General features: G+C 48.6%; 1 long non-coding RNA gene across 2 annotated transcripts; it reads right to left on the bottom strand.

Annotated features, from left to right (window-relative positions):
* Positions 1 to 12,079: 12,079 nt before the first annotated feature.
* Positions 12,080 to 45,427, bottom strand: LOC140905449 (uncharacterized). Of its 2 annotated transcripts, XR_012156855.1 has the most exons (4): positions 45,344 to 45,427; positions 39,564 to 39,647; positions 25,045 to 26,844; positions 12,080 to 15,315 (listed from the first exon to the last, which is right to left on the bottom strand). It is a non-coding gene; the product is annotated as an uncharacterized lncRNA (long non-coding RNA). The 2 variants fall into 2 exon arrangements; XR_012156854.1 differs by lacking the exon at positions 12,080 to 15,315 and having other exon boundaries at positions 22,381 to 26,844.
* Positions 45,428 to 68,413: the final 22,986 nt, after the last annotated feature.

Raw genomic sequence — 68,413 nt, 5'->3', positions numbered from 1 at the left:
TCTAGTCCAAGACTTTCCCCCAGAAAATGTGTGTCTTGTCCTGCCCAGCGCAGTGCTGGACAAAACTAGGTCATGTGAAGTCTGTCATTTCATCAACAGAAAATTATATGCACCAGGCTTCTTATCCCAGATGGAGTTTCCCCACACACTTTAATGCAAACACACTGGTGAGATAAAGCAGTGAAACAAGTTTATTAACTACAGAAAGAAAAGAAAGATTTTAAGTGACTACAGGTAATGGGGCACAGAAGCCAGGATTGGTTATAAAATAAATAACAAATAAATAAAATGCAAGCTAGATGCCTAACTTAACAAGCCAAGTGAACTTAAAAGCAAAAGGTCTTTTTCTCACCATAAGCTTACAGCAGTCTGTACTGGCTGAAAAGTCTTCCAGCAAGGACTCTCCCCTTAACCCCCAAATTCAGTACTTTAAGAGCCGTTGATGGCCTGAGCAGAGATGAAGGAGACTGAAGTCAAGTGTTTTTCTCCCCTCTTTATAATTCAATTTCTTGTGCTAGAAACATCCTTGCTGAGTCTTGGTGACAAACAGTCACTTCTGTGGACTTGAGGTTTGAACCGTTCTTGTGATGTAATGCAAATTTCTTGTTCATGCCTCCCTCCTGCCAGAGAATGGTCGCTCACCTACGTGATAGTTCACTTGACTTTGTTGATACCTGACTCGGGTGCCAGTGTGTCTCTGTCTCTGAAAAACTGCTTTGAGCCTGTTTTTCTAACTTGGAATGTATCACAGCAATGTTATACAGTCAAATTGTATAACTTCACACACAATGTTGGTACGCACTCTGTACCAGGACAATAATGTTAAGCAGATGATGAGTTTTCAAATGATCCCTCACAAGGCATACTTTGTACAAAGTTTGTCATAATTCTGTAAAAGTGGGGAACATATTGGTATAGACTGTCACACTTTGCTTTGCCCAGACGGCTCAGAGACCTCTTGTGTAGTTACCATGGTGCAGTTTACAGTGCTTCACTCCATCACCTTCTGCATACTGACACAATCACAGCTTTTACAATGTCCTCCAGTTGTACTACCCCTTCTCCAAAGGTGGGGGAAGAAAATTGTGTCTCTTCCTGGACAGTGCCCTTTTGTCAGGCCTGACTAGCCATTCTCTCTGTTCCGCTTCTTCCTCTTGCACTTCCTCCCTGTGTTCTTTTAGCCAGTCTCCTTGGGAATGGGCGAATTAGCTCAGTAGCTGCCCAGCCCCAACCCGATTGGCTCATCAGGAATGCTTCTCCTTAATCGGGCTCTTCCTGGGGCCCTAGTTGGTTAAACCGTGACCAGCGAGCTGGGTCAGCTGCTGATTCCCTGCACTTTGTCACACCCTCACTCTCTGCTGGCCTTGAACTGAGTCAGCCTCTCTCGCTAAGATCATTAGTATAGCAGCTGAGTACAGCACAATTTGTTAGTCTCTAAGGTGCCACAAGTCCTCCTTTTCTTTTTACGGATACAGACTAACATGGCTGCTACTCTGAAACTTTAACATAGTTAGCCTCACAACACCCTGTAAGGTAGGGCCGCGCTATTCTCCCCTTTGGGGAACCGAGACACTCAAGCCCAGATCCACAAAGGCACTTTTGGTTGCTAAACCCCAGACGTAGGCCTCTAAGCCCTGGTCTACACTAGGACTTTAGGTCGAATTTAGCAGCATTAAATCGATGTAAACCTGCACCCGTCCACACAATGAAGCCCTTTATTTCGACTTAAAGGGCTCTTAAAATCGATTTCCTTACTCCACCCCTGACAAGTGGATTAGCGCTTAAATCGACGTTGTCGGCTCGAATTTGGGGTACTGTGGACACAATTCGATGGTATTGGCCTCCGGGAGCTATCCCAGAGTGCTCCATTATGACCGCTCTGGACAGCACTCTCAACTCAGATGCACTGGCCAGGTAGACAGGAAAAGAACCGCGAACTTTTGAATCTCATTTCCTGTTTGGCCAGCATGGCAAGCTGCAGGTGACCATGCAGAGCTCATCAGCACAGGTGACCATGATGGAGTCCCAGAATCGCAAAAGAGCTCCAGCATGGACTGAACGGGAGGTACGGGATCTGATCGCTGTTTGGGGAGAGGAATCCGTGCTATCAGAACTCCGTTCCAGTTTTCGAAATGCCAAAACCTTTGTGAAAATCTCCCAGGGCATGAAGGACAGAGGCCATAACAGGGACCCAAAGCAGTGCCGCGTGAAAATGAAGGAGCTGAGGCAAGCCTACCAGAAAACCAGAGAGGCGAACAGCCGCTCTGGGTCAGAGCCCCAAACATGCCGCTTCTATGATGAGCTGCATGCCATTTTAGGGGGTTCAGCCACCACTACCCCAGCCGTGTTGTTTGACTCCTTCAATGGAGATGGAGGCAATACGGAAGCAGGTTTTGGGGACGAGGAAGATAGCTCACAGCAAGCAAGCGGAGAAACCGGTTTTCCCGACAGCCAGGAACTGTTTCTCACCCTAGACCTGGAGCCAGTACCCCCCGAACCCACCCAAGGCTGCCTCCTGGACCCAGCAGGCGGAGAAGGGACCTCTGGTGAGTGTACCTTTTAAAATACTATACATGGTTTAAAAGCAAGCATGTGAAAGGATTACTTTGCCCTGGCATTTGCGGTTCTCCTAGATGTAGTCCTAAAGCCTTTGCAAAAGGTTTCTGGGGAGGGCAGCCTTATTGCGTCCTTCATGGTAGGACACTTTACCACTCCAGGCCAGTAACACGTACTCGGGAATCATTGTAGAACAAAGCATTGCAGTGTATGTTTGCTGGCATTCAAACAACATCCGTTCTTTATCTCTCTGTGTTATCCTCAGGAGAGTGAGATATAATTCATGGTCACCTGGTTGAAATAGAGTGCTTTTCTTCAGGGACACTCAGAGGAGCCCGTTCCTGCTGGGCTGTTTGCCTGTGGCTAAACAGAAATGTTCCCCGCTGTTAGCCACAGGGAGGGGGGAAGGTTGAGGGGGTAGTCACGCGGTGGGAGGAGGCAAAATGCGACCTTGTAACGAAAGCACATGTGCTATGTATGTAATGTTAACAGCAAGGTTTACCCTGAAAGAGTGTAGCCACTGTTTTATAAAATGTGTCTTTTTAAATACCGCTGTCCCTTTTTTTTTCTCCACCAGCTGCATGTGTTTCAATGATCACAGGATCTTCTCCTTCCCAGAGGCTAGTGAAGCTTAGAAAGAAAAAAAAACGCACTCGCGATGAAATGTTCTCCGAGCTCATGCTGTCCTCCCACACTGACAGAGCACAGACGAATGCGTGGAGGCAAATAATGTCAGAGTGCAGGAAAGCACAAAATGACCGGGAGGAGAGGTGGCGGGCTGAAGAGAGTAAGTGGCGGGCTGAAGACAGGGCTGAAGCTCAAATGTGGCGGCAGCGTGATGAGAGGAGGCAGGATTCAATGCTGAGGCTCCTGCAGGACCAAACCAGTATGCTCCAGTGTATGGCTGAGCTGCAGCAAAGGCAGCTGGAGCACAGACTGCCACTGCTGCCCCTCTGTAACCAACCGCCCTCCTCCCCAAGTTCCATAGCCTCCACACCCAGACGCCCAAGAACGCGGTGGGGGGGCCTCCGGCCAACCAGCCACTCCACCACAGAGGATTGCCCAAAAAAAAGAAGGCTGTCATTCAATAAATTTTAAAGTTGTAAACTTTTAAAGTGCTGTGCTTAAAGTGCTATGTGGCATTTTCCTTCCCTCCTCCACCACCCCTCCTGGGCTACCTTGGTAGTCATCCCCCTATTTGTGTGATGAATGAATAAAGAATGCATGAATGTGAAGCAACAATGACTTTATTGCCTCTGCAAGAGGTGATTGAAGGGAGGAGGGGCGGGTGGTTAGCTTACAGGGAAGTAGAGTGAACCAAGGGGCGGGGGGTTTCATCAAGGAGAAACAAACAGAACTTTCACACTGTAGCCTGGCCAGTCATGAAACTGGTTTTCAAAGCTTCTCTGATGCGTACCGCGCCCTCCTGTGCTCTTCTAACCGCCCTGGTGTCTGGCTGCGCGTAACCAGCAGCTAGGCGATTTGCCTCAACCTCCCACCCCGCCATAAACGTCTCCCCCTTACTCTCACAGATATTGTGGAGCACACAGCAAGTAGTACTAACAGTGGGAATATTAATAGTGGGTTTCGCTGAGGTCTAAGCGAGTCAGTAAACTGCACCAGCGCGCCTTTAAACGTCCAAATGCACATTCTACCACCATTCTGCACTTGCTCAGCCTGTAGTTGAACAGCTCCTGACTACTGTCCAGGCTGCCTGTGTACAGCTTCATAAGCCATGGCATTAAGGGGTAGGCTGGGTCCCCAAGGATACATATAGGCATTTCAACATCCCCAACAGTTATTTTCTGGTCTGGGAATAAAGTCCCTTCCTGCAGCTTTTGAAACAGACCAGAGTTCCTGAAGATGCGAGCGTCATGCACCTTTCCCGGCCATCCCACGTTGATGTTGGTGAAACGTCCCTTGTGATCCACCAGAGCTTGCAGCACTATCGAAAGGTACCCCTTGCGGTTTATGTACTCGGCGGCTTGGTGCTCCGGTGCCAAGATAGGGATATGGGTTCCGTCTATGGCCCCACCACAGTTAGGGAATCCCATTGCAGCAAAGCCATCCACTATGACCTGCACATTTCCCAGGGTCACTACCCTTGATATCAGCAGATCTTTGATTGCGTGGGCTACTTGCATCACAGCAGCCCCCACAGTAGATTTGCCCACTCCAAATTGATTCCCAACTGACCGGTAGCTGTCTGGCGTTGCAAGCTTCCACAGGGCTATCGCCACTCGCTTCTCAACTGTGAGGGCTGCTCTCATCTTGGTATTCATGCGCCTCAGGGCAGGGGAAAGCAAGTCACAAAGTTCCATGAAAGTGCCCTCACGCATGCGAAAGTTTTGCAGCCACTGGGAATCGTCCCAGACCTGCAACACTATGCGGTCCCACCAGTCTGTGCTTGTTTCCCGAGCCCAGAATCGGCGTTCCACAGCATGAACCTGCCCCATTAGCACCATGATGCATGCATTGGCAGGGCCCATGCTTTCAGAGAAATCTGTGTCCATGTCCTGATCACTCACGTGACCGCGCTGACGTCGCCTCCTCGCCCGGTATCGCTTTGCCAGGTTCTGGTGCTGCATATACTGCTGGATAATGCGTGTGGTGTTTAATGTGCTCCTAATTGCCAAAGTGAGCTGAGCAGCCTCCATGCTTGCCTTGGTATGGCGTCCGCACAGAAAAAAGGCGCGGAACGATTGTCTGCCATTGCTCTGACGGAGGGAGGGGCAACTGACGACACGGCTTACAGGGTTGGCTTCAGGGAGCTAAAATCAACAAAGGGGGTGGCTGTACATCAAGGAGTATTTCAGGCAGGACTTCACGGAGGGTTCCAATAAGAAATGGTGCACCTAAGTTATCGTTCTTATTGGAACAAGGAGGTTAGCCTGGCCTCTGATTGATACATGGCTAGATTTACCTCGCTGCACCTTCTCTGTGAGTGACTGCAGTGTGACCTAGAGGAATGAGTCCCCTAGACAGGGGAGGAGGCAAATGAGTACAAAACAAATCTGGTCTATTTCTTGTTTTGACCCACTCCATCTATCTTTTACATCTTTGGCTGGCAGCAGACGGTGCAGAAGGACTGCATGCCATCCACATCTCATGGCTGCTCGGCAGAAGATGGTACAGTACGACTGCTAGCAGTCCATATCGCCTGCCTGCTCACCATAAGACGGTTCAATAGGACTGACTGCAGGAGTAAAGAGAATGACCTGGTCAAGTCACTCCAAATTTAGTCCCTGCGCCCATGTCTGCCCAGGCGCTCCCAGCCGACGTGGCCAGGAGCACCTCAGACATGATGATGACGGCTACCAGTCGTACTGTACCGTCTGCTGCCACAAGGCAAGGGGTTGCTGCTACTGTGTAGCAATGCCGTACTGTGTCTGCCAGCACCCAGGAGACATAGGGTGACGGTTACCTGAGCGGGCTCCATGCTTGCCGTGGTATGGCGTCTGCACAGGTAACTCAGGAATAAAGGCGCGAAATGATTGTCTGCCCTTGCTTTCACGGAGGGAGGGAGGGAACGGGGGCCTGACTATATGTACCCAGAACCACCCGCGACAATGTTTTAGCCCCATCAGGCATTGGGATCTCAACCCAGAATTCCAATGGGCAGCGGAGACTGCGGGAACTGTGGGATAGCTACCCACAGTGCAACGCTCTGGAAGTCGACTCTAGCCTTGGTACTGTGGAAGCGCTCCGCTGAGTTAATGCACTTAATGCACTTAGAGCATTTTCTGTGGGGACACACACACTCGAATATATAAAACCGATTTCTAAAAAAACGACTTCTATAAATTCGACCTTATTCTGTAGTGTAGACATACCCTAAGGGCACATCTCCACTGCAAGTAACCCCAGGAGGCAGTGAATTGCTGAACCTGGTCAATTGACTTGGGCTCGTGCAGTGGTGATAAAAATATCAGGGTGGATATTGCATCTCGGGCTCTGAAATCCAGCGGGGGGGGAGGGGCGGAGGGGGAGTCTCAGAGACTGGGCTCCGGCCCAGGTGGGACTGTCTACACTGCTAGTTTTAGTCCCATAGCATGAGCCTCATGAGCCCAGGCCAGTTGACCCAGGCCTTGAGATTTGCTGCTGCAGGTTTTTTTGGTTTGCAGCGTAGAAGCTCCACAAAACTGCTCTCAAACCCTGTAGGCACTTAAGTGCCTGAGTTTTCAGGGTATAAGTTTCCTAGGTGCTTATGTTTCAGGCTTTGAGCATGCTCACTGCTGCTTCCTGGCAAGCCCTGGCTGGGATGATTTAGTTGGTGTTGGTCCTGCATTGAGCAGAGAGTTGGACTAGATGATCTCCTGAGGTCTCTTCCAACCCTAATATTCTATGATTCCCTCCGGATGTCTGGATGCCTATCACCTGCTTAAGCCCCAGAGTGATCCGCAAACTGTGGAAGACAGGCGTTTGGCCACCTAACTCACATGGGGAGCCCAATTCACTAGGCGGCCTCTGAGCATGCTGGCTGGACTGGTTCCCATTCAAAATCCAGCCAGAGGTGGCAATGGTGCCCACTTTATACCCTGGATCCCAGTGGTCAGAGCGCTCACCCAGAACATGGGCAAGCCAGGTTAAATTACCCCTTCTCTACAAGAGGGGGAGAGAGGATTTGAACAGGAATCTCCTATCTCTCAGGTGATTGATCTACAAGCGGGGGCTGCTATGTCTTGCACTGGAGGCTCAGCTGGTGTCCTCTGGTGCCAGGTGGTGTTGACCCTCCCTTAGCTGGACCTGCAGCCAAAACACAGCTCGGCCAGTCTGGGCCAACAAGACAGTGGTAAATACTGGTTAGAATTTTTCTTGCTGTATTTTTAGTTCTCTTCATTAACACTGTAACATCTCCCTAACCCTGGAGGTGCCTGGGATGATGATAGACTATGAAGGTCTATTGGTGGCATAGAATCTTTTAATACTCCCTGAAAATTTCCCCTCCACTGGCAGCTTGATTTAAGAGAATTCAGGTGGCAGTAGATCGGGGCGGGCAAACTTTTTGGCCTGAGGGCCACATCAGCATTCCGAAACTATATGGAGGGCCGGGTAGGGAAGGCTGTGCCTCCCCAGACAGCCTGGCCCCTGCCCCCTATCCACCCCCTCCCATTTCCCACCCCCTGACTGCCCCCCTCAGAACCCCTGACCCATCCAACCCCCACTGCTCCTTGTCCCCTGACCGCCCCTTCCCGGGACCTGGAGCCAGCCACGCTGCTGCGCAGTCTAGAGCACCGGGGCAGGCCGGCAGCTCTCACAGCCGTGCTGCCCGGCAGGAGCTCGCAGCCCCGCCACCCAGACCGCTGGCAGCATGGCGAGCTGAGGCTGCGTGGGAAGGGGGAAAGCAGGGGAGGGGCCAGGGGCTAGCCTCCCCAGCCGGGAGCTCAGGGGCCAGGCAGAAGGGTCCCGCAGGCCGGATGTGGCCCGCGGGCCGCAGTTTGCCCACCTCTTCAGTAGATGGTATTCTGTTTCCAAATGAAAACTGCCAGTGTGCTGAGATCTCCCGAGTAATTGGATAACTATGAGTAAAATGTGGTATGTGCCCCAGCAACGTTTATGGACTTTGTCATCTCAACTTTGTTGTTTAATTACAATGTACGGCAGTCTACTGGAAAATAACAGAGTCCACGGGGGTTGCTGTTTCAGACCCGGCCATCTTGGTTTATGTGGGGGCAAGGAACAGGCTTGCTGGCTTCATTTCTTTTGGAGGACAGGGTGGAAGGTCAAAGGATTTTTCTGATGCTCTGCAGTTGTTTGTGAAAAGTGCATTTCTCTGTGTGTTTACCGTCACCTCTAACCAATGGAAACATGTCAAGCTATGGTAAAGAGAACAGATGTCACATCCTTTCCACAACAGCCACAAAAGTCTCGAGCTGAGGACTCTCCAGATGTTGACTTTTCTCATATTCACTCGGCGAGGTTAGGTCTCCAGGTCAAGCTTTCGACACTCAACATTAGAGATCACTAATGACAATGATTGTCGTAGTTACTAGGAGTGAATAAGCTAATGAGAGGATATGCTGGTCTTGCAGCAGAAACTACATTAATGACTCTGGTAAGCCACAGCGATTGCTTAGTGTGACCTAGATGTTTCCAGAAGACTGAGCAGACTCAGTCTGAGCTGAATGCTTCTGAGATTAATAACAATACTAGGGGAGAGTCTTACCCCTGATCTGGCCCCTTTACACTGAGCCGGAGCAGTGTAAAGGGGCTCTAGAGTCGGCTGGGGAAAAGGAATTGGGGAGGACAGCCATGGGCTGCCTTAAAGCACCCCCTCGAAAGACCCGATATGGGGGGTAAGAATAGGAGGGGCCTGTTGGAGCAGCCTGCCGAGGTTGTGGGCAGTGCTGTGGTCCATAGACTGACTAGGGCGGATGCCGTAACTTAAATACAGAGGAGCCCAGGATTGGGAGAGTGCAAAAGTGGCTTAAAGCCACCATAGCTCTCCCTAGACCCTGAGTTCTGTGCAGTACAGACCCTCACCCACGGTGCCTTCACCCCAGCCACACTGGCTCCTGAGTGCTCACTAAACGTTAAAAGGTCACGGAAATCAAGGCTGATAATCTCTTGACTCTAGTGTTGGTGGTGTCAGCGTTCTGCTTCCCAGATGGTGTTAAACAGGAAGATAAACACATGAATCATTTCTACCTTCTGGTTCATTCGGTTCTTGCTCAGGGTTTAGCCGATCGCCATATTTGGGGTTGGAAAGGAATTTTCCTCCAGGGCAGATTGACAGAGGCCTTTGGGGTTTTTCGCCTTCCTCTGCAGCGTGGGGCACGGGTCACTTGCTGGAGGATTCTCTGCACCTTGAAGTCTTTAAACCACAATTTGAGGACTTCAGTAGCTCAGACATAGGTCGGGAGTTTGTTACAGGAGTGGGTGGGTGAGATTCTGTGGCCTGCGTTGTGCAGGTCAGACTAGACAATCATAATGGTCCCTTCTGACCTTAAAGTCTATGATTCTATGATTCTTGTAAAGGTCCAGCTTGCCTGAAGCCTGTTCCGTATGGCCTCCTAGTCCAAAGGACAAACCTGAAATCAGTTCCCCGGTGTCTGATCCAAACTGGGAGTATATAAAGAAAAGCCTGACCGTAGTCTGAAAATAAATAAATACACTATAATAGATCCCCATGAAGGAAGCTAACTCACCATTTTACTCCCACTGAAACACTCTTTTGAAGGCTTAAGTAATGACCCCGGGTTTCATCTTTAAATAAGGGTGTGGAGGATTGATTCCTTTTTTTCTAAGCCATCAAGACATGATAACACTGAATCTGGTTCAAAAATTAAAACGGGGACCAGATTCTTTTAGTCCGTGCACACAGCACACATGCTGCCTATTGTCCCTTTATCGTTGATGCCCAGTCTTCCACTCACTGTAGCATTAGTCACAGGCCCTTCCCAGAAGAGGAGGGAACCTGGGGCACCCTTTATCATCAGCAAAACAATCTGAATGAAAAGACTTACGTTCCCAGGATGTCTTAGGGTGAGGGTAGCTACAATAACACAGGAAGCGGGGAGTGCCAATAACGCTCTTAAAAGGTCACTGCCCACCGCTGAGCCCTGGGAACTTGTGGGGTGTGGGTGATATTCAGCATGTGTTTCATTTAAAGTCAGGGCACAAACTCTTGTTCCATGTGATTTCTTCTGCCACCCCGTATGCAGCTCCACACTGCAATCGGCAGCTTGCACAATGTACGTTGCGCTGATTTTTTGTAATGTCGATACACTTATGATTGAAGAAGACCATCAGCTGATTTTGAAATATCCTTATATTTACTGTCCCTCATGCCCCTCCAAATCTTGAGGCTATCGATCAGTGGTCTCCAAACTTTTTTGATCATGCACCTCTATCAGTAAAAAAATTTTGAGCACGCATTCCCAATATATGTATATTTATTTATGTATCAATTATATACATGTACTACTGTACTAATGTATTGTGTACATTATAAAACATACACCAAATATAGAAATGAAAAAACGATGAGATAAAGATGAAACAAACAATATTTTTTAAATAATTTTTTAAATTTATTAACGGTACAAGAAACTTTTTTGCTCTCACTAAAAAAAAATTATTATTAATAATAATATTTTCAATGAGAGCAATGTGATTGAAGATGCTTTATTATTTTTGAAAATCTTGGTTTAACACTTTGTGATACAGCAGGTGCTTGGGGTGGGGGGGCACGGTCTGGGAGGGAGTTAGGGTGCGGGAGGGTGCTCAGGGTGGGGGGGCGGGGTCTGGGAGGGAGTTAGGGTGTGGGAGGGCGCTCGGGGTGGGGGGAGTTAGGGTGTGGGAGGGTGCTCGGGGTGGGGGGCGGGGTCTGGGAGGGAGTTAGGGTGCGGGAGGGTGCTCGGGAGGGGGCGGAGTCTGGGAGGGAGTATGGGTGCGGGAGGGCGCTCGGGGTGGGAGGGAGTTAGGGTACGGGAGGGCGCTCGGGGTGGGGGGCGGGGTCTGGGAGGGAGTTAGGGCACTTGGGGTTGGGGGGCGGGGTCTGGGAGGGAGTTAGGGTGCGGGAGGGTGCTCGGGGGGGCGGAGTCTGGGAGGGAGTTAGGGTGCGGGAGGGCGCTCGGGGTGGGAGGGAGTTAGGGTGCGGGAGGGCGCTCGGGGTGGGGAGGCGGGGTCTGGGAGGGAGTTAGGGCACTTGGGGTGGGGGGGCGGGGTCTGGGAGGGAGTTAGGGTGCGGGAGGGTGCTCAGGGTGGGGGGCGGAGTCTGGGAGGGAGTATGGGTGCGGGAGGGCGCTCGGGGTGGGGGGGGGGTCTGGGAGGGAGTTAGGGTGCGGGAGGGCGCTCGGGGTGAGGCGTGGGAGGAGGCTCAGGGCTGGGGCAGGCAGGAGGTGCAGAGCACGTACCTGGGGCAGCTCCTGTTTGGTGCAGGGCGGGTTCAGGTGGCTCCGCACAGCGCAGTACCACCCCCATGGCCACGATTCTGGGAGCTGACCCCCTCCTCCCCCACCCACAGCAGGCAGGGCCACCCGGAGCGCAGGGGCTTTAGGGGCTTCAGGGCCCTGGGCTAAGGGGGCCCCGGCCTGCAGCTGCGAGCACGGGCCCGAGGACTCAGGAGGAGCAGGGGCAGCCGTGCAGCCAACGGCCGGAGAGAAGTGGCGCTTTCCCCTTCAAAGCGCCGCTTCTCTCTGTCCGCTGGCTGCGCGGCTGCCCCTGCTCTTCCACGGGCCGGAGGACTCAGGGCCCCCCCCGCTTTTTTTCTTTCCTCCGGCGGTGCACCTCCTGCCGCCCCCCCCAATCGATTGTCTTGGGCGCAGCCCACTTTGGAGACCACTGCTACAGATCCCACACTCTTTGGGGCAGGGCCTGTCATTTTATGTATGTGTACACAGCACCCAGCGCAGTGGGGCTCCAGCGAGGCTGGCAGCAAGGTGTGACTGCTATATAGCTCTTAAACAATCATGAGAGTTCATAGATAATACTGTACAATATGCTAGGGTGACACTGAACCAGAAAGGCTTAAGCAACCAGCGGGCTAAATGACCCAAATTCAACTTTTAAAGACATGAGAAGAGAAAAGTAAAGTATATACTTGGGCGGGGGGGGGGGGGGGGATATAGCTCAGTGGTTTGAGCACTGGCCTGCTAAACCCAGGGTTGTGAGTTCAATCCTTGAGGGGGCCATTTAGGGATAGGGCCAAAAATTGGGGATTGGTCCTGCTTTGAGCGGGGGGTGGGACTAGATGACCTCCTGAGGTCCCTTCCAACCCTGATATTCTATGAATAGTCCTGCTATTGTGGGGAACTTTCCTGGCTTCTGCACCACCCCGGTGAAGTGGGCTAGCGAAAGGATCTGAGTCCTCGCTCCCACTTCCTTTACCCAGTGGCCTCCCTGCCCTTGAGGACTCCCCTTTCACTCTCCTGTCTGGCAGAGTCCTCGTGACCCCAACAAGGCTCGACCCCCAACCCTGCTGTGGTCACCTAGGACAGGGGCGAGGGTGTCCACACTCCGGGGCACTCTCTGCACTGGGCACTCCTCTGACCCACTGACCATTACATACAAGTTAAAACAAATGCAAGTTATTTAATCAACAATTAATTTTAAAAAGAATAAGGAATAATGGGAAAGGTTAAAGGAAGCACATCAACCCGCTGTGTGGCAGGGAACGTCACAAACAGTGTCTCTGGAATGTCAGGGCAGTTCGCAGTCTGCTCCTTGTAAGTCCCAGGCCCCTTCTCAGGCCTTCGCTGTGCTGTAGGGATGCTGTGGGTTGGACACTGGCTCTGGTGGTGGTCTCACGCTCTCAGGCTCTGAGTGGTAGGACCCTTCTTCCCAGTGTCGCCCCCGCCCTGTCGGGGTTACGATCCAAGCCTGGCCTGCAGAGCCTCTTGACTGAGGCATCTCTCTGTGCTGGGCCCGCTGCCCAGGGTCCCCCTCGGTCTCCCCAGCTGCTCACTGCGCCCAGCCCCAGCTCCACCACTCTGTCTCTGCACGGCTGCTGCTCTGCCTCCAGCTCCCTGGGCTGCTCCTTTGGCCCCTCTGCCTCTGGTTGCTACAGCTCCGCTCCCAGGACAGGTCTGCTCTGCAGGCTGCTTCTGTGACTCTGTTCCCAGTGCTGACCTGCTTCCCGGGCTGCTTTTCAGGTCCCTCTGGCTCTGGTTGCTGCAACTTTCTTCCCAGGGCAAGTCTGCTCCCTCTGGGCTGTGCCTCTAGCTTTGGGGCTGCAGCTCTGCTTGGGCCCCTACTTTCTCCTTAGCTCGGCCCCACTCTGTCTGACCCAAGCAAATCCAGCTCACACGGAGGACAGGACCTCCCTGGCCTCCTGACTCCCTGATTAGCCTGCCTGCCCACCCTGTCATTCAGGCTGGCCTGGAGCATTGGCCTCTCCCCATTGTTCCTGGGGAGTTTCAGGGTCCTGATTTCCCATAGACCCTTCCCCTTTTAGTACTGGGAGCTAGCCAACCAGAACACCCCCACTGAATGTTAGTAAGGGGGCAACAGTCCCCTTACACCTGGTAATTAGGGCCATTCCTTATAAATAGCTAACGAAGCGATGTTAGATAAACTGGATCTTTGAGATGCAAACCTGTATTGCTAGAGAATTAGAGGTAAATAGTAATTGTATTCGTCTGTGTTTACTTATATCTTCTTATACTCTTATACTCTACAAAAGGTTTTCTCTCCCCCCCACTCTCCTGCTGGTAATAGCTCATCTTAAGTGATCACTCTCCTTACAATGTGTATGGTAACACCCATTTTTTCATGTTTTGTGTGTATATAAATCTCCTCACTGTATTTTCCACTGAATGCATCCGATGAAGTGAGCTGTAGCTCACGAAAGCTTATGCTCAAATAAATTGGTTAGTCTCTAAGGTGCCACTAGTACTCCTTTTCTTTTTGCGAATACAGACTAACACGGCTGCTACTCTGAAACCTGGAATTATATCTTGTTAGAGGTTAACAATGTAGCCAGATGGTTCCTGTCAGTTACTATATTCTATTGATTCAGAGATCAATAGGGAATATTAACATTTAGATGAAACTTGGGTGTAATAATATCATTGCCTATCATTTCTCTTTGAAGTCAGTAGTAAACTGTCTATGAACTGCTTAAGGGATAATTACCTTATGCTGATAAATGCAGCTAATTACCTGTGTCTTCATAGACAATAGGAGGTTTTACTGCAAAGCCACAATGCTTCACCCAGGGAATGCCTGCTGTCAAGAGGCTATCAAGAGCCTGTGGGAGATCTATAAAAAACTCTAGGGCCCCAATCCTGTTTTCTCAGATCTGCTTAAGCTTGGTCAGGGGAAGCTTGAGTCACAAGACTGAGGTCTCCAGCTCCAGTCTGGATCACCCTGCTGATTCTCCTGGAAGAATTTGAACAGACTCTATATATGGTTTGCCTATTCAGACTATAACCTGCTGAACTGATTCTGGGAAGAACTTTTTGCAGGTCTGCAGCTCACTTTCTCCTATGAAACTGACCTAGGAACTTTATTCATATCTGTATGTATAATGATCTTTCAACCACAATACTCTCTCTGTTTTCATTTTTTAATAAATCTTAGATTAGTTCATACGAATTGACTGTAAGTGTGCATTTGGGCAAAGTCGGAAACAGTCATTGATCTTGTGAGTAATGTGTCCAATCCCTCGGGATTGGTAGAACATTATATATGATGAACAAGATTTTCAGTAATCCTCATCATATTTGACTTGGCTGTCTGGGTGGGAGCCCAAGGCTGGATTGCTTTAAGGGAACTGTATTTTTGGTTTCTGGGTAATCAGTATAGTGTTATAGAAGCTGTTTTGTTGCTGGCTTGGTGAATCTAATTATTAGAATAACCACTAGTTTTGGGGAATCGTCTGCCCGATTCTTTGCAGTTTGCCCTGATTGAGCAATCTCAGTGTGGTCCTCCCTAGCAAGAATGGCCACAGCCATTGTGAGTGATTATGGGCAAAAACGTAGCTCATCCACCTCCTCTCCAGCATCCATTGCCGTTGTGATCCAAAGACGATCATTTGCCTCAAGGGGCGTGGGACCCCTGCTTTGGTTTTGGAGTTTTCCTTCTCCAAGGTGGCTGCCTGCCCATGCTGAAGGACACCACCTGCCCTGAGCACTCTGGGGTCTCTACAAGGCGCCAGATATTAGAGCCCTGCACAGGGCTATTTTTTAAAATCCTGCTCCCGTCCTACCCTGCAATGCCCACTCCCGCCTGCTCGCACATTGTTTCTTGCAGTTTTACCCCCTCTCGCCCACAAAAACCTTAGATTCCGCAAGAGGGACAGATACATCCATGCTCCTAAAACAAAAACAAAAATAGATCAGCTGATATATATAGAAATGGAATTCAAACAATTTTTATCACTAAAAGGATAAAACAAATCTTGAGTAAACCATGTAAAATACTTTAACTCCTGTTATATTAGCCATCAAATCTCTTTCTGCTTCTTGCTTACATTTAGGTATTAAAAACTTTAGTTTAAAAACAACCCCTTGCTTTACATTGCTGAAATTTTCTGTATGACAAACTGACAAGAGATTTAGTGTTTCCTTGCCAATTCCCACAGTCTGGTTTTTGTGCCCAACCAATCCCGCCTGCAACAAAGTACATTTACCCACTCCCGCTATTATGGCAGCGGGTCCTGTGGGACCCACAGGATCCCAGTCCCGCTGCAGAGCTCTTCCAGACATTTTCCTTTCACACCTCCACTTTTGGTAGAAAACCCCCCACCACACAAAGGCAAGTGACGGGGAGCATGACTGTCAGAGGCGCTTGGTATTGTCGGCCATTTGGGGCATTTCATAGGAGGGGGGAGCTCGTCCCCAGTCCCACTCTGGTCATAACAGCCCTTAGAGATCTGGAATTGGAGTTGCGACTGCTGCCCTGTTGACACTCAACCACATTTGGAAGTATTGTTATGAAGTGTAAAATGAAATTGCTGCAGTCTCTTGTCTTCAGCATCTCACTATATTCACGTGAGCCGTGGATGCTCAGGAAATAAGACATTAAGAGGCCTCTGCCTTTGAACTGAAATGCTACAGGTGATTAACTATACCTTGCACATGACTAATGACATCGTCACCACCTACGGTTGCCAATTTAGGTTGGCTGTGTTGCTGGAGGTTTCATCACATGGCATAACCTTAAATTAACTACTATTCTTTAATTCATAGAGACTCCAGGACAATCTTTGGCAAGTCTTTCACCACCTGACTTTATAGCAGGGGTTCTCAAACTGGGGGTCGGGACCTCTCAGGGGGTCGAGAGGTTATTACACGGGGGGGGGGGGTCATGAGTTGTCAGCCTCCACCCCTAACCCGGCTTTGCCTGCAGCATTTATAATGGAGTTAAATATATAAAAAAGTGTTTTTAATTTATAAGGGGGGGGGTTGCACTCAGAGGCTTGCTGTGTGAAAGGGGTCACCAGTACAAAAGTTTGAGAGCCACTACTTTATAGCATAGCCTGGGTGGTACCTGATATCACCAAGACAATCAGCTGCAGAAAACTTGAGTTTGTATGTGGGTTGGATGAGCGGAGGAAGATCGCTGAAGCAAATTTTGCAGGGACTGGCCCCAGAAGCCAGGTGCCAGGAGCAGTGGGCACCCATGGCAAGTGTGGTCCGACAATGTGGCTGGCTGGCTGGGATATGGTATGGCACGGTTCTCAAGGCTGGGGAAAGCCTATGGAATGTGGAGGAAGATAGCTAGCCAACGAATGCCATGGGTTTTGTGTACTGTGCATTGTAATGTGACTTGATGGCGCTTTGCGGTATGAGAAGAATAATAATAACTATATTGCATCCCTTCCCCTCGGGGACGATCGCCTTATATTATTCTGCAATGCTTGTAGCATGTTATTTTAAAGAATAATTGTCACTTCAATTCAGACCCAAAATGTAGGTGTTGTAAACTCAAGGAGTCAATCCTCAGCTGGTGTAAATCAGTGGAACTTCATTAACTTCAGTAGAGCTGTGATCATTTACACTGCCCCAGGAACTGGCCCAAGCTCTTAAAAAATCTGAGAGCAATAGAAATGTTTACATGATTTTTTTGTTCAATGTCCATGGAAAATGAGTTGGGCTTTTTTGGCAACGGGTGGTGGAAAGGTTGCAGGAGAGAGGAAACTGTCTCTGGTAAGCCAGGCAGAACAGTGAGCCTGAGAGGGGACCACAGGGCAGGTAAAGCCCACAAGCAGAGCCTTCCCGAACCACCACCCCCTTTGAGAACTTGCAGGTCCAGCAGCGCCTTGCTCCTTTGGGCTCTTTTGGTCATAAGGTGATTGACTGTTTGGACTATAGGAACCTCTCCCCAAACTGAAGGGATCTATATGTAGGACAAAGACCAGGGAAGCAACTTAGGCTCACTGTGGGGAGGACCCTGCTGGTGTTGCTTTCCACAGGGCCCTGGGCTGGAGCCCAGTGGAGAGGGAGTACCCAGGTGCCACTACCCCACCCCCTTAAGGGCCGTGGGTGGAAAGCTGAAGATCAGGAATGGGTTAAAGGTCAGGTATCTCTACTGCCCTGAATGAGAGCCACGGGGCCAGGAGTCGGGTGCTCTAACCACTTGCTCCATTGCACGGATGTATAGTCTGAGTCCCAACCTAGCCCTGACTCTGGAGGATTTGCCAACACCAGGGACACAGAGAAGTAGCACAAAGGAACCAAGCGAGAGATGGGCAGAAAATGGGATTCGCCTGGGAAAAGCGCAAGTGTACGCATTGAAGGGGAAGCGGATATGAAGACACATACACAATGGGAGGGAGAGACCTGGGAATCAGCAGTGCTGAAACAGACCTCAGGGTGATGTTGCACACATGCGTTGGAGGTTCGCAATGGTTGTAAAGAAAGGCTGATGCAATTTTGGTTTTGCAGTATGTATAAATGCATCATGTTATGAGAGTCTCTTTATACAACTCGGGGCAAAATGTACCTGGACTATTGTGGCGTTTTCAAAAAGATATTGACGAAGTGGAGATTCAGGCTTCCCTTATGATGCTCAGTCATTACGCTGCAACCCTGGCTTTGAAGTATCTCCTTAAGATTGTGAAGATAACTTGGTCAAAATAGCCCTTCATTCCTTGACTTCTCTGTTGAGCATGCTGGCAAGAGTTTATTCACTGTGCTGGTGTGTAATACATCTTTCACCCACCCTTTGTCTGTCTTGTCTATTGACAATATAAATTCTCTGTGGCTGAGGCTGTGTGTTCATATACTGCCCAGCACAATGAGGCCCTGATCTTGGTCGGTACTTAGGCACTATGATCTTAATAATTTATAAAAAGCTGCCAACATGTGCCAATTGTGGTGGAGTATGAATAAATTTAATTCATGTGACACACGACAGCGGGCAGTCACATAACTTAATGCACGACTGCAAGGCAGTCAGATACCACAATGATGGGCCCAGGAGAATCACCTGCGTAGAACAGGGTGGCATAATTAAAGAGCATAAAGCAAGAATTCCATGATCAAGAAGTTGTAAGAGACTATGGAGCCACTGTATTAATTTTCATGACCACATTGGTTTCAGTTTGAATCCTTCATTACTTAATTTTACGGTAAATGAATATTCCCATGAAAATCCTACTAATGGAGCAGTTCAAGGTACCAAAGGTAAATACAGAAATGAAAGGTATTTCATTTGCAAATGAAAATTCATTTAATTTTGCATAATTAAGTCATCTAATATGAAGACTGGTGATGGACAGTTAATAAGTCAGCTATTTTTCCTGCATAATTTTTGAGTATCGAGGGACAACCGGAGATGTTTGCATATGCGATTTACTACAAATTGTGCATCCTAATCATTGTCCTTTGCATTAGTAATATTTAGATAGCATGGATAGAAATTCAGTAATGTGATCTCTCTTCTAGCTCTGTATAAATCCTGAAACAGTTTTTGCACATCTAAGGGTACATCTACACAGCAAAAAAAAAAAAAAAAAAAAGACCCATAGAAGTGACTCTCAGAGCCCTGGTCAACTGAGTCAGACTTGTGGGGTTTGCACTGCAGGGCTAAAAATAGCAGTGTAGACAAGACATTCCCACCTCGCTGGGCCCAGCCCAAGCCCAAATGTCTACACTGCTGTTTTTAGCCCTGTGTCTCGAGCCCAAGTCAGTTGACCTGGGCTTTGAGACTCACAGTGGTGGGTTTTTTCCGCTGGGTAGTTGTACCTTATGGGACAGATCTTCATCTGGTGTAGACCAACATACCTACATTGGCATGAATGGAGCTACACTGATTTGCCTTAAGAGTTATTATTACTATCAGAATGGGGCCTGGGTGCCCCATTAGGGACTGGGACCGCATTGTGCTAGGTTCTGTACAAATGTATAGTGAGACAGTCCCAGCCCTGAAGAGCTTCCAGACAAACTAGGCAAGATAGACAAAGTAGGAGAGGGGAAACAGAGAGCTCAAGTGACTTGCCTGAGGTCACATAGCTGGTCAGTGGCAGATCCAAGACCAGAACCCAGGTCTCCTGACTCCCAGCCCAATGCCCAATCCCAGAGAAGAATCTAAAGGTACGTCTACACTACAGCCCGCACAGCTACGATGCTGCAGCTACACTGCTGTAGAGTAGACACTACAGCAACAGAAGGGGTTTTTGCTAGGTCAACCCACCTTCGCCCTACCTGAGTCTACAGTGGGGTTAGGTCGACCTACCTGCGTTGCGCAGGGTATGAAATTTTGAACAGCCCTCAGAGATGTAGCTAGTTTGACCTACATTTCAGGTGTAAAGCAGGCCTTAGTAAACGTGGATTCTGGAGCTCAGTTTTGCAGCAAGGAGCAAAACGTACGGTGAATTCCATGGCAAAGGAATAAACCATGGCATGGCACTAAAAACATATGGGTGGATTGTGAGCCAGCCACTCAAACCCAACCTTTCCCCCCTAGAAGTTCATATTTGATATTCCAATCCTCGCCCCGCTCTAGTTTATATAGGCCCCTAATTTCTCGGGCTAGCTAATTATGTATCTTGGTGCCCAAGGGCCTCTCTCGGTCATTTTTTTTCTAACACAAGAAAAACTCGCAAGATTTGGACGCTTCTCAATCTGAACCCCAAATGTCAAACCCGTTTCAGCCTGAAACCTCAATACTGAACACTAGTTCACGGCTCATCCAGATCTGGATCTGAATAATGCATCCTTGGTCTATCCTTCTCTGACGTACCCTGGCTCTTTTTGGTTTGCATGCTACTTTATAACCCTCAGATTACAAAGCTGTACCTAAATGCCCAGTATTGACACCCAAGAGCAAGCAGGACACATTGCATACCAGCACCACTGTAACTTGAATGTGGCACACGGCTGTATAGCCAGCAGCCACAGATCAGAGCACAGATAACCCCATGGAGTTTAGTACAATATAAACATATAGGATTCCATGAGGGTACCTCCCTTTGTCTTTCACACACCGCATGATTCTCGACTCTACCTGGCTTTCTGAATGGGAATGAGGCACTTTGTGTTGCAAAGGCCTCGCAGGTCCCCATAGTAATTGGCTGTAAAACATTAATCACCAGTGACAAAATAAAGGGAACGTTATTACAGCCGAGGATGCTCTCTCCCTGCCAGGCAGCCTGCACATGGGAAAGTCCAGTAGTGCTCATGGCCACTCCTGCAGCAGCCAGTTCCACATGGAGAGCAGCCTTGGAGTGGGGCTGTGCTGGGGAGGTGGGGGCATGCATGAAATTCCCCCCCTCCCACCCATCTTGCATGGCTTGCACAGGTGCCGCTCACAGTAGCAGTCTCTGCACTGTGGGGAGCATCCAGGGGGCAGGACTGTGAAAAGGGGGTGGGGAGGAGGCAAGGCCATAGCCTGCTTCAGCCTGTGGGGTGGGGACTGTTCTGTGGCAGCCTAAAGGTTGGTCTGAACTGTGCTCCTCCCCAGAGCTGGAGGAGATTGAGCCTGTCTGAAGTACAATGTACCCCAGTGTTTCTCCTGGGTGACGTTGTTCCCTACTCAGGGCTTGTAGTTGACTGCCACAGTCTAGCCCACAGAGATGAGCCTGAGCCATAAAGCATTGGACTTGGGCAGAGTTTTCCCCCACATGCCTTTTATAAATCATTCAGTCATTGGCATTTCATTTTGATTGAGAAAATTATGTTGGCTGATATGAGGATTTGGCAGGGTGGGGCTGGGGGCTCCTGGCTAGTGGTAAATACAGCCCTGGGTGTTTCAGAGTTTGTGCACTAGTTGTCTGCATGCTCTGGTTGCTGCAGCTCTGTTCTGGATACAGTGAGAGGTTTAGCAGGGATTCCTGGACATCTGCTGCTTGTAATATGAGTAAACTACCGTAAGTGTCAGGCTTGGGTATCCTCTTCCAATTAATGAGCTAAAATTAAGCAATGGTTTTGTTGGGGAAGATTTAGTGCGGGATTCTAGCCCAGATTCTTGTTCTGTCTGGTGCAATTTAAAAATAAAGCACCTCTCTCTCTGAGTCCTGAAAGGTTTGTGATTTGTAGTAATTCTCCTTCCTCCCCAGGAGCTGTTTAAAAAGTGCAGTGCAAACACAGACGGCCATCTCTGGGCGAACCATTTCTTCAATATCCATCCAGGTTAAAACCCAGATTCTTGATGACTGTCCAGTGGCTCTTTTCACAGCAATAGGTGTAAGGTGTCTGACTAACCTCGGAAGAATTCAATTTTTATTTGGTTCTCAGTTTGCTGGTTAACATCAATTTTTATTTTTCAGCAGTTTTTTAGGTTTGATTGAGTTTAATGTTTGTGGTTGTGTGGAATTAGGGTTTTTAACTTCTTTAGTTTTTATTTTTATCTATTTAAATGTTTACAATTTCAGGAAATAAAGGGGGGGGGGTGTCAGCCAGGAATTATTTAGTGACGCTGGAACAGTACAGGAGCAAGTGGAGGGGAAGGCTGCAGTTCCTGGTGGGGCAGAAGAGAGACCCCCAGCCAGGACTCCAAGGAGGAGGATGAGCCCCTGGATGCAGGGGAGGGCATCCGGCTAGTGAACAGCTCCTACCCTGGGATGGCCTCTGCGCTCCTGGCTAATGAGTGAGTGAGCTTGGTCATGACGCTGGGGGCCGGGGAGCTGGTGTGGGGGAGACTGCACTTGCTGACTTATCTTGATGTCTATTTTTTCCATCAATTTCTGTGTGTCAAGTGAAACTGACGTCTACCGATGACAACTGATTTCAACTGAAACCTGCCAAGCCTCTGTGTGACACAGTATGGGAGGCTAAGGGCCTTGGCTGTTTTTAAGTAGATATTGGTCCCCCAGATCTTTCTCCTCACAGGCCCTCGAGCCAGGCATCCCAAGCTCGCTTCTCATAATCCTGCAGAACTTAAAGCCTGATTCTGGAAGGACCAAAACTGAGTCTCCACAGCTGAATAATGACCTTTACTGCCTGCTGCTGGCATAACTGAACTCACAGAATCCACACGTTTCACACAGATACATTTATTGTGGCATTGCCTTTTTAGTCAAAAGGAAAAACCTTAACTAATTAGGGCTCTGTTAATGGAAATACATCACATTTCCCAGGCGTACTATTGACATCATAGTCCTATACCGCTTTCTTCTGGAGTTAATGGGATACCGCTGGTTTCAATAGGAACCCCCTGATTGTATGGTTATGCTGTGTCCTGATCCAGCATCTGTTATTATTTATATTACTGTAGCACCTAGGAGCCCTCGTAGTAGACCAGGGCCCCATTGTGCTAGGGGCTGTACACATACAGAACAAAAAGACAATCCCTTCCCTGAGGGGCTCACAACCTAAGCATAAGACAAGAGACAACAGATGGATACAGACAAACTGGGAAATACAGGTAAACAATGAGGCAAAGCTTTGGTCAGCATGATAGGCTATGGTCTCAGTGTAGACATTCCCGTTACTATGCAGATGAAGATGAATGCTTAAGAGCTGATTCAAGTGTTTAATTGTGGTTCTTTGATCCATCCCAGTGTCCAGGCCTTGTTGCAAAATCAGAACAGAAAGCCACTTCTCGCACCCCACACCCTCATGTGTCGGCTATACAGTCTGTCCCACATGCTGGGAAAAGTATTGCATTTCCCGTAACAATTAGTCATCCATCCATTGTACCCCCCTTCCACCCCATGGTGGACAAAATAAAAGAAAGACATTGACTTGCTGAGTAATCCTTTGTGTCAATAAAGACTGAACAGACTCTGACTTAAAACAATGTATAGATTCGTGGACTTCTGCTCTACTGCTGTGTGACGGTTTTGACTCTGGGCTTCAGGTTGTTTAATTAGTGACATTAATCCAGTAAATGATGGGAAAATGCTTAGTAATGATGTCTAACCGGTGGGGGCCTTTCGAGGGAACCTTGTTGTTTTAATGAGGAGCTAATTGATGAGAGGGCATGGAGACCAAGGTTATAAAAGGCTTTTGCATGTCAATTGGTCTTGTGCTGAGCTCGATACAATAGCTTTTGAAACGGGCTGTTCAAATACATTGCCATTATTATGGTACATGGGTTTAAGAGTGGGGTCATTATTCACTGTGGTTTCTATTTAGCATTTATCTAGCAGCAGCCAACTAGAGGCGGCCAGGAAAGGAAGGAAGAGAGATCAGGAGTAAACTGGATGACGACTGGCAAGGGAGGAATGCCAGTGACTGTGAATGGAGGCAGGTTCCATTTACTAGTATCCTAAACATATTAGTGGTGCTGAGAACAATTGTGCTTGGGGTGCCGGTGAAGCCACTCAAAGCTCAAATCCTTAGTCAAAGCTCCTATTGAAGCCATTTCAACTGATCACTGAAATCAATGGGAATCTTTCCCTTGACTTCAGTGCACTGGGATCCAGCCTTGAGTAAGGACTGGTGGCCACATTCTCCAGTCCTTACTTGGGCAAAAAGAGGTTCTGAGGGAATCCCCAGAGGAGCAGGAGAAGAACAAAGAGAGGAGAGGACCACAAAAGGCCAAAGGAGGGCAAGAGGATGAGGAGAGTATGCTACTCAGTGACAAAAGCAGCTGAGAAATAAGGAGGATGGATGAGAATGGAGTAGAGGCTGGGATTTGACCAGGAAGGAGTCAGCTGAGATCTATTGTAACTCAGGCAGTAGGCCAGAAGGAGTGGAAGGGTCTGAGCTCTAATCTTGCTAGCCCTGCACAGTTTTTAATGGATCCAGTGTGCGGAGTAGTGACGACCATGAAATCAAAGGTGGCCATGGCTTTGTAGCAATAATAGAATTATGCATGGAAGGGTGATTACCGGCACTTGTTTGTGGCTTCATTACATAGTCTTCAAATGTCTGAGGAGTCTATGAAGACTGGCCTGGTACCAATATGTACATGGTATACAAGTCTTTCATGGAGTATAACTGGAAAAGGAAACGTTTGCAGGCAGGGGTTTGGCGGCTTTTCATAGCATTTCAACAGCTGTTAGATAGAGCCGTGCCATTGTACGCTCGGCAGCTTTGCTCTGCAAGGGCTGACACAAACGTTTCCTTCAGTTTCCCCACAAGTGTGTGTGCACCTCCTGAGTTTCACGTGGAGATTTTGGTTTTGAAATTTCCCCCTAATACAGGGGCGCCCTCTTCTATTACTTCTTACCATGTAAACTGCCTGTCCAGATGAAGTATGTCTGGCAAAGCTTTTAGCTGCTGTGCAGACCAAGAAAGGATAGCCCACTGGATAAGATTGGTTCTGTCACAGACTTCCTGCAAGCCACTTCATCTCTCTGTTTCTCATCTGGGAAAGGAGGCTGCTAATACTTCTACCTGTCTCGTCTGTTTTGACTGCAAGCTCTTCAAGGCAGGAGGTGCCTCTTCCTGTGTGTTTGTACGGAGCCTCAATCTCAGTTGGGATCTCTCAGCGCTCTCCCACTGCGGCCACTCAGAATAACTGTAACTTGTTATAGGGTTTTATTTGGAGATGTGCCTGACTCAAAAAGCCAGGAACTCAACACCTTTGTAAAAGTTCAACTCTAGACCCAGAACTGAACGTTAAGGCTTACGAGTCTATCTAGTTATTTCACAATGGTTTTGCAGTTTATTTTTGCTCCAAAATAATGTGATCCTCTGTAAATTAGCATACCTGAAATGAAGATAATTTACTCCAGGACCTCTTCTAATCATTTCAAGTGCATTGTAATCAGGTATTCAGCAGGTATAGCAGTATAGCCTTCTCATGCTTCTAAAATCCAGTAGTGGGTAGAATGTGGTTATAAGAAGAGAGAGAGAGAGACAGACAGAGAGAGTATGCAAAGGTTAAAAAAAGACAATTGTCATGAGGCATTTTAGTTATTTTAAAAATCTGACCATCTTGATCTCTACAATAATTTGTGTTGGGAGATGTTCTATTTGTAGAAGCCAGGTTTAAGAATAAAAGTTGGTGAAAATATGTTGTTTTGGGTCTGATCCTGACTGGTGCCAAGAATGGAACTTCTGGCTAACTTTTCTCTTAGATGCCATGTTCAGCAATCTTGGGATTAGGCCCTTAACTAAAACTCCACATTCTATGCAGCAAACTGGACAGAGATTCTGTAGCAGAATCTTTAGATTCTCATAGACACAAACTTTAAGTCCAGAAGGGACCACTGTGATCATCTAGTCTGACTTTCTGAACATCATATGTCACAGAACCTCACCCACCCACTCCTGTAATAGACCCCTAACCTCTGGCTGAGTTACTGAAGTCCTCAAATCATGGTCTAAAGACTTCAAGTTACAAAGAATTCACCATTTACACTAGTTTAAACCGGCAAGTGACCCATGCGGCAGAAGAAGGTGAAATCTTGCCCAGGGTTTATGCCAATCTGACTTGGGGGAAAATTCCTTCCCAACCCCAAATATGGCGATCAGTTACACCCTGAACATACTGGCAAGACCCAGCAGGCAGACACCTGGGAAGGAATTTTCAGTAGTAACTCAGAGCCCTTGCCATCCAGTGTCCCATCTCTGGCCAGTGGGGGTATTTGCAACTCGCTGTGCAGATGGGCCACATGCCACTGTAGACAGTCTCACCGTACCATCTCCTCCAGAAACTATCAAGCTCAGTCTTGAAGCCAGTTAGGTGTTTTGCCCTCAATACGGCTTCTTTAAAATACAGCCAGCTCTCCTGGAGATGTCTCCTGTGAGGTAATATCTTTTATTGGACCAACTTCTGTTGGTGAGAGAGACAAGCTTTGGAGCTTACACAGAGCTCTTCTTCAGGTCTAGGAAATGTACTCAGAGTGTCACAGACAAATACAAGGTGGATCCGATTGTTTAGTATAAGTAGTTGATACACATTTCAAGGGACCATTAGGTGAAGTGGCCCACGAACACCTCCCCAGTCATAGTGGGGAAAGGAGAAATAAAAATAATGGAGGGGTAGAGTGTTGTAGATTGTGATAAATCCAGTATCTCTGTTCAGTCCATGATTTTCAGTGTCTAGCAAAGTTATGAATTTAAGCTCCCAGGCTCATCTTTTGAAAGCGTTGTGCAGGTTTCCTTTGAGGATGGGGACTGAGAGGTCAGATATAGAGTGATCACTTTGTGAAAAGTGTTCACCCAGAGGTGAGCAGGTGATTTTGTCTTTTATCCATTTTCCTGTGTGAGCTCAGTCAAGAATATAGTGATTGTCTGGCTTCACCCACATAGTTGTCATAGGGGCATTTAGTGCACTGGATAAGGTACATCACATGTTGTGATAGGCGTATGTAGGACCCAGAGATCTTGAAAGGTCTGTTGTCGGGACTGTTGATCATCATAGCAGTGGAGCTATGTCTACAGGTTTTACATCTGTTGTTCTTCCAGGGTCTGGTGCCATTTTGGTGTGTCCTGGTCTGTCGGGAGCTTGCTTCTGATGATGAGCTTGGAGATGTTGGGGCTTGGTTGAAGGCCATTTACTCCTCTGAAAAAAGTTAATCACACGTAAATGTAAGCATACAGGCTTTTATTTGAGCTTGCAATGCAGGTATTGATATAATAAATGAAAATCAGAAACACATAAAAATATATAGGAAACTATTTGGGGATGGAATGAATGGAAGGACTCTTGTGCATTGACACAAAATACAGCAATACATACAAGAGCGAAAGTACAGTGTGATTTCTCCTATTAACAAACATTTCATAGGTAATACTGAAACACCAACTTAGTTTTTATTCTTTATACTGTAATAGTTCTTACTGACTCCAACCAGGGTTGGGCCTACACTGCAGTAGACACTACACAAATACCCGTTATACTGGCCAGTCTGGCTTGTTTGGTAGGCTGGTTTCATTTGAACAACATGCATTTTAGCTTAGCCAAATGCAAGATTGTACATCTAGAAAGAAAGAAGCAGGTTACATTTATAAGATGGGGTATTAGGGGCTTATTCCTTCACCCGCTTACTTCCCTGGTCCTTCTCGCATGAACAGAGAGCAACAATACCCGAAGTCCAAAGGTGCAAACAATTCGATGGTTATTGGGGTGAACTTCCAGCAAGCATGATTCCAGTTTCCTTCCTTAGTGTCCCCTTTCCCAGCTCTGACACCACAGAGCCTTACCTGTGTCCCTGTTCCCGTTCCCCCCCTTAGCAACACATAATTCCAATTTCCCCACCCCCATTCCCTGTTCCCATCCCCCCTTACTTCCTGATTGACTGCAGACTATATAGTAAAACTTGAGTTCTGCTTAGCTATACCTTAACCAATCATTTTACTGAAATTTAACTAACCAATCCTAACATATTGTAACATGATTATGTAACCAATTATATCTCACCACCTTTATTAGTTTACACCCAGCAAAATTAATTACGCAGCAGACAGAGACAATCACAGAACCAGACGGAGATTATACAGACAAACAATAGGGAAATGGGGACTACAGTGATAGAACAACAAAGAAATGAGGATTTCACATCCCAGCTATTGATAAGTGAGTTCTTGCCAGACAGGATGCTATCAAACTAAGTTTCCTTTTACATCTTCTAGGCACTTCCCTTTCTCTGGAGGTGATAGGCATTATCAGGACAGGATTGTATTCCTAACAGTCCAATAGCACCTTATTTCAATGTGACTAGTTTGGAATGTGAGGATGTGACCATTCGCTTCCCAGCTTATGGCTGCCTCTACTGCTTAGCCAGAGATTTTAGGCTAAGAACAGGGCTTCAGACTGTCACAGTAAGAGAAGGCCCTTACACCAGCAGACAGTGATTTTGATTCTTTCTTTTATACCTCTATAACTAGCTAAGTGATAAGAATACACCTAAATTAGAGTATAGGCCTTTACAGACAGGCCTAAATATCTATATCCTAACATGGGGGAATGTATCCTGGCAAGCAGTGACTGTGAAAAGTACTCGTGATCATGGCAGATAACTAATTAAACATGAGCTCCCAATGGGGTGCTGTGGCTAAGAGAAGAGGGTGAAAGTGACCCTTGGATGTATAAGTGGGGAAATATCAGGGCTGCGGTGTTAGCTCAGCATGCTGCATTAGTGACTATTATGTCCACTTTGGATGTCAAGAGGTTGACAAACTCTAAAGGGTTCAGAAAAGTCTGATTTGAGGTCTGGAAAACATGCCTTATAATGAGAGATTAAAAAAGCTTAATCTGTTTAGTTTATCCAAGAGAAGGTTAGCAGGTGGCTTGATCCTGGACTACAGGTACCTACGTGGGGAAGAGAGTTCTGGTAGCAGACAGCTCTTTAATCACCAGAAAAAGACAGCCATTGACAACTTCCCTAGGGAACCGTGGCAGAGGCTTGGTCACTTGCGGTCTTTAAATCAAGACTGGACAGCTTTCTACAAGAGATGCTCTAGCTGAAACGGAAAGTTATGGATGTGATGCGGAAATTATTGGATGAGATTCTTCAGCCTGTGCTCTAGAGGAGGTCAGGCTAGAGGATTCTACTGGTCCCTTCTGGTCTTAAAATATATGAACATGTGAACGTAAAATAAAAGACAGCCTCTGCCCTAAAGAGATTACAGTCTAAATTAAGGTGGACAGGATCGCAGCCCCTGACTGTTGGGATGAGTAGGGGCTAGCACTGAGCTACTGCACCTAGGAGCAACTTGCCAGAAAGAGGGCAGGGATGGTGGGAAGTAGATGGAGCCATGACTCCATGCCTACACCCAGTGTGTAAGCCAGTGGTCACCTTGCAGGGGTTATGGTGGTGAAGGGTGTCACCTACAGTGCTCCCCAGCAGCAGAGCTGGGGCAGTGTGACCATGCACTTTCCCTTAATATAGCTCCATACTAGTAGCATGATCTATCTCTATCAAAATAAAGCAAACGAATGAATATCTGGTATACGAGTACTTGGGGCCTGAGTCTGCTCTCACTTACACTGGGGTAACTCAGTTGAAACCATGGCAGTAACTGCAGATAGACAAGGGGATAAGTCAAAGCTAAATCTGCCTGATAGATTCCCAGTTGGAGGTTGGTGCTGATTTTTTTAAAAGCAGATATCAACTCTCCACACGGAGGTGATCTTTTCTTTTTTTAACTTTTTTTCCTCATCCCTCTGTCTCATCTTAGACTTTGAAGAATGACCCCCAGAGAGCGCATCCATCATCATCACCCAAAGAAGAGAACTTAATAATTGACTTTGTAATAGAAACACAGTCCCACAGTCATCTCCATGACAGTGTATTAAACTAAGTTCCCTTGATCTACAATACCAAACTACACAGAGAATGTTAGTCACAAACTATCTATAATTGCCCGGCGTCAAGTCAGCAGCTGAAGGGAATGATTGTAATTTAGCCCATTGGTGTCTGAACTCAGCAACTTCAGCACAAGCATTTACCACTTGAGCTAAAAGACTAAGCCTCAAAGAGGAGAGTATTAGCAGACTCATACACCTTCTGACGACTAGAGGAGGACAAAGACCCATGTTTTCCCAGCATGGGTTACACCCACACAGGACTTATCACTGTATTGATTCAGAGATAGGCAGATGCTATGCAAGCATTCCTTCAAATCGTAAAGCAAATTCATCTCTGCTGTGTTATGGTCCATGAATATTCTGTTGGGATTCCCTCTGAGACCTTTTTCCTTTCGGTTTCCCAAGAACTCAGTTCAACTCCAGCCTTAATCACTCAGGTATCTTTATTTGGCATACAGCAATGCCATGCTGTGTTGATCAGACTCAAACACAGGAGGGATGGATGTAGGGCATATCACAGCTCCAAAGTTACAAAGAAACCCTCTCCCTTTATATATATGACACATCTCATTGAATTTACTATACATGGCATCACATCTTTTTGGCTTGGCTTGGTTACTATGCAGGAACCAATCTCTGTGCAGCATGTGTTGTCCACGCACTGTCCATGATTGGACTTCCTCTTTACCTCATCTTTACACATTTTCGTGTCCCTTGTTAGATAGTACACAGTAAATAGTTCCCTGGGTGTTCTCCCTCTTATCTTAGTTGGCTCATACAGTCTGTCTTCTTAGCCAACTACCTATTTACTTATCGTATTTAAAACAAACATTCTGTTTTCAACCTATTAATTTATTTCCTTCCCTAATCCTATCTTCCAAAAATGAGGCCTCAGCTAAATATTCTAGTGAAAGAGTTTACCGACAGGAATGTTCACCAAAGGGGCACGTTTTAAGATAATATTGCAGAATAGTCATGGAAAGCAAATTTCAAATGAATAATGATAAATATTTGTGCTGCAAATCCAATTCTAAGAGTTACACGCACCCAGACAGGGGACAGAGAGGTACCATGTGCCCTGTTTATCCAGTCAAAACAATTCCAGTTTGGACTACGGAACGCCTGCAACCTCTTGCCCAGAATCAGATGATGAGGAATTATTCACAGAAACTATCTGGCAAATATTTTTGAGAAATCACAATCCACCTGTGAGCAACGTGCAAACAGGAAGAGAGGAGAAAATTGGCCAGTAGTTTATTTGGTATGGATTTGTGATGGGGGGCCTGTCCCGCACTGGCCATGAGAGCCCGGGTGTGTACTTGGTGCGGTTTACCCCTGTCCCTGACGCCTGCCCCTTTTGCGGCGTGAGGGAGACCCTGGTGCACGTATACCTGGAGTGCGCCTGATTGCAGCCACTGTTCTGTCTCCTCCTGACCATCCTTTTACTTTTCTGGTTGCACTTTTCCCCTCACCTTTTCATATACTCACACCCTATCCGTGGCCCCACAAAGTTGTAGGACCTCCTTGTCATCCTCCTCCTAGCACTGGCCAAAGTAGCCATCTATAAGACTAGGGAGAGGAGGTTGGCTGAGGGGGTTTCCCTGTGACTGTGGGGCCTATTTCCAGTCCTGCCTTCGCTCACATATCCGGTCAGAGTTCCTCTGGACAGCGTCCGCTGGCTCCCTTGACACCTTTGAGGAGCAGTGGGTGCTGTCCGGGGTTCTCTGCTCGGTGTCCCCTTCAGGTTCCCTTTGTTTGACCCTTTGACCTTCACCCTTTGACCTGTTACATTTTTGGTTGTCCCCCATAATTAATTGAGTTCCTGGACCTTGTGGATCCTCCCCTAAGGCTGGAGGAGGGTGCTTTAGTACTTCCCAGAACCCAATAGGACTGGCTCTCAGAGAGTTAAAACCAGCCTAGGGAGGCTGAGCGCAGGCAGCCAAAGGAATGGCTGCAGGGGAAACAGCTAATTAGGGCTGCAGCTGCAGACAATTAGGGCGGCAACTGGACCAGCCAATCAGGGCCCAGCTGGCCCATATAAAAGGAAGCTGCAGACCAGAGCAAGGGAGTCTGCTACAGGGAGCCCTAGGGAGAAGACTGGCTTCCTAGAGGGTTACAGAGAGACCAGCACCTGGGGGAGAAGGGAGAGCTCCTGCCCAGTTGCCAGGATTTACAGGCTCGAGGCCCTGGGAAGAGGGCAAAGGAGCTGGAGCCAGAGGCAGGATCGGAAGGAACGGAGGCTGCGGGGAAGTGGCCCAGGGAATAGAGACAGTGAGCTGGAAGGAAGAGGCAACAGGAAGATGCTGTTTGCAGGGTCCCTGGGCTGAGGCCCCGAGTAGTGGGTAGACCTGCTCTCCCTCCCAACCTGCTCTCCCCGCTGAAGGAGTGGCCCATCTGCCAAGCCACTGCCAGGAGAGGCTGGACTCTTGTTGGAAGGGTCCCCGGGGAGTGAAGAAACCAGATGGTGACCCGGCTGGAGGGTTGTCCCACAAAGCAGAAGCTGAGAGAAAGGAGCAGTAACGGGTCTACAGGCCCAAGCAAGGATGGGAGAGCCACCACCACCTGAGGGTGCACCTGCTGGGACTGAGCTAATTCCCAAAATGCCCAACAGGAGGTGCAAGTGTGGTGAGTGACCCCGTGACAAAATTATTCACCCAGCTCTAATGATGAAATGGACTGCAACTGGCAAAGAAAAAGTTAACTAAGGGGGGAAAAAAGTTATACAGCCCAAACCTTAGGGTCTGACCCACTGCCTATAGACTCAGTGGAAAAACTCCCCTTTGACTTCAATTGGAAGCAGACATTTTTCACAAACAAATTCAGTTGAAAGCCCAATTCTCTCACTCCACGAGCTGCTGCTACTTCTTTGTGACTTAGCCCTCAAGCCAGGTCACCAAATGATTTCCCCGTCCTGGGTTGGAAAGTCTCTTACGACAAACAGGTTCAGGCAGTCTTCCTATTCACTGCCTCATAGTGCCACCCTGTCAGTGGCTGGCAGGGGAACCTGGGCCTGCCCTCTGCTCCAGGTTCTGGCTCAGGGACTCTCCTGCCAACAGTCAAGGTCTGTTCCCCCTTAGACCTTACTGTCTTTCCCTGAGCCTTGTCCTACCTTCCCCCAGCTCTGGGTTTTCCAGCCTGAAAAATCCTCCCTTCTCCCCGGGAGTGACTATAGACTTTCCTTTCTGTTACCAATTTCCTGCCTTTATCAGCCCAGCCCAGCTTGTTCCTCCTCAGCAGGGCTTCCTCATTCCATCAGGGGATTGATTAGCCACCTGATTCCTCTGAGCTGTGGCCTGTTGTGTTAATTAGCCCCCTTCTCCGTCTGCATTAACCCTTTCAGGGCAAGTGTGGAGGTGAACACCCCAGACCTACTAAACAACGAGTAAAGGGGGAAGATGTCCACATACATTTGAAAAGTGTTAACATTCAGGACAGAGGGGGAATTATTTTGGGTGGGTCAAAGAGAATGTAGGGCTTGATGCAAAGCTCATGGAAGACAATAGACATGTGCTTTGGATAAGACCCTTACTGTCATTACTTATTGATCATGTGTATGCTGGTAGTGCCTAAGGACCAACCAAGAATGTGCTAGCAGTAGACAGTCCCATTCCCAAGGAGTTTACAATCTAAATAGACTAGAGAGACACAGGGTTGGGGAAGGGGTAGAACACACAGGTAGAGTGAACAAGGTGATGGCAGCAAACCTCATAGTAATGCAACAGTTATTTTCTTAGGTGGATTTAGTTAGGAGGGAATCAGCTAAATGGAAAGAAAAGGGAAATGTAGGGGAGGAGGAGGAGGACAGGATGGGGAAGAGAAGGTCAGGGGGCAGGTGTGGAGTAAAGCTAAGATGAAGGTGGGATTCTCTATAACTTGACGTCATTAAATCATGATTTGAGGACTTCAGTAGCTCAGCCAGAGGCTAGGGGTCTATTACAGGAGTGGGTGGCTGAGGTTCTGTGGCCTGCCATGTGCAAGAGGTCAGACCAGGTGATCATGATGGTCCCTTCTGGCCTTAAAGTCTGAGTCTGTGACTGTGTAAGAGAGGGAGGGAGATGGTTGGAGCAAGCAGCCAATCGGCACAGGGCAGAGAAAGTCACAACATTCTAGAGGTTTGACTAGAACATTCAAGAGCGGAAAAGGTCCTTGGTTCTGCCCCAACCAACTGGGGTCTTTCCCTGGCTCTTCTCGGCAGTTCTCCCCCACGGCCATATGGTGAGGGGGTGGACAGGCACCAGATAGGTCCTGCTGCCCCCAGATTGTGACACTGTGTGTGTGGGGGGGTCTCTCCTGCATAGGGTGACCAGACGTCCCGGTTTTAAAGGGACAGTCCCGTATTTAAGCCCCCCTGCAGGTGTACCGACTTTTTCTTTAAAAACGGACAAATTGTCCTATATTTTCTGTCTCCCTCCCACCACCCCCCCCATCAATACTGGCGGGTCCTGCTGCTAGCTGGATCCCTGCTCGCCAGCCGCTTGCCCACCAGTGGTGAGTGGGGGGGGGGGGTCCAGTGGCTGACGATGAGGTTGGTGTGCAAGGGCAAAGTTGCAGTATGTGGGGCTGGCCACTCCCCCTGCCAGTTCATCAGCGCAGCCCCCACCATCCCGTTTCCGGCCGGCACTGGCTGCGTGCTGCAGTGGCTGGTGAATGTAGGCAGGTGCCAGGCAGCGGCCACTTACGTGTCACCTCTGCTGCCCACCCATTGGCCCTTTACGTGCTCCCCCTCTCGATGTCCTCTCTCTGCTTTGTCCCTTGGCCTCTCTCAGCCCCGCTGCTCCTTCATATCCCCCCAGCAGGGTGCATCCCGCTCCCAGCGCTGTGTGGCGAACCAGCCCCTGGTTGGAGCGCTCAGCTCACCAGCATCCTGGCAGACAGGCTCCCTCCCTCCCTCCTTTCTTCCTTCCCCCATTGCTTCTGGCTGGGCCGGTGCCCTGGGAAACCCCAAGAGCCTCCGGCCCGGGGCGCTGGCCAGGAGGAGCCGAGCCCTGCATATGCCAAAGCCCTGCACAGCGCTGGCAAGGGGCAGCCTCTCCGCCCCTCAGCTAAACTCTGGAGTGTCGGGTGGGGGAAGCAATTTCCAGCCTGTTCACGCCCTGAACCTGCAGGCTCCACAGCAGGCCCCAGGGCAGGGGTTTAGCACCCTCTTCACCCATGCCTCTCCCCTGCCCCGGGTCCTGCTCCCAGGGAGCATGGGGATGCTCCATCCCCTAGGCACACTCCTCTGCTGAGCCACCTCTCTGGCCAGGTTTCCTGAAGCCCCTGAAGTCAGGTTCCCTGGGCCCTGGTGCACAATGCATTCTTAGGGCTTAACCCCTTCCTGCCTGCTCTGTAGCCGGGGATAGGAGGCAGCTGGGTTATGTCGGTGGCCATCCTGGAGGTGTTAGCTGCCTTTCAACACTGTGTGGGCAGGAAGTGACAAGCTGCTTCCAGCCACACAGCGGTGTGTGTGGGGGGAAGAGATGAGCTCTGCAAGGACACAGGGCAGGTCATCCCTTCCCCTCCTCTTCCTCCCCTGCAGCTGGAAGCAGCTCCCTTCCCTCCTGCACAGTGCTGAAAGGCTGCTGCTGGGCACATTCTGGTGTGAACCCTGCAGAAATCTGGGGAGGGTGCGCATGTGACTCTGCATGCCCCCAGCCCATGTGTTGCCCATGTGTTGTCTCCCGTGGTACCAGGAGAGGCGGGTCTATTCCAGGGGGCCCAGCCAGGCATGGAGGGCAGAGAGCACTGGGCAGGGAGGGTCAGGTTGGTTGGTCATGGTGAGAGAGGTGTACGGGAGTGTATGTGTGTCAACCCTCCCCATGTGAACCTTAAAGATAAGAAGGTAAATAAAAAGAAACCAACTACACAGTATTTCTTTTTAGCAGGGGCTTGATCAACTTGATGTTACTTTGAACGTCTACACAATTGATTGCCATTGAACTCGCCTGAATATGAGTAATTTTACCAGGTGTCCCCTATTCAGTATAGAGAAATATGGTCACCCTACATAAGAGCACTGCCCTATCTCAAAAAGAAAAGGAGTACTTGTGGCACCTTAGAGGCTAACAAATTTATTTGAGCATAAGCTTTTGTGAGCTACAGCTCACTTTATTGGATGTGTGCAGTGGATGTGGATTTTCCACTGCATGCATCTGATGAAGTGAGCTGTAGCTCACGAAAGCTTATGCTCAAATAAATTTGCTAGTCTCTAAGGTGCCACAAGTACTCCTTTTCTTTTTGCGGATACAGACTAACATGGCTGCGACTCTGAAACCTGTCCTATCTCAGTGGAGTATTGGGAGGATAAACATGTTAAAGACATGAGAGGCACTCAGCTACTGTGGTAACGGGGACCAGATAAATACGTTCGAATGATTGGGCGGGCAAACATTTGCAACAACTAAAACCCTTAAATTTACTTCCGTTTTGTACCTTTAATGAAAAGACTGTGCCATTTTGCCTAACGTCCACCCTCACACAATGTACAGTTAAGCAGCTCATCCTCAAATGAGTCGTTCTTTCTTGAGGAATACATTTGAAGCAAGGCAGTAAAGAACAAGGATGCCCCGAACCATAGAGAAGCAAGGCACACATTGTTTCTGTATGAAGTTGACTAGGAAAAGGCTTCCACTGCAAAAAGCAGTAAACAAATGCAGCCATGAAGTAAACCCACTGATCGCAACCTTTTCTCACACTGATGTCATCTTGGTGTAACTCTCTAGACTCACTCGTGTCGCTCCTGGTTTCCCCCAGCATCGGGGGACTGGCGATTGAGGCACAATGTTTGTTTGTGACTGACTCATCTTTTCCACTCTGGAGGGAAATCAAACAGATCATCTTTATTACTGTATCTGGGTGGTTTTTTTGTTTTTTTTAAAAAATTAAATACTCCCTTAGCTTCACCGACACATATTAAACCCTGGTTTTTCATCCCAAATCACAAGCTCACAGTTATTTTGTATTAGAAATAGACTAAAAATATTCAGCTTTGAAAGACTACTTTGGGGTCTGGGGGAAGTGGGGAAGGGCAATATGAACCGTTGGTAGTGGTACAGACCTTGAATTTACCAGACAACGGCACATTTCGGTAACCTATTAGTCATGTGAATTTTTTGGCTGAATAAAAATGATGTAGTGTTTTCCTACAGTATTGTTTTGTGCTAGACTGTTTCTTGGTGTATTCTGGAGCAACTGATGGCCCCAGCAGTTTAGGCACGTTCATCAGGATTGGCTCACACACAACCCTGGATAGAAAGTGCCATCAACTTTAATAAAGAGGGAAAGATGATTCTGTGAAGAAAGCCCCCAATCCTACAACACTGAAGCATCAACAGAGCTTTACTCATGTGAGCATGCTGAAGGGTGAGGGTGGAATTCAGACGCAGACTGATCTAGTGGATAGGGTTCTGGGTTGGGAGTGGGCTTCTATTCCCTTGACCTGTTGCATGATCTTATTTCTCAAGTTGCCTTATTTCTCTGCGCTTCTGCTTCTCCTCACACTAGATTGTAAGTGCCTCTTCCTATGTGTTTTCCCAGTGCCTGGAACAAATGGGCCTCAGTCTCAGTTGAGGCATGTTGGAATTACTGTAGTAATAAATGGCACAACACCCTTGGTTTTATTATAGCTTTGCTAAGCACAGAGCAACCAGCATGGCTTTGCCAAGGTCACATATCATTCAGCAGCAGAACTAGGACTAGCTGTCTCCTATTCTTCTTAGATTCTAATGCCAGAAGGAACCATTGTGAGCATCTAGTCTGACCTCCTGTATAACACAGGCCAGAGAACTCCCCCAAAATAATTCCTCCAGCAGATCTTTTTTTTAAAAAAAATCCAGCATTGATTTAAAAATGGTCAGTGATGGAGAATCCACCACAGTGCTTGGTAAATTGTTCCAATAGTTATTTTCCCTCACTGTGAAAAAATGTTACACCTTATTGCCAGTCTGAGTTTGTCTAGTTCCAACTTCCAGCCATTGTACCATGTTCTACCTTCCTGCTAGATTGAAGAGCCCATTGTTAAATATTTGCTCCCCATGTAGATGCTTATAGACTGTGATCAAGCCACCCCTTAACCATCTCTTTGTTAAGCCAAATAGACCATGCACTTTGAGTCTCTCTATAAGGCATGTTTTCTTGGATCTTCTGCTCTTGTCACTAGATAACACTGCTATTCTTGTACACAAGACATATTGGATAGAAAAAGAACAGTGTGTTCATTACAGTACATTGGGTTGCAATTAATACTCAGGGTATTCGTTTTAATTATTTTATACGTATAAGCCATTTTCACTATATTTGAAATATAATACATGTTGGTGATTTAAAGGAAATTGCACAAGCTCAGCAATCATTTTCCACAGTTAGGGTGTTGGTTTTGGTTTTTAAATCTGAAAATTCCTGTTGACTTCAATAGGTTTTGGATCAGACCTCAAGCAATTTGAATCCGATCTACCCAGAGCTAGCCTCTCTCTCCATATGTATGATGATGACACTAGCATCAGAGGTCCGCTGAATTGCTCAAGTGAAGGTCCCTGGCTTTGAAATTTGCTTCCCCCTTAGTTCTCAAGAGCCTGTATTTTAGGATCTAAAAGATCTACTGCAGGTCCTGCCTGTTATTCTAGGCTTTCGCTAGAGTGGGAAGGGGATGTCTAGGGGCAGGTTGTAGTGGTTGGAAATGTGGTTGATAGAGCTGGTCAAAAAATGTTGCCCATTTTTCACAAAAACTTTTCAAAACTTCTTATCAACATCATGGAATTTTTGAAAAATTTCAACCATCCCTTCTATAAAGTGATATTAAAATAGTAAAAGGTTTTCACAAACAGTGTGCAATAGTTTTGCAAAAGCATTGAAATTTCAGAAATGTAGCCAGCGCCTGCGGTTGAGAGTTTCGATCTCACAAATGAGAATACCTTGTTCTTATTCAGCATTTTTTGTCAGTAGACCTCAAAGTGCATCACAAAGGAGGTCAGTAGTATCATACCTATTTCACAGATGGGGAAACTGTGGCACATAACTAAGAAGTTCATTGGCAGCAGGCCAGGCATGGAATCTACGTCTCCAGAACCTTAGGCTAGTAGCTGAGCCACTAAACTATACTACTTCCTCCCAGAAGGGTACCTTTTTTCCTGTAATTATATAAAGCTGTGCAAGTTGTTTGTTGTGTGGGGTCTGAGCAGAGTGCAGGGATATACATCTATGATCTCTCGGCCTATTGAAATGTACAGGTTTGAGGTCCGAATCTCAGCTGCTGTAAATCAGCGTTGCTCCATTGAAGTTAGAGTGACTCCAATTTGGACCAGCTGAGAATCTGGCCTAGTGTTTTTTATTTTTGTACAGTAGCCAGAGCAGTGGCTGGTCATTTTATAAATAAAGAACAATGAACATAAATTAAATACACAATACACCTCAATGGGTAGTGTGGTGTTTCAGCCTACATTAATGTCAATGGAAATTATGCGTATGAGTAAGTAGGTGACCACGGTGGAGAAAATCCAGAGTGTTAAAAGCCATCTAAAAATTCAGACATACAAGACAATAAAGTGTTAAATAAAAGCTGGCATTTGAAAGAGCTGGAGTGTTAATTTTACAATGGGAAGAACTTTTAAGATGCGATTTTCAAAAGGCTTGACTTCAAGAGGAGCAGAGTTAGGCCAGTGCTGAACTATATAAACTGTGTTTCGATACTGGCCACTAAAGTTCTTCCCCTGGTGGTATAAGAAAGGCTCTTCTTTTGATCTAAATAGCACAGGGGTGTGTCTGGTTTCAGAGTAGCAGCCGTGTTAGTCTGTATTCGCAAAAAGAAAAGGAGGACTTGTGGCACCTTAGAGACTAACAAATGTATTTGAGCATAAGCTTTTGTGAGCTACAGCTCACTTCATTGGGTGCATTTAGTGGAAAATACAGTGGGCAGATTTATATACACAGAGAACATGAAACAATGGGTGTTACCATACACATTGTAAGGAGAGTGATCACTTAAGGTGAGCTATTACCTGTTTCATAAAGGTGGGCAACGGAGAGGAAACAGCAAAATGAAATAGACATTCTTGCCATCCCTGAGGTCATATTGAAGTTATCTGCATAAATGAGACATTGAAATCTTAAGGCAATATTCAGCTGATCTCAAAGCAGCCAAGGTTGAATATGTCTGCACACATTGTCATTATTCTTCTGAGAATCACAAAGTTCAAAAACTGGAAAGAAACAGCAGTGGAAAGAAACCTGAGTAATACTCTTAGGTAGGGTGACCAGATGTCCCAATTTTATAGGGACACTCCTGATTTTGGGGGCTTTTTCTTATATAGGCACTTATTACCCTCCACCCTCGTCCCGATTTTTTATACTTCCTATCTGGTCACCCTACTCTTAGGCCCAGATTGCCAAAAGTAACTTGCAATTTGGAGTTTGCCTCCATTTGGTCACTGCCCACCTGGAGACACCTTAAAGGGGACAAGATTTGTACAAAAGGCCGAGCCCTCACACTCTGAAAATCAAGCTCCTTCAAGGTGTCTCTGTTTTGGCACCCAAAAATAAGGCCCCAGAATCACTAGTAACTTTGAAATTCTTGGCCTTAGGGCTTGTCTGCATGGGGAAATTGACCTCCATAGCTATTCCAGACTTTCACATGTAGACAAGACCTTAATGCTAGAGTGACATCCTTTTTAAGGAGGCAGGGTTGGAGCAGTGGCCTGTAACTCAAGAGCTATAGGTTCTAGTCCCAGTTTAGCCACTTGCCTGCTGGATGACCTTAGGCAAGTCATTTTCCCTCTCTGTGCCTCAGTTTCCCAATTTTAAAAGGGGGCTGACCTCCTTTGTAAAATGCTTTGAGATCTACTGATGAAAAATGCTATTTGAAAGTGAAGCATTATTATCTGTAGAGAATTGAGTGATTGTAAGGTGCCAGGCTGACAAACTTAGAGCGTAAGTCCTTTTTTTTCACAGAAGATCCATTGGCCTTGTGAGCTTTCCTTATATACTGTCTTTCAAACTCCACCTGCACAGAGAGGAATCCAGTATCCATGGCCCATTCAGTCCTGGGCCTCTCTGCTGACATTGGCACTTAGTGTAAATCCTGGTGGTGAATTTTTGCTGTGGACACGCCTACTGTAGAAACTGATCATGCAGTCTGATCATGCAGATCATTTCACAGAAGATACCAAACAGTCTGCAGATGCCAGTGGGTCATTATTTTGCCAGCATTGAGCCAATAACCTGGAGGCAAAAGGGTTTTAATCCCACTACCACCTCCTTGAAACATCCTGTCCCAGATCTCTCCCCCATTCCCACGGACACTTTGGTCTAAAGCCTAAATGCCTGATTTGCAAAGTCATCATTTTGCCTTTACCGAACTGTTATTGGCTGTCACCTTAATTCTCTACAGCGGCGAGGAATCACATAGCCCATAATGACATTATACTGTAGAAGGGAGTATGATTCTGTACTATATCAGGTCAAACTGGTCAGGGAGAAGCCATGCTTTGTGTTCAGGTACAGCAGAGAGAATGCAAAGATCGTGAGCGTGGCTTTGATCTGTCCAGGCACAGTCTTTCATCCAACTATCTAAGCAGGATGTGAAGCCATTTGCAGTGAGTTACAAAGGTGTCGGCAGGCCTCGATTTCTTCCCCCCCCCACCCCATGCTACTGAGGGTGACGTGTTGGAGTCACTGTTGAAAAGGCTAGAATAATGACTGTGGTTTTTTTTAGAGGCAAGGGAAGGAGCTGGTCTGAACTTTGGTGTGAGATCCCATGTGAGTCTATCTATATATCGATATGGCTCTCATCACTAGAGTGTCTGAAGTGCTTCACAGTCATTAGTGGACTTATCCTCTTTAATATCCCTGTGAAATAGAGACGTATTATGCCCATTTTACAGAGGGGGCACTAAGGTGTAGGGTAGGTTAAGTGACTTATCCTAGGTCCCACAGTAGGTCAGTGGCAAAGCCAGAAAAAAACCCACGCAGGTCTCCCAAGTCACAGGCCTGTGCCCTACCCACTGGACCATCCTTCCTACTAAATGATCTTCAAAGGATTTTAAAAGAGAGAGCCCAAAGGTGGCTGCAGATGGGAAAAAGATCTAGAAAGCTGGAAGCCTGGAGCAGAGAGCTTGATTGTGCCTTGTAGATAAAGCCCAGCGTGAGGGCGGTGTGACTCTACCTGCCCACTGCTACACCCCTTTACGGAGTGCAGCTTGCTGGGCCCCGGGAGCCAGCCAGTTCAGCAGGTTGGGGCTGACACAGGGGGCCCACCTCTGCCTCTTGTCTGCAGAATCGTGCACCCCCCAGGAAATAGCAATGGGACAGCCCTTGCACTCCTTCAAGTGCAATGACTGCAAATCCACTTGGCCCTTGTTCAGGCCACTCAAGCGAAGTCTCCGGACGCCCTCCCCCTGTCCTGTGCACCTGCACCAGAGCTCACCAGAATCTAGCAATGAGTCAGCACGGGCTTGATAGCCAGATGTGGAGCTGATAACACAGATGGTGAGGCAAACAGAATGGGGGAGAAGAAGAAGGCAGAGACAGAACTCTGTAGACCGAGCTAGAAAGAGGTGCCGATCTGGGCTCAGAACAAAGGTGCCCTTCAGAAGAGAGCCTGGTACTGAGGGCCCAATTTTGATCTCACGTACGTGAGAGACAATCAGTGCCACCCATGGAGTGACACCAGTGTGAAACCAGAGCGAGAGCAGAATCCGGCTCTTAGGTAGAAGATCCCAGGGCATTCTGGGTAATCTTCCTTGGCAAAAACAATGTCTGAGGTAAAACTTGGAAACTTTCTAAACATCAAATATTTTGATTATGATCAATCTTGTTGGGGGAGATCAAACTACTTCAGAGTGGGGAGAGCAGGGGGAATCTGGGGACATCGTCCTTCAGGTACTTGCCAATTGGTGTGGCCTTGTACACTGCACAATGGGAAAGCATTTGTCCTCAGGGTGTCAGCTGTGGCAGTGACAATGGATCAGTGGCCGGGGAAGTGAATGAATTTCCTTGTAGGGGCAAGGGAAGATTTGGTGGCACTGCCCGTAGTGCCAGGGAGTGGGACGAATATGTCCCCATCTCCCTTTCGGCCTGACACTAATAACCAAGGGCACATTGCCTAGAAAAACGATGAGCCTGGCGTTTGAAAACTGGGGAGTTCCATTAAATTGCAGGGGTACGGAGAGGGATTTGGTAGAGGGATGTACTCTGGGTCACCTTAAACTGCTGCCCTGGGGATGAATTCTTCAGTCACGTCCAGGGCTCCTAGAGCACAAGGACAGGGGCTCTTGTTGAGCATTTTTATCCATCTGAAAAAATAAGGGCAATCGTATTGTCTTTTCCTTCTAGGAACAACACAGATCATGAAGCACAAAGGGCAGCTGATACAAGAGCTGCAAGGTTTACACCCTGCAGTTACTGTGGGTGCTTTGATGCCTGTTTCCTGTGTCGAGTGAAAAAAAAAAAAGACTGTATCCGTACATTTTTTTGATTTCCTTTTAAACTGCGTTTGATGTTCCGCTTGCCCTTGAGGCAGAAGGTGGGCCCCTTTGCTCCTCCTGGCCCCCTTCTACCCTGAACGATGGGGAAGGCCCCAAAAGGAGGCCACTGGAGCCGCTGTGCAGAGCTCATTTAGGTCCCGATGCTTCAAGGAACAACATGCAGGTGTCTCTGTGAGCGCAAGATACCCAACTGGAGACTCCGGGGGGGGGGGGGGGGGGGCTCTGCACCCTAACCCTCCCTCTTTGCAGGATCAGGGCCCTACGGCAAAGCCTGACTGGCTGCAAGATCACAACCTGGATTGGAGGGAGACCTTTGCTCTAGTTTATTTACTCATGGCTTTGTGTGTAAATTTTGGAGAGGTAGGGGGAGAGGCTGAAGCCCCCTCCCCCTCTGGTAAGCAGAGGAAGAAGATGTTGTCTCTTGTGGTTAGAAAACCAGACACGTGTCAAACATTCGTACTCAAGTCCTTAAGAAAAATATCACGTGAGCTTCAATATAGCTTGTGGCAAAGCCCCAGTCAGCTGGGCCTGCCAGCGAGTTATTTGGAGTGGAAAGAAATGGAGTCAAAGGCAGCTACATGGCTTATAAGTGGCAGCAGACGGGATGGTGTAGTAGTTCTCAACGGTTTTGCATTGTGGGACTCTCTTCCCAGCCAGCAATATGGGATGGACGTAGTATTTACCTCCCCTGATCCCTACTCATGACCCCCCTGGTGCAGAACAGCAAGCTGTGGCCCGGGTGCAGAGTAACCCCCTGAAAAACAAGTTTTTGTGAATTTTCTGCCATAAACGGTTGCTGTTTCTTTATAAAAGCAGATCACATCCTACTTCTCTGATCATCACTCCAGGGGGGTTAAATTCACCCTCACTGAGAACCAAGAGCGGGCAAACGGGCTTTGTGCAGATAGTCAGCAGATTGTGAGGCAATCTCTCTGCAGACATTAGTCCAGCCTCGGGGCTGGAAGAGCAACCGGAGCCTTGCCCCAGATCACAACACTGGCATCTATGTAAGTGGACAGCTAGGGCCGTGCCCCTGGTCTGCCTTCGGTACATCAGTTTAATCCAAACCAGCACACAGCCCTCGCCTTGCAGCAGACGGGGGATGCCGTGGCCTCTATGTTTGGCTGCTCAGCCCACATCCTACCAAGGTTGGGCTAGCATAAGCCTTAAATGGCAAAGAGGCTCTTACTTGTATTACAGCAGCACCTATCGGCTCCATCATCAGGGCCCTGTTGTGTTAGGCACACCTAGGGCATGGCTACCTGGCACATTCAGCCCGGGTCTGTGGGATCTGGGGTTGTGGACCCAGTGTTTCCAAGCCTGTGCTTGAGTGTCCTCCCTGCACGGTAAACTTGGGTTTAGAATTGCTGGATCTGGATCTCACAGCCACACTAATATGTCCATTCTGCACTATGCAGACCTTGGGATCTGTGGCTTGAGCTGCGTCCACACAGCAAAATGACAGGGCTAGGACCCAAATCACAGCATGACCTGAGTCTTGAGTGCTTGCTGACCTGAGTCAGACTTTGGCCTGGTCTACACTGGGGGGGGCGGTGAGCTAAGTCAGTCTAAGTTACGCGACTTCAGCTACAAAAATAGAGTTGCTGAAGTCGACGTACTTAGAGCTACTTACTGCGGTGTCTTCACTGCGGTAAGTCAACTGCTGACGTTCCCCGATCGACTCCACCTGTGCCTCTCACTCCGGTAGAGAACTGGAGTCGACAGGAGAGCGCTCGATTTATCGCATCTTCACTAGACGCGATAAATCGACCTGTGCTGGATCAATCGCTCTGGAGGTAAGTGTAGACATGCCCTTTGTGTGTGGACAGAAAGACGCTCATACCTAAGTCGGAGCCTGGGCTTAGTGTGCTAGACATACCCTTAGTGAGAGACAGTCCTTGCCCAAAGGAATGTATAACTAGACAAAACAGACAAGAAGTGGGAGGGCAAGAAAGGAAGACAAAGAGCTGAAGTGACTCACCTGAAGTCACATAACAGGTCAGCAGCAGAGCAGGGAACAGAACGTGGGCCTACAGAAGCCCAGGCTAATGGAGTAGCCACTAGACCATACAGCCTACCTCTTGTCCCCTGCTGATGAATTTCACTGTATGTGTATTTGATCGTATTTCTCACAGCTGCTCAAAATGTTCACTACTTTCCTTCCCCTTGCCTCCATGTTTTGAACAGCTACGATACCCCTTGCAACGTCTAATTCACCAACATTTTAACAAAGCTTTTCATAAAGATTTCAATAGAAATTAAAAAAAAAAAAGAACAACGGATGTTTTTTCACTTACCTTTACTAGTACCATTTAGGCCAGAATGTGAAAACACAGTATGCTCTGTTTAAATGGGCGTAAGCTATGCCGTTTAATCCTCAGACCAAAAAAAAAAAAAAAAAGCTCAACGTATTTTTATAGCACATCACTATTCATCAAAACACTCCCTTTCCCGATCTCTACTAATTCGTTTTAGTGGAAGGTTACCCTGGATAGGATTTCCACCCCCCCCCCCCCCCCCCCCCCCCCCCCCCCCATGCCTTGCTGGGGCTGATCATTAAACAGGGTGGAGCCAAATGACTTTAACCCTAGAGTAGCCCAGTATTACTGGCAGTTGCAGCTCTTCCTTTTCGTGCTGGTAAATACTGGTCGTGTGTGGACAGAATACTTTCTCTCTCTGATTGGTAAGGCGATGGCAAATCAACTTCTATTAAGAATATTTCTCAAGTATGAGGATGCTTCTTTCTGCTCCACATGTACTAAGTAGCACATGTTTTAAGACCATCACTGAGTGAAATGTTGACCTTTTTTGCATTTGGACAGTTATGGACTCTTCAAAAATGACGAGTTGAGTCACTTTGCAACTGCCTCACCCCACCCCACCCCACCCTCCCTGTGGAAACAATTTAAAGAACGAATTAGGCTTTGAAGTCATCTGACTGGCTCTGTATCAGCTTCACTCTGAGCTGTGATTGTTAGCAGGATGGCGTGATGCAAGACCTTTGCTGTAAATTAGGTTGGAAAACTTGAGAAGGTAGAATAGGAAGCTTCTGTGTTTGACCAGCATAGGGTGGTACGGTGTGCTTTTCTGAAGTGTGGCCAGTTCCCAATGCTTCTTGTGCAGCTGCTCACTTGTAAAATGTCATATAAAATTGCATGCCCTCTGGATGACACAGGTCAGAGAATTTCACCTAGTAATTGCCACACTAAGCTCAATAACTTATGGGTGAACCGGAGCATTTCCAGTTAAGAAAGCTTGAATCTCCCATGACTATTATTCCTTTGGAATCATATTAGATTATACTAGGTTTGCTTGGTATATATTTTTTGTTTTGCTTATCAGAAGCGAGTAAATGAAGTACAGGTATGGCCCAATTCTTTCCTATTACAGCTTGGAAGAATTTCTAGTAACACTTGAAGGAAGTAGTGTAGGTAGGATATGCATCTTCACTAAACTAATGGGATCAGGAAGAGACAGAGAGAGGTCATGGTCTCTTTAAGGGTCTAGCATTGAGGTTAGGGGGAGTGGATTAAACGTTGTCAGTGTAAAGCAAGTGAAATCTGTCCCTCCCAGATATTTAAAGCCTTTAGAAACCAGTTAATTTGACTCTGCTTTCCTAATTTTCTGCCAAAAGCGTTTCTTCAGTTTTGGACATGTTTACCTAGAAACGCCGTATTCCTCTAATACCATCTAGTGCTGTCACTTTTACTCAGACATACCAGATTATCATCTGCAAAAACTGGGATCTGGTATTCCTTCGTATTTCTCACAATGCCATGCACCTCTTTTGCTGCAAGGATTGCAACTGCTAGTGTGCCTATAGATAAGGCCAACAGGAATGGGAACAATGGGCTTCATCTCCTAATGTAAAGGTTCTGTTTGCCATTCACGCTGTCATGGTGAATTCTTAAACTAGTATTTGTCTGTATAATCAGAGAGTAGAGGAGCCCTAGTCATGGAGCAGCACCCCACTGTGCTAGGTGCTGTACAAACTCAGAAGGTGATTGTGAGTTCTTTGGGGCCAGGAGTCTTAGTGGTGGTTGTTTAACACCTTTAACACAATGGGGGCACTAACCCCTTTCTGGGAATTTAGAAACTACAGTAATAGGAAAAATAAATAATACCAGAATAGTTTGATAGATGTCAGTCAAAGTGAAATTTCCCAACTGTTGCAACAAAGCAATTCCTTGACATGCCATCTTTGGGTCTGTAATCCATCTATAATATATCTTTGGGTCTGTAGTCCAAGGGTGGTGGACATTTGAGTGCTGGAGCAAGTGCCTTAAAATGAGTCTTCCCAGAGCTGATCTGCAGTGTGGTGTGCCCCGGCCTGTGTGTGTGTTAGAGGAGGTTTTAAGAGCCTGGTTCAACAAGGCAGGTTAAAGGGGGCCCATGCTGGCAGAATAAGTAGACTCAGTGGTACCTCAGCACATCAGGTGACTTCCCAAGGGGTCCAACCCGTCACACTCCTATTAAACTAAAGAGAAACCTCTGCTAGCTATGGCAATATTAGGATTATTTCTTGCTTTAAAAATCTATGAACACAGAGGGGGTAAACTGAGGCACAGCGACTGATGTGACTTCCACAAGGTCACACAGTGTGCCACTGCCAGAACTGGGAATAGATCCCAGAAGCCTGAAAGAATCAATTATTTCTAAACAGCTGTTTTGTTAAGATGACTCACAACCCCTTCTGGTTAAGCATCAGGACTCAAAGGAGTTAGTCATTTACAGAAGATAATAGCAAACTTAAGAAAAAGCCCTAAAGGCCACAGAGGCTGTTTAGAGATGATCAAGAAGAAAATTGACTTTGAATAAAAAAACATAGGAAACTCATTAACCAAGAGAAATCCAGCTATCGTCTCTGCTCATTTCTTGAGGCCCTGTGCTCTGATTCAGTCATGAATGTTAAATATTTGGATTGTAACTACAGATGTGTCAAAAAAAATTAGCACTGGGAACTGATTGGTCTCCATCAGTCAACTGGCAGGCAGCAAATTACTGTGAATTTGAAAAGAGGCATCTGTGTGTTCAACAGAATAGAACAGGTTTGTGTGGAAAGTGCATCCATTCCTTAAGAGATACAGTGAGTGGTGAAAAACTGCTTAGGCAGTGTGATTGAGTAGATAGCACACTATCGTGGGACTCAGGAGACTTGGCTTCTATTCACAGCTCTATCACTGGCTGCTTGGGTGACCTTGGGCAAGCCCATTTCTCTCTCTGTGCCTGGAAAAAGGCTAATGTAGTGCCCATCTTTAAAAAAGGGAAGAAGGAGGATCTGGGGAACTATAGGCCAGTCAGCCTCACCTCAGTCCCCGGAAAAACCATGGAGCAGGTGCTCAAGGAATCAATTCTGAAGCACTTAGAGGAGAGGAAAGTGATCAGGAACAGTCAGCATGGATTCACCAAGGGCAAGTCATGCCTGACTAATCTAATTGCCTTCTATGATGAGATAACTGGCTCTGTGGATGAGGGGAAAGCAGTGGACGTGTTGTTCCTTGACTTTAGCAAAGCTTTTGCCACGGTCTCCCACAGTATTCTTGCCAGCAAGTTAAAGAAGTATGGGCTGGATGAATGGACTATAAGGTGGATAGAAAGTTGGCTAGATTGTCGGGCTCAACAGGTAGTGATCAATGGCTCCATGTCTACTTGGTAGCCAGTATCAAGTATAGTGCCCCAAGGGTCGGTTTTGTTCAATATCTTCATTAATGATCCGGAGGATGGTGTGGATTGCACCCTCAGCAAGTTTGCAGATGGCACTAAACTGGGAGGAGAGGTAGATACACTGGAGGGTAGCGATAGGATACAGAGGGCCCTAGACAAATGAGAGGATTGGGCCAAAAGAAATCTGAGGTTCAACAAGGACAAGTGCAGAGTTCTGCACTTAGGATGGAAGAATCCCATGCACCGCTACAGACTAGGGGCTGAATGGCTCGGCAGCAGTTCTGCAGAAAAGGACCTACGGGTTACAGTGGACGAGAAGCTGGATATGAGTCAACAGTGTTCCGTTGTTACCAAGAAGGCCAATGGCATTTTGGGCTGTATAAGTAGGGGCATTGCAACCAGATCGAGGGATGTGATCATTCCCCTCTGTTCGACATTGGTGAGGCCTCATCTGGAGTACTGTGTCCAGTTTTGGGCCCCACACTACAAGAAGGATGTGGAAAAATTGGAAAGAGTCCAGCGGAGGGCAACAAAAATTATTAGGGGACTGGAACACATGACTTATGAGAAAAGGCTGAAGGAACTGGGATTGTTTAGTCTGTGGAAGAGAAGAATGAGGGGGGATTTGATAGCTGCTTTCAACTACCTGAAAGGGGGTTCCAAAGAGGATGGATCTAGATTGTTCTCAGTGGTAGCAGATGATAGAACAAGGAGTAATGGTCTCAATGGGGGAGGTTTAGGTTGGATATTAGGAAAAACTTTTTCACTAGGAGGGCGGTGAAACACTGGAATGCGTTACCTAGGGAGGTGGTGGAATCTGCTTCCTTAGAAGTTTTTAAGGTCAGGCTTGACAAAGCCCTGGCTGGGATGATTTAGTTGGGGACTGGTCCTGCTTTGAGCAGGGGGTTGGACTAGATGACCTCCTGAGGTCCCTTCCAACCCTGATATTCTATGATTATATGAATTTCCCTATTTGTAAAATGGGGATAATGCTACCGATCTTCTTTGCAATGTACTTTCAGATTTACTGATGAAAAGTGCTATATAAGAACAAGGTTTTATTATTAAAATGGGTCCGACACCATAATGCTAATCATACAACACACAAATGATAGTAAAAAGAAAAGGAGTACTTGTGGCACCTTAGAGACTAACCAATTTATTTGAGCAATTTAAGTGAGCTGTAGCTCACGAAAGCTTATGCTCAAATAAATTGGTTAGTCTCTAAGGTGCCACAAGTACCCCTTTTCTTTTTGCGAATACAGACTAACACGGCTGCTACTCTGAAACAAATGATAGTGTTAGTGGTAGATATGGGAGTGAAATGTGAATACACCATATAACAAGGAAATGGTTTAACTCTGAATGATCCTAAGTATGGACAATGGAACTGAACCCCTCAGGGGAGAAGAATAAGAGACAGTGACTCCAACAATTTACCTTGCACATGGTCATGGAGGTTGTGCTGGTTCAGCTCTTCTGAAGCCTTAACCTGATTTGAGAGTTAATTACTCAGGACCGTCTTGGGAACTTGTACTCCATCCCCAACTAGTGTGTCTCAAGAATGACCACTTAACGAGGGATGTGGTGGATTCTCCATCACTTGTGGACTTTAGGTCAAGAATGGATGTCTTTCTAAGAGATATGCTGTAGTTCAAGCAGAAGTTATGGGCGTGATGCAGAAATGACTTGGTGAGGTTCTCTGGCTGGGTTATGCTGGATGTCAGATTGGATGACAGTGGTCTCTTCTAGCCTTAAAATCTGTACATCTCTGAGCTACCCACCCATTCAGTAAATGCAAGGTGATCCACACAGATTAAGGGTTGATGAGATCATACCTTTGGGTCTCCAGTGTATATTGGCAACAGCCTCTTATAACATCATTTAGCAAAAGTGTTCCCTCTGACATCACACCTTAGACTGAGCTGTTTAGAAACCCCTCACTTTCTACATATGAGGTTCATATCATGCCCTTTAATAATGACTAATGTGGAGATGAAGTTTGGTGCTATTCCCTGACATTGGCTCTGGCTAGCTATAAATTTTTTGTATCTGTCTGTGGCTTCTTGGATTACTGCAATACAACAGTCTTGGAGAGCCAAGTGGAATCATTCCTAGATCACTGAAGATGGGAACGGCATCCCAACCACAGGAATAACGCTGAGGCACGCACCAAGCACTGGTTAACTTCTTGGGCGGAATGGACAAGGATGAGTTTCTCAGTGGCCACCAGTGATATGGGGCACAACCTATTAATGACAGCTGAAGCTCTGGCCCATGGGGTCACATTTATTGGTGAATCTGAGGCTAAGCAGGCCAAACTCTGCTATGGCGTTATTCCAGGTTTATGCTGGTGCAAATAAAAGTGTCAAGACCTGCAGATCTTAAAACCTGGGTCCACAGGGGTCCTGGGGATAGATTATCATCATGCGCCAACCCTCCACCTTCTGGTTTACTGCTATCTACTAGAACAGGGACTCCTTAAAGCCCAGCTCAGATAGACGGCTCCATCAGCTGGGCCCCAACTGGTGGAACTCTGGAGCACCTGATTGGCCCACTCCCCCTTCTTAAGCCAGAAGGAGAAATGGAAAGCTGTTTGTACAAGTGAGCTCTATCTGGCTTTGGGCTGCTCTGATCTCCTGGTTTCCTGACTTCGCCTGATTCCCAGTATCTGACTTGTGATTCCTTGTTCTGGTTCCTGACCTTCTGGTTCTGACGCTGCCTGGTGTAGGGACCTGACCCTCTGCCTTAGGCAAACGACTGCCCATGTCCCAGCCCTGACAGAAAGCAGAATTTCGTCCAATGAGTCTAAGTCAGTTTAGAGTAAATTGGTTGCTTTTTTTTTCCAGCTCCCTCAGTGTAGCCTGAATTCAAATTTACATTAAGATACATTTACTTCACTCTAGCAGTGTAATGTGGCCTCAGAGTGGGTATTTTCTCACCCGCTCACCAATATATCACTTACACCCAATGCCATTACATGATATTACTTCTGAATGTGGCCCCTCCATCAAGGCTTTTTAGATTGTGGATTCATTTTAAAATCCCCATTTGCATGGGTGCTCTATATAGTACATCCAACACTCTTGCTGTCTGACGGTCTAAAAAATGAGGAAGAGACTCAGTTACATAGCAAATCCCACTCTAGGCTGTCTTTCCAGTTCTTGCAATGTTTGTTCTGAATGCTTCCAGGGATGCTTAATTTCCAGCTGTTGCATTTGAGAAGTGCTTGCTACCATCAAGTAACAAATGTTTTCTCTTGTCTGGCCATGCTATACGTCATTAACAGATTAGTCCCATTAACAATGTTCTATACAGATGCCTCTTTGCTGGTTGCCATATGGTTTAATTTATTGTGATTGGCAAAAGAGCTGCAAAAGGCAGAACTAACTTCACATCCTAGTCCTGTAGTTCTCATTAGTGTGTAAATGGTATCAGGCAAGAATTTTACTGCTTGACACAGAACAAAGGGCTTGTCTACATTTACCAGATCGATGCTGTGGCGATCGATGCATCAGCAGTCGATTTAGCGGGTCTTAGACCCGCTAAATTGAATGCCGATCACTCTCCCGTCAACTCCTGTACTCCACCTGATCAAGAAGAGTAAGGGGAGTCGATGGGAGAGCGTCTCCCATCGATGTTGCAGTGTGGACTGCCTGGTAAGTAGATCTAAGCTTCTTCAATTTGAGTTATGCTATTCACGTAACTCAAATTGCGTAGCTTAGATCAACTTTTTCCTTTAGTGTAGTCAAATATTGGCTGAGTTGTGGAAGTGGGATATAGTTGTGCTGGGTGGTGGCTGGGAAAATATGCAGTGAGCGGGGGGGGGGTGCGGGGGAGGTGTGAAGAATTGTTTTCCCAAGCAAAAAACTTGACAAAAAGTTATCAGACTGCTTGGGCTTGAAAAGCAAACAAGTATAATAAAACAAATAGCCATGCAACAAAGGCAAGTGTTTGCTTCAGACACAAAGAGGTAAATAACAGCCTTCCAGCCACAGGTCACAGTTCTGTTAGCAAGTAGGCATTCAAGATTATCATCACTAAGCGTAACTTAAAGCTGCCTACAATGTATCTGGGAACAACCCTGCTGAATGGACTAAGTTCATCTCTAATGTAACTCCCCCAGGGATGGCTTTCTCCCACTAAGGAGTGTACAGAGAATCCTAGAAGCATGTAGCTATGGAAACGTGCAGCTTTTGGTTCAAAGGAGTTTGTAAGGACCCCCTTCTTTCCTGTTTCAGTTCATATGAATTTATGCTCCTAAAAGTTGGGGTTTGAACAGCCCTCCCCAATTTAATATGCTATATTGCACATGATCGGGGCTTGAAACCACCCTCCTCCTCCAGCCAGATTTTAAATGGGACCCAGTCTAGTAGCAATTGCTGAGTACACTTACTAGATTGGGCCCCATGCGAAATGGAGGCATCCAAAAGTCTGTCTTCCCTGGGTTTGTGAATTGCTCTGGGGCTGAGGCCGGAGATAAACATCTAGACACACAGAGTGAGGCTGCAGTGTGTGTGCTCAGAGGCAGAAACGTAACCTCCTAGGGAACTTCCACCCTGAAAACTTAAGCACCAGGTAAGTTTAGGCAACTATAGGGTTTGGTGGGAGTTTTGTGCATCGCCGGGGAGCCAAAACTGGGACTTAGGTGCCTACATCTGGGGTTTAGATGTCTAAGTGCCTTTGTGGGTTCCTACCCTCACTGGTTCTGAAAATCAGGCCTTATTACAAGGTGGGACATGTGGTCAGACTACAGCCCAACCACAAAGAGCCCTAGAATTAAAATAAATCCATGAAAAATGTTAGGCCATTTGAAGTTCACAAGTCAAGGGGGTTGCAGTGTTACTGAACTACCCGCACACAGAGGTTTTCCATAGAAATGTACTGTATATTTTCAGAATACAGGTGACAGAACATGGAAAAGGTGCACATATAATGCATGTGTAGATGGTGAGAGCCAAGTATTTAGGCATGAATTTCTACACGGTGCCCTTCAAATTTGTGTGTCCATCACACACAAAAAGCCCCTCGTTTAGAATGTTAGAATGGATAACCGCACACACAGATGACACTCGCACATGAATTTGCCTGTTGTGTGTGTGCAAATGCTCATTTCTCTGGGCAATAGGTATGCACACAAAATGCAATGTGGTAATCACTCGCAGTGAGTGATATCCACAAGAGCAAGAATCCTCCGTTAAAGAGGGAGGTTGTGATCACTGCTCCTGTTGGGCTAAGAATTGTGTACAGCCTACTAGATTTGTTACCTTGTTATTCTTTCCCCGCATCTCAGCCCACTTGTTCGTCTTGTCCACCTGTTCTGCCTTGTCTCTTAGATCATCAGCCTTTTGAGGCAAGGACTGTCATTTATTATGTTTGTGGCACGGAAGAACGGCCATACTGGGTCCGATCAATGGTCCACCTAGCCCAATATCCTGTCTTCTGACAGCATCCAGTGCTGGATGCTTCGGAGCAGTGGCTTTCAACCTTTCCAGACTCCTGTACCCCTTTCAGGAGTCTGATTTATCTTGCATACCCCCAAGTTTCACCTCACTTAAAAATTACTTGCTTCCAAAATCAGACATAAAAATATAAAAGTGTCAGAGCACACTATTGCTGACCAATTGCTGACTCATTCTTACAATATAATTATAAAATAAATCAATTGGAATATAAATATTGTACTTAAATTTCAGCATATAGTATATAGAGCAGGACAAACAAGTCATTGTCTGTATGAAATTTTAATTTGTACTGACTTCACTAGTGCTTTTTATATAGCCTGTTGTACAACTAGGCAAATATCTAGATGAATTCATGTACCCCCTGGAAGATCTCTGTACGCACAGCCCTGGTTGAGAAAAACTAGTTCAGAGGGAATGAACAGAACAGGACAATTACTGAGCAATCCATTCCATCTTCCAGTCCCAGCATCTATCAGTCAGATGCTTAGGGACACCCAGAGCATGGGGTTGCATCCCTGACCATCTTGGCTAATAGCCATTGGTGGACCTAGCCTCCATGAACTTATATAATTCTTTTTTGAAACCCAGTTATACTTTTGGCCTTCACAACATCCACTGGCAATGAGTTCCACAGGTTGCCTGCGTGTTGTGTGAAGAAGTACTTCCTTTTGTTTTAAACCAGATGGCTATTAATTTAATTGGGTGATGTCTGGTTCTTGTGTTATGTAAAGGTTAAATAACACTTCCTTATTCACTTTCTCCACCCCATTCATGATTTTATAGACCACTGACATTTGCTGTTAGGAGATGTTGTGAAAGCCAAAGTGTAACTGGAATCAAAAAGGAATTTGATAACTTCTTGGAGGATAGCCAAGACGGTTAGGGAAGCAACCCCATGCTCTCAGTGTCCCTAAACCTGTGACTGCCAGAAGCTGGGCTTGATTGACAGGGGATAGATCACTCACTAATTGCCCTGTTCTGTTCATTCCTTCTGAAGCATCTGGCAACTGGCCACTCTCGGAAGACAGGATACTGGGTAGATAGACCATTGGTCTGACTCAGTATGGCCATTTTTATGTTATTAGATGTCTGTTTCATTTTCTTTGCTTTCTGTTTATCTTCCCTGGAAAGGGAAAATGATTTTGTGACCTGGCCAGAGGGCTAAATATTAAGAAAGATTTGCCAACCAGAATGGGGAAACTGAGGCAGAGGCAAGCTGTGGCACTGCATACGGTAAGATCCTGTTACAGGAAGGTTCTGTGACAAAAATGTAGTTCATTCTCAGGAATTTCCTAACCCAGCTTCAGATAATAATCAAATAATAATCCAAGTCAGCCTTTACATCTCTTGTGGCTTGCCCAGCACCTATATATTTTGTAGAGATGGCTGAACATTCTTTGCTGAAAAGTTTGTTTGTTGTTTTCAATTGGGTGTTCATCGACCAACGGAAAATGTTCCAGGTTTCCACACCTCCAAATTTTTCATGAAGCTTTTATGGAAACACCAAGCTTTCACTTCCTTATTTTTACTGGAAAATAAAATACATTTCCTGACCAGCTCTAGTGTTTAGTATTTAAATATATTCCCACTGCAGCTGGAGCAAGGAAGCCGAAATCTGATTTCCCCCCCGCCTTCCAAAACTGAACATAGGGGTATTATAGGCTCAGGTTTCAATTTTTGTCCTATGTGCTGAAGTTCAGGTAGATCTGGATATAACACTTGGAGCTTTGGGAGATTATGATTCTTATGAACAGAGAAGTGGAAGAATCTTTTATACTGTCCATGTTCATGTTATATGTCATATATGCAGCAGATGTTTGTGCTATGCACAGTCTATATACACAGCGTCTATGTGTAACTACATTGGAGCTAAAACACTGGGCAGGCCGACAGGAAATAAGCGTTTAATGCCTGGTTCTGCCACAGATATTTTGTATGGCCGGGGGCAAGTAACTGAGGGTCTGCTTTAGCAAAACTCTTAACCATATAATGAATTCTAGGCACATAAGTAGTTCATCGATTTCAATGGGACTTAAGCATGCATTTAAAGTTAAGCGTGTGCTTAATGCGCTTTACTGAACAGTGATGAGATTACTCACATGTTTAAAGTTCCATATAAGTTCAGCGTCTTGTTGAATTGTGGCATTGATCTCTCTAACTTAGTTTCCTAGCTGTAAAATGGGGATAATACATCCTTCCTTCACAGGGTATTGAGGATAAATCCTCTGTGTGCGCAAAGTGCTCATAGGCTTCAGTGGAGGGGGGTCATATAACTATCTACGTGGATAAGGAAGAAGCCTCATTGACTCAGAACTTTTTATCTCATCACGCTGCCTTAGTTCAGTTGATACAACCAGTTGTCTGGCCCTGAAATATTCCACATAATGAAATCACTGCCACCTAGTGTTGTTCTCAACTAACAAAACTAGAGGAGCTAGGCCTTCCCGACACATGCTGAAGGCAGCCGTTTTCGCCTTTGCCAAAGAAAGACCGTGTTTCTCTGGACACCTGCTCATGTCTGCGTGGCGGTAACTGCTGCCTGTGGAGAGAGTCTGGTGTAATTTTTCTGTCTGTTCTAAATGACTTCAAGGTTGGGTGGTGTTGCAGGAGAGCGTCTCTCAGTGCCACGGGACACCATTGTGCTGGCAAACGCTGTTAAATTAATTGTCTCGTTAGACTCACACTTGGTAAGGCAACTCCCATCTTTTCATGTATTTATACCTGCTCCTGTATTTTCCACTCCATGCATCTGATGAAGTGGGTCCTAGCCCACTAAAGTTTATGCCCAAATAAATTTATTAGCCTTTAAGGTGCCACAGGAACTCCTCGTTGTTTTTGCAGAAATAAGAGCTGACTCTCAGGAATGGTTTTACTTTCAAAATGAAAAATGGTCCAGGAAAGATTTAGAACATTTTTGGTTAACACTCTGACCTTTTCTCCCCCGCTCTCCCATCTGATGAGCTGGCTAAAGGCTTCTCCTGCGCAAAGAAAGCATCTGACAGAGAAACTCTTCTGATTAGGCAGCTTGCATCTGTGTCTCGGGGACTTTAAGAACAAAACATGACCCAGGAGTAGATCTGTTCATTGTGAATAAATGGTTAGAGGAATTTTTAGCCCCTTTTTCCTGTTTCTGGAATCACCCACAATCCTGACTTCAAATTAATTAATCATAAGTATTCACCAAAGAAATGGGGTGTTCACCACATATTTGCTTCAGCTGTTTACAGTTCATTTGCAGGTTTCAGAGTAGCAGCCGTGTTAGTCTGTAGCCGCAAAAAGAACAGGAGGACTTGTGGCACCTTAGAGGCTAACACATTTATTTGAGCAGAAGCTTTCGTGAGCTACAGCTCACTTCATCGGATGCATGCAGTGGAAAATACAGAGAACATGAAACAATGGGTGTTACCATACACACTGTAACGAGAGTGATCAGGTAAGGTGAGCTATTACCAGCAGTGTTTGTTCGGTCAAATGGATGTTGGCAACGAAACAGAAAGGGGCAGAAATGCTTTAACTTGCACAGCCATTCAAAGGAATGAATGTGAACAATGGTTTGTACCATTGGATTGTGTTTCTCGCTCGGAGGATGTACTGAGTCTGAGTTTTATAGTTCTGACTCTGCCTGCTCTCATGTAGCCATGCAGCGCAACCTCAACCAAAGGGGAGTGGGTGGACCCAGAGAGAGGGAGTACGGCCAGGCTGTTGGAAGAGTGGGGAAGGGTAGTAGTGGATGGGAGTGGCTATTCTGGAAGTGAAGGGGAACCACACTGTGTAGAAGAAGAGCAGATGGATTGTGGTGGTGGTGGGGAATTGATATACCATGGGGAGTGAAGGAGAGGGCATGGACTTTTGGGCAGGAGGACAACTGGTTGAGTGTTAAAGCGTGAGGAGCATTCTGCCCTGAGCACCTTGGCCCAGATCCATAAAGGTATTAGGCTCCTAACTTCCACTAAATTCTCTGGAAGTTAGGAGCCTTGTTGATCTGGGCCCTGGAGAAGAACCTACTCAGTGATGGTCTTGTGGTGAAGGCATGGGAATAGCATCTGGGAGTTTTGGGTTCTATGCCCAACTCTGCCACTGATTGCGTAGATAACCTTAGACAAGTTACTTACTCTGTCTTCCCACCCACCGTTTAAAGCTGGGTATAATAGTATCTCCCTACGCCACAAGATCTTTGAGGTGCTCAGATGTGTGCCATAGACAAGCCAATAAACAAATACTTACATCTGTAAGTAAAGAAGGTGCAATGAAACTGATGGGTACCTAACATAAACCTGAGCTGGATAGAAGTCTTTCTGGTGAAGGTCCCCTGGCTGTGGCATTCCAAAGGGGATCAGTTCATATCTTGCATACTGCAAAGCTCTTGGCAAAGGCCTTCGACAAAAGCAACATCTTTGAGTTCTATGGCCTCCCAAAGACCAATGTAACACAATCTCCTCAGAGACAGGGCCAGAGAAAGATAGCTCTGCCTGGATGACAGAGACCTGTTGGCTTCTAGGAGCCAGATACAAAAGTTACGATGTTCAGTGTACTAGAAATAGATGGTGCTTCATCTCTGACCAGTGCCAGAAAGGAGTTGTCCTGGTGGGCGAAATCCAAGACCCTGCTCTCTACTGTGCACCAGCAGAGCTATGCGGAGACCATAGCTACCTCTCATCCAAAGACTAACAACCCTCTCTGCCCAGCATGCTCCACCCATCCCCAGTGGCGGGCATTCAGCTTTTGAAAACCGTAATGTCTCTGGACACTTCTGCTTTGGCAACGAACTTTCTCCTCCTCCCCAGCGTGGCTAAGGGAAGTTGAACCAGTTTCACTTTACTAAGCTGGTTCAAAACCAGATTGCTAAACTGGTAGAAAACAGTCTGTAGACACATATGGTTTAAGAGTGCAATTTAGCTTAAGCTAGTAAGGAATCAATTTAACCTAACTCTGAAAGCAAAGGGCATCTACCTGCAAACATAACCTGCTTTAAATTGGTTTAAAAAACACACTTTAGTTACACTGGTGGAAGTATCTGTGTGGGCAAACCCCAGGGGTCTTAGGAGTTATAACTTAGCTCTCAATGTCTGTGAAGCATTTAAGATTGCTTGGATACCAGGTGCTATCCTGCTTTGCACAGCTAGTGTTTTATCGTGGTGTTAGAACGCACGCCTCAGGTTTCCTTTTTCAACCAGTTCTGTTGTGATGACCTCACTAGGCTAGTGCTCACCAGCAGGAGGAGCGTGGTTAGAACACGGCACGTCTTGATCCTGGGCCAGACGCTCAGCTGGCATGACTCAATGCAGCTCCATTGGAGTCAACTGAGCCTTGCTGATTTCCACCAGCTGAGGTGCTGGCTTGCGTGCCCATTCCTGTTTTGTTTGTTTGGTTTTCCATGTGTTGTGGCCCAAGGGCAAAGATCCCCCAGAATATGGGGATGACAACCAGACCATGTACCTAGCTTTCCAGGGCCTCTTTTGGGGAATCCTGTTCAGTAGATGATGAAGCTTTAACCTCCAGGCCTGTGCAGAGCAGTGTGAATAATTCACTTGTCTTATTCAGCCTCTCTTCCTGATCATAGACTCATAGGACTGGAAGGAACCTTGAGACCCTATGGCTTTTAGCTCATGCAGTAGACTCATGCACTAAGCTCCAGAGGCCCCAGGTTCAATTCCGCCCAACAACAACCAGGGTCTGTCGCTGTTACACCAGGCCCAAAGATGGGTGCCTCTGTCCCCCTCAGAAGAGAGTCACCAGCCACCACTACCCTACATTTCCTCCTCAGAGTGGTGGCTGCGATCCTCCCAGCTTTCGGGCTACATGGCATCTCCTTCTCCACTTTTGGAGGCGATTTTTCGTTGCCAGAGCAGTATAACAGTTCTTCAACACAATGATGGGTGGTGTGACAAAGTTCCTGCTCTACCTTGGTGGGTCTTGCACTTATTGGCAGATTTGCTCGCCTTGGAGCTTCACGGCAGCCCTCAGCTTGGCCATTTTTCTGAATTCACAGTCCAGGTCGACCCCTCCTGTGTCTCACCAGGAGTTGGGAGGATTTGGGGGGAACCCAGGCCCGCCTTCTACTCCGGGTTCCAGCCCAGGGCCCTGTGGAATGCAGCTGTCTAGAGTGCCTCCTGGAACAGCTGTGTGACAGCTACAACTCCCTGGGCTACTTCCCCAGGGCCCCTCCCAATGCCTTCTTTATCCTCACCATAGGACCTTCCTTCTGGTGTCTGATAATGCTTGTACACCTCAGTCCTCCAACAGTCCACGTTCTCACTCTCAGCTCCTAGTGCCTCTTGCTCCCAGCTCCTCACACGCGCATCACAAAATGAAGTGAGCTCCTTTTTAAAACCCAGGTGCCCCGATTAGCCCACCTTAATTGATTCCAGCAGCTTCTTGATTGGCTGCAGGTATTCTAATCAGCCTGTCTTAATTGTCTCCAGAAGGTTCCTGATTGTTCTGGAACCTTCCCTGTTAGGAAACGGAACGTCTTTTGCTTGCTCCTCAGCTATCTGCTTTCTATTCTTTCCTAAAGCCCCCTGGCCCGGATTTTTCTTACTTTTTGCACCTGCCTTAGCCCCCCCCGACCGGGCCAGACGCTTTTTTGATTTTTCTTTTTCTTTTTTGTGTTTTTTTTCCGTCTACGTCCTTCGCCGGCCACCCCCCCCACTCCTGCTTTCGGGCGCAGCTATTTGCCTCAGCTGAGCCCCCGGAGGAGGGGGGGGAAGATTGCCGATTTTGCTGTCCGGGGGGGGGAGTGGAAACCCCCAGACCCAGCCGTTTCGCCAGCAGCTCGGACCTTATAGCATTCTTAACATACCGGAGGACTTGGAACACAGCCAACACAGCCGGAGACGGAGATTTCATCGGACAGAAGAAATAATATAAATCATCGTGACGGAGGCCGTAAGATTGAGTAACTTTCTGAATTATACTCTCGTGGGGGGGAGTTTGACTGTGATTACTTGCGTTTGTGGCGGCACAGGGGGTGTGGCGTGGAGACCCCCACCCCCGATCCATCGGTGCCCCTACCCCCCCATCGTTATTACAACTGTCACGGCCCCCCCGCAGTCTGTCCTTGCTGGCAATCTGCCATCTCCCTTCGGATCCAGCTGTTTGCTTTGAACTTTGCCTTCCGGACCGGACCTAACAACCAACCAACCGAGACTCTTTGGACAAACGTGTGTGGGTCTGCACCCCCCCCCCGGATTGCTTATCCCACAGTTTGCCCCTTTTACTGGACCCCGATTTTGTTCCCCCCCTCCTCCCAGACCCCCTCCCTCGGCATTTTTTCCCTTCCCGTCCGCAGCCAGCGGAGGGAGGGGCTATTCTGCCTCCCCCCCCCTCCTTCCGGTGTCTCCCTGTCTCTCCCTGCTCACAATGGCGGGGAACGAGAGGGGTGAGACTGCTTCAATAAAATTAGTTGTCCCTTCCCCACCACCACCCCAGCCCAACCCCCAAGGTCCCCCCCCTACTACTATTGTTAAGGTACTTGCCACCCCCCCTGCTGGGGCACCGGTAGCAGGAGGCACCAGGGTGATTGCTGCTGCTGCTGCTGCTGCACCCATCACCCCCCCAGATTCTAGGAAACCCCCCCCCGGTTCGCAAGAAGGGCCAGGGCGGGTGGAAGGGAAAGGGCCCCGCTAAAACCACTGAGCCCTCCATGGCGGGAGCTGCCCCCACCGCTGCGGCCTCGTCATCAACCGTGGCGCCCCTCCCAGCGTTTCCCTCCACCTGCTCTGCGATTGTCCCTCCCCCGGCCCCCAGGACGTATGCCCGGGCGGCAGCAGGCTCCCCGCTGCCTGCCGCCTCGTCATCTCGCCCCCCCCCCTGCCTCCGCCACCATCACCAGCGGCCGAGGCCCTTTCCCCGCCTTGACCAGGAAGCACGGCGTCCGTTGCCTCCTGGTGCCCGCCTCGCCCCGCGTGGAGACATACGTGCAGGCGTTGGCGAAGGCGGTAGGACCCACGGCTATTGTGGCGGCCTCCAAGATGTATGGGAAGGTCGTTTTCTTCTTAGCCTCGGAGGATGCCGCCCAGGAGGCGGTGGAGAGGAGCCTGACGGTAGGGGGGGTGTTTGTCCCCCTAGAACCGTTAGAAGACCTGGGCGTTCGCCTCGTCCTTACCTCCGTTCCTCCCTTCTTACCCAATGCTGCCCTGTTACCCGCTCTTTCCACCCTGGGGAAACTTGTTTCTGTCATCAGCCCTCTCCCGTTGGGCTGCAAGGACCCCACCCTCCGTCACATTTTTTCGTTCCGCCGGCAAGTGCAGCTTCTGCCACCGGCAGGGGCGCGTGACGGAGAGGCGCTTGAGGGGTCCTTTGTAGTCCCCTACGAGGGAGCCCGCTATCGGGTCTTTTATTCTACCGGAGAGGCCCGGTGCTACCTCTGCCGCTCAGCGGGGCATGTCCGCAGAGACTGCCCTTTGGCTCGGGGGGGAGGGGCACCCGAAACCCCTGAGACCCGGCAGGACATTGGCCCCGTCGCTGCCGACGCCCCTGGCTGCCCAGTACCAGAAACCAACCCTCCTCCTACTCGACCCATCGCTGCTCCCGTCCGGGCCCAAGAGATACCTTCCCTACAATGCCCGGGCGAGCAAGGGGTTTCCACCCTTGCTAGTACCACCCCAATAGAGCCCATGGAGGAGGGTGTGGCAAGGATATTATCGGGTATAAGAGAGGGCCCTCCCCAAGGAGAAGCCCCCGCCCCTCATGTTGCCCCACCGCTACCTCCCCGAACCCCTAAACCATCGCCTCCGCCCCCCGACACGACCCCTGCTAACCAGCCCCCAGATGATGCTATGGAGGGATGGACCCTAGTCCAGGGGAAGCGAGGCAAGCGGAAGGCTCGAGCTCCGCTGCATCCACCCGACGCGGAAGCCCCCCGGAAGACCAGGAAAGGAGGCACTGCTATCGAGCCTCCCGCCACGGCCGCGAGCGAGATCCATCCGCCGGTGTCGGAAGGGGAAGACGGACTGGCATTGGAGGGCAGAATCCCCCCTCCACGGGAAACCCTCCCCTCCGAGACTCCTGATGACACCCCTTCTGCCTGGATGCTACCCGAACCCCCCGCGGACCCCGAGGCGGCCGTTGAGGCTGGCCCTAGAGGAGAGGCCCCCGGGGTGGCAGGAGTTGGCCTCTCCTCCGTGTATGCGGAGATTGAGGCCCTAGATTTGACCCCGGTCACCCAGGGAGGGGATGATTTGCTGCCGGCCGGCCTCGAGCTGGGCAGCCTTACCCCAGCCTCCCTTTCCCCATGCTCCCTCCCCCTTTTTGCCTTCCCAGGTGAGCACCCTGCAGAAGGCGGTCCACCACCTGATGCCGTGACCGCTAAAATCACCATGGAGCCAGCACCTAGCATTATTGGGAGCCCCTCCCCTTCCCCCTTAACCCTTGCTTCTGCTCAGGAGGCACTTTCCTTTAGCTGCTCGCCTCCTGCACCCCAGAGCCTTACCCCTGCCCCTGCCCCCACCCCTGCCCCTGCCCAAGGTCCCTCCTCCTGCAATGTTAATGCCGCCCCTGGGGTTATTTCCTTTCCGCCTTTTGCAGACTCCCCCCAGGGAGCAGTCTTTGCACTTTCTAGTCGCGACCCGTTAGGAGTGGCAATTTTTCCCCTGCCATCCCCCTCCACCCCAAGGCGTGAAATGAATTTAATAACCCCAGCCTGTCAGACGCCCCGTCGGTGGTCCGCACCCTGTCTACCTGCCTTAGCGGACCACGAGGCTGTATTAAGAGGCCCATTAGGGAATACCTCGGGAATTGTAACCCCACCCCCCCATGAGCTGTGGCATGCGCTACGGAAGTTCCTAGAGCACTCCCGTGGCGCCCGCAATAGGGCACAGCTGGCTCTTCGGCTATGGGGGGACTTTGATCAACTCCTCCAGGCCACAAAGGCCCTTATGAAGGAGGGCAGGGGGCAAGGAAAGCACGGTGCTGCGGCCTACGAGCGAGCCCGCAGCTTCCGAAGCGATCTACTCACCCACGGGATGGGTCATGGGTTGCTGCGCAACCCGCCGGGGGCCCTGAACCCCCCCGCCAATACAAGACCCCCACCCCCCCAGCCCTCCGTATGATGCCTCTTATTATTGCGACCCTGAATACCAGGGGCTGTAGGATGGCTCTCCGCAGGTCCCAGGTGCTCTCTTACCTTCGGGAGGGGAGGTACTCTGTAGTTTTCCTGCAGGAGACCCATACAGACCCGGCCGCCGAGGATAGGTGGCGGCTGGAGTGGGGGGACGGGGTATACTTTAGCCACTTTGCGACCTGGCAGGCTGGAGTGGCAACCCTATTCTCCCCCTACCTACGGCCTGAGGTGCTAGGGGTCAATGAGGCCGTGCCGGGCCACGTGCTGCACCTTCGAGTCCGTATGGAGGGGCTCGTGGTTAATTTTGTTAACATCTATGCCCCGCAAATGAGCTCCAGGCGGCCACAATTTTATCAGCAGGTGTCCGACTTTCTCGGCACCCTGGATTCGCACGAGTGCCTGGTCCTGGGAGGGGACTTTAACACCACCCTCGAGGAACGGGACCGCTCAGGGGCCGAACCGAGTCCGGCCGCTGCGAATATTCTCCAAGGGATAGTTGACCATCATTCCCTAGTGGACGTCTGGCGTGACCATCACCCAGATGACACCTCCACGTTTACCTTTGTTCGGGTGGAGGCCCATCGGTCACACCACTCTCGGTTGGACCGTATTTATTTATCCCGTTTCCATCTTTCACAGGCCCACTCCTCCGCCATTCGGCCGGCCCCATTCTCCGATCATCATTTAGTCGCTGTAACGGTTTCCCTCCGTGCAGAGAGACCGGGGCCGGCCTATTGGCACTTTAATAACAGCCTGTTGGAGGACGAGAGCTTTGTGATGTCCTTCCGGGAGTTTTGGTTGGCCTGGCGAGAGCAGTGGCGTGCCTTTCCCTCGGTGCGGCGATGGTGGGATTTCGGGAAGGTGCGCGCCAAGCTCTTCTGCCGTGACTACACTCGGGGCACCAGCCGACGGCGAAATGCGGCGATAGAGCAGCTGGAACGGGAGGTCTTAGAGATGGAGAGGCGCCTGGCCGCCGATCCCGAGGACCCGTCCCTCTGCGGAGCGTGCCGGGAGAAGCGGGAGGAGCTCCGGGCCCTTGAGGACCACCGGGCCCGAGGTGCCTTCGTTCGATCCCGCATCCGCCTCCTTCGGGAGATGGACCGCGGCTCCCGCTTCTTCTATGCCCTGGAGAAAACGAGGGGGGCCAAGAAACACGTCACCTGCCTTCTTGCGGAAGACGGCACCCCCCTCACGGGTCCGGAGGAGATGTGTGGGAGGGCCCGTGACTTCTACACAAGCCTTTTCTCCCCGGACCCGACCGATCCTGACGCTTGCGGGGTGCTCTGGGAGGAACTCCCCACGGTCAGCGTGGGCGACCGAGACCGACTAGAGCTGCCTCTCACCCTGGCCGAGTTCTCGGAAGCCCTCCGTCGCATGCCCACCAATAAATCTCCGGGCATGGACGGGCTGACCGTGGAGTTTTACCGCGCGTTCTGGGACATTCTCGGCCCAGACCTAGTCACCGTCTGGGCTGAGTCCTTGCAGAGCGGGGTCCTCCCTCTGTCATGCAGGCGAGCGGTGCTCGCTTTGCTGCCGAAGAAGGGGGACCTCCGCGATTTACGAAACTGGCGTCCCGTCTCACTCCTTAGCACGGATTACAAAATCGTAGCGAAAGCAATCTCGCTGCGGCTAGGGTCCGTGATGGCGGACGTGGTCCACCCAGACCAGACCTATACTGTCCCGGGTCGCAGCATTTTTGACAACCTCTTTCTCGTCCGAGACCTTTTGGAACTCGGGCGGAGACATGGTCTATCGTTCGCCCTCCTGTCTCTTGATCAGGAGAAGGCATTTGATAGAGTAGACCATGGGTACCTCCTGAGCACTCTGCAGGCGTTTGGATTTGGACCTCAGTTTGTGAGTTTTCTCCGGGTGCTGTATGCCTCCGCGGAGTGTTTGGTTAGGCTCAACTGGACCCTGACTGAACCGGTCAGCTTCGGGCGAGGAGTGCGGCAGGGGTGCCCCCTCTCGGGCCAGTTGTATGCTCTGGCGATCGAGCCTTTCCTCTGTCTCCTCCGCAGGAGGATGACGGGGTTGGTGCTGCGGGAGCCGGAGCTGCGGCTGGTCCTGTCGGCGTACGCCGATGACGTACTCCTCGTGGTCCAGGACCCGGGTGACTTGGCGCGAGTGGAGGCATGCCAAGCCATTTATTCGGCAGCCTCCTCCGCCCGAGTCAACTGGGTCAAGAGCTCTGGCTTGGCGGTGGGGGACTGGCGACAGGTGAGCTCCCTCCCACCCGCACTTCAGACCATCCGGTGGAGTGCGGGTCCACTGCTCTATCTCGGCGTTTACCTTTCCGCCACGCATCCTTCCCCGCCGGAGAACTGGCAAAATTTAGAGGGCGGGGTGATAGAGCGGATCCGGAGATGGACGAGGCTTCTTCGATGTCTCTCCCTCCGAGGGAGAGCACTGGTGCTTAACCAACTAGTCCTGTCCACGCTCTGGTACCGGCTCAACACCCTGGCCCCGGCCCCGGGTTTCCTGACCCATCTCCGGAGATTGATTCTAGAGTTCTTTTGGTCAGGAATGCACTGGGCCCCTGTTGGAGTTCTTCATCTACCCCTGAAGGAAGGAGGGCAGGGCCTAAAGTGTCTGTACACTCAGGTCCGCGTCTTCCGCCTCCAGGCCCTGCAGAGGCTCTTTTATAGTGCAAGTAGTTCGGCGTGGAGCATACTGGCGCACGCCTTCCTGCGCCGTTTCCAAGGGTTTCGATATGACCGGCAGCTCTTTTATCTTTCTCCGAGGGGTTTTCCGCGAGACCTCTCCGGGCTGCCGGTCTTCTACCAGGACCTCCTCCGGACCTGGAAATTGTTTCTAACAACCAGGTCCGTGGCGGCCACCGTGGGGGCAGATCTCCTCACGGAGCCCCTGCTACACAACCCCCAGCTCCGTGTGCAGGTGGCGGAGTCCCGCTCGGTGCGCCAGAGGTTGGTCCTGGCGGAAGTCACGAGGGTCGGAGACCTCCTGGACTACGACCGGAGAGACTGGCTGGATCCCCTGATGCTCGCTCGGCGCATGGGGCTCTCCAGCCTTCGTACCCCCCGGCGCGTACTTCAGGAGGTGAAGGCCGCCTTGACCCCCGCTGCTCGGGCTTATGTTAGCCGAGCCTTGTGCGAGGGCGCACCCCGCCCATCCCTTACCCCGGGCCCGCCGGACCTTTCCATCGGGCCCCCACCCCGTAGATCCCAACAAACCCCTCACCCTTTCACTGCAAGCCGGCTGCACGAACTGCAGCCGGTTAGCTTTCAAATTGCTCCACGGAAATACTTATATACACTTACGCTTCACACCCTTCACGCCCACACCCTGGTGTCCCGCCCCGATACAAAGTGGCGGGATCTCCTGCCACCTTTGGAGGGTGAGCAACCTCGGTGGGCCAGCCTGTATTCCACCCTGGTCCCAAGGCCCGTCGGGGACATCAGTTGGCGGCTCCTTCACGGAGCTGTGAGCACGGGCGTGTTTTTGACACGGTTTACCCCCATTCCGGACACTTGTCCTTTTTGTAATGTGAGGGAAACCCTGGCGCACGTGTATTTAGAGTGTGCCAGATTGCAGCCCCTTTTCCGGCTCCTCACAAATATTTTATTACGCTTCTGGCTTCATTTTTCCCCCCACCTCTTTATCTATACACTTCCCATCCACGGCCCCACAAAGTCGCGGGATCTTCTGGTCAACCTCCTCCTAGCTTTGGCTAAAACAGCCATTTATAAAACCAGAGAGAGGAGGTTGGCCCATGAAACGTCCTGCGATTGTGGGGCCGTTTTCCGATCCTCAGTACACTCACGTATCCGAGCGGAGTTCCTCTGGGCGGCGTCCACCGACTCCCTTGAAGCCTTCGAGGAGCGGTGGGCGCTGTCTGGGGTTCTCTGCTCGGTGACCCCGTCCGGTTCCCTCCGTCTGACCCTTTGATTGAGGGGAAGAGCGAGAGACGCCAGCCCCAGCCATTGCCGCTGTGGATACCATCATTCCTGTCATCTAGGAGGGGTCCTATAATACATGGGTGTCTACCCCCCCCTCCCTAAACCGCCCACCCCGCAGCCGTGCCCATCTTACCGGGCACTCTCAGGAGAGGGAGGATCGGTGACACTGGGCATGGCACTGGGTAACTCGAGGGGGTGGAAGACCACGAGTGTCGAGGAAGCCCCCCCGCTCTAGGCCACCAGGTAACTCAGGAGGGTGGA

Source organism: Lepidochelys kempii, chromosome 1 (genome assembly GCF_965140265.1).
Source record: "Lepidochelys kempii isolate rLepKem1 chromosome 1, rLepKem1.hap2, whole genome shotgun sequence".
Lineage (NCBI taxonomy): Eukaryota > Metazoa > Chordata > Testudines > Cheloniidae > Lepidochelys > Lepidochelys kempii.
Note: the sequence above shows the minus strand (reverse complement) of the source record. Positions and strands in the feature narration are given on the sequence as shown.